The 64,007-nt window shown below is 38.7% G+C and overlaps 1 protein-coding gene across 1 annotated transcript; it reads right to left on the minus strand.

Moving 5' to 3' along the window:
• Positions 1-26,251: 26,251 nt before the first annotated feature.
• Positions 26,252-59,957, minus strand: LOC150080914 (F-box/LRR-repeat protein 8-like). The gene is made up of 2 exons (XM_090380853.1): positions 59,746-59,957; positions 26,252-27,493 (listed from the first exon to the last, which is right to left on the minus strand). The coding sequence occupies exons 1-2, from the start codon at positions 59,833-59,835 to the stop codon at positions 26,252-26,254; spliced, it is 1,332 nt and encodes a 443-aa protein (XP_090236979.1). The 5' UTR covers positions 59,836-59,957.
• Between the last annotated feature and the right edge of the window lie 4,050 nt (positions 59,958-64,007).

The raw sequence follows: 64,007 nt of genomic DNA on the forward strand, positions 1-64,007 counted from the left end.
TTCATTAAAAGTACCCATCGAGAAATTTTCCAACTTACATCACACTACTATATTACGATTATTATACTCGTATTATAAGATGAACTTCATATCCACGTAGGAATGCATAATATAACCATCAATGCTCAAATCAACATTAAGGAAATTTCATTGATAAATCTAAATCTTCGAAATGCGAAAATCTTTAGAAATCGTGTGAAGAAGTGCAAAGGCATTTTAAGCGCGTTAGCATATATATATATATATATATATATATATATGCATAAAGAGCCAATTGCCTTCACCATGTCCATCCGTCCATCTATCTGTCCGTAATAACTCGACTCCAATTAGATGGATTTTCATGAAATTTTATATATTTGCTCTTTTAGGGAGATTTGTCGTGCCATCCCAAATTTCATTAAAATTGAACCAATAGAAATTCGGCAATTATTATTATTATTTTATTATTATTTTTTTTTTTTCATACATAACATTATTTTTGTTGCCATTTCCTAACTGGAGAAATGAATGGACAATATGGCGGATGCGCATAACTAAATAAAAATTCCCGCATAAAAGTTGCTGCTTTCTTCTCGATTGTTTGTTATCAGTTTACTAAATACATAAATCATTAATTACTACTATTTGCTAACCAACCAGATTCTCTCTCACAGTCCTCAGAAAATTCATTATGCATTGTCCGATAGATTAAGGGCCAGTAATCTGCTTATGATTATAATGCTATTCTTCGATAGTTTGAGAAGAAAGCAAAAATGTAGTCCAGATATGATTACAAGCTGCCTTCGATATTGCCAACATCCCAGCCTTCAAAATTACTACCATATCACAAGCCAAATATTTAAATTTCTGACATCCTTTTTTGACAACAGAACCATCCAAATATCCATAGGAAATCAAATAGGAATACCGGACAAACATAAGGAGGCGTGCCAAAATGAGCCGTCCTCTCTGGCTTTCTATTTAGAGAAATAATTAACCTGCCAATCCACAGAGAACAGATATATCATATGCAGATGACTTAAAGAACCATCGTACATCAGGACGATGGTTTTCGAAAGTGTGTTGTATGGTGTAGAGCTGGCTTAGAGGTTCGGCTGCAAGCACAACGATCAAACCATCACACGCTGCAAAATACAGACTCCTGAAGTGGGAGACTTGGAACTGTCACTACCCACCACAGCAGTAGCACACAACACCGATGGCCAAAGCACTGAATTTATCCAGATTTTCAACCCTAATGCATGAAAGAAGACTTATTTTTGCCATTAGAATAATGGCCGGAAGAATCTCAGCGCTCAACATTTCGGATTTCGCGTGCTAGAGAATCCCCCCGCTTAAATCACAAGCTTCTTGCTCTTCCTTCTAGTTTACATCTGCTTGATTTCTTCCTTCCTTGTCAAAAGCCCCAACTAGCTCAGTCCTTGGATGCAGATCTGTGTAAACTCGTAGATCATAAAAAAAGGTATTGATGTTATAACCTCGATCTGTACTCCAATATCAACGGATATTATACTGAGATCATACCGGCTTGTGGCAAGAATTTTTTTTTTCTTCTCTGTATCGTTTTATTTTGATTAATGCGTTATTTTAAATGTGTAATTTTATTTCGTTGTAACTCTTATACATGTTTTCCTGTATAACGCTTAATTTTCTGGGTCATCTTCAAGCACCACTCTGTCTCGGGTATACCGATTGGTCCAATAACCAAATAACAACGAGCCAACAGCGATCCTGTGGTCTGAAACAGCTCGTTGATCCGAGAGGCCTATGGAGGATGACAAGACTTATGCAGGCTAATAGAAACGGTACAGTCAGTCAAACAACCCAATACAGGAGTGGTAAGGAAAGAGGCAGAGCACACAAATCGTTGTACTGTACTTTGTTATGGCTAGGGTTTCTCAGCCGACGACAGAACCGGGTTCCACTCCTATCATTTAAAAACAAGATGCCGTTACACCGGGCTCAGGAACACCAACACTAAACAGTGGAGGATTTGGAAAAACATTACTTGGGCTAAAGAATCCCAGTTCTTGCTGTTTCATGACCAGAATAAGGTGATTACATCATGAGTCCCTCTACTCATCCTGCCAAGTGTCGACAATGCAGGCTAGTGACGGTGGCGTAATGATGTAGCGAGTGTTTGCGCTTTGCATTTTGGCCCTTTTAATACCAACAGCGCTACCTGGCTGCCACAGGTTATCTAGAAATTGCTTGCGACCAGACGCATCCCTTCGTGGTTGCAATGTGGCCATCTGCGAATGGCTTCTTCCAAAAGGATAATGCACTTTGCCGCAAGGCCAGAATTTATTCTCAGAAAGATAAAAATAAAAATATTAAGGGAAAACTCTTCCGATACAAGTTTTAACTTTCTCTTGTGGAGAGTGCTATTTGGTAACTATTTATTTATCGGGACAACTTTGTGCGTTGGGGGGAGGAGAAAGAGCAAATGGGAGAGAGAACGAAAAAGAAAGGTTCTGCGTATGCTGTAACGATTCTATATGTGATCTCTGTTGTCCAGAAACAATAACAGGGCATCGTGACATTGGATGACTTGCCCATATTCCTTATCTTCCCCCTTTCCCTCAGCGCCACCTGGAAGGAGGAGATCACTTCCTGTAAAGCTTAGGACGCTAACTAGGGTATAATTAAGTCAACAATAAGCGATTAGGTTGAATGTTAATCACCACCCTTTCCCAGGATTTAAATGGAATGACATCACGCCCACCACGTTCAAGCAAGCAGTGCGAAGCAAACCCACGATTTCGCCTAACGTTTAATAACAGAGCGGCCACTTTTGATCGCCTCGGGATTTCACAAGATATAGCCCTCAGGGTCACGTTCGAGTCGCAGCCGCGGAATTTTACGACGACGGTGGTGTTGATGCTGCCTCAGGAGTGACTCGAAGCATATTTAGACTTAACCAAAGATCCTATCTGTCTTTATTGTTAGAACTCCGTTAACTAGTTATTAAACTGGCGTGAAAGCCATAAAGAAAACACTACCCGTGAGCTATTGTAGAGGGCGCTTTCGTACAGGAGGATTAATGCGACAAGGCCATTTCTCACAGCTCTGGCTTTGAATGGCGCTTTGCATTTTTCAGTTTTATGTCACGACGAATTGTACTTAGTATTAGCATCGAGACAGAAATCGCAATGAGAAGATGCCACACAAGCAACAGTGAAATGGAGCGAGAGAAGAAAAAAAAAAAGATATATTCCCACTACTTCTGGTTGGAAAGAAAAATAAACAAAGGATTTATTATTATTGTTACGTCAATTTATTGTGGTTTGCTTCCTTCCTGAACAGCCTTCAGCTGGTAGGTGCCTATGTACAATTGTATATTATAAACAATACGATAAAACAGACAAATTACACATAAAAATAATATGCATACACTTACATTATATAAAATAATACGACCAACGTAAAACTGCAGCCATTATCAACCCACTGCAGGATGGAAGCCTCTGTGGGGGTGGCGTTTTAATGATGTAACAATCTATCTCTATTTATCCCTAGCTGGGTCGCCAATTGTGGGGGTGGGGTTTCTTCTTATATATACTTTTATATTACTTTTTATTTTGTTATTATTTGTTATTTATATTCCCCACTTTGCATCTGACTGGTTATCTCACAGAAGAATTCCGGTTCTGAGGGAGTTTCTATATTAGAGCACTCCTCCTTTGGGTTTTGCTGTGTGTTCAGAAATGACCAAACTCCATTTTCATTAAGTGAAATACAATCAGTTTATTATACATACTTACAAATAAAAGATAAGACAAATCATTACACATTATTCACTTCATATATAGGTACAAAGCATGGATCACGTTCCTGGTCATTAGGCTCCCCCATCCATCATCTTCTTCTTACTATAGGCCCACTAACATCTCGTACAATCAGTTTAATTTAACTCTTTCTTAATTACAATTGACATTTATTATTTATCTATTTATATCTTTCTTTTTCATACCTATCTAGCACAATCCTACATTCTTCTTCATGGTTGATACAATTCTTCTTCTGGAATTAAATGCCCACTTTACAAACTATTCTATTCTATTCTCTCCCCAGCACTTTAAAGTTACATGTAAATGAAATATACATGGGATTATTTATTTCTTCATTCCCTCAAGTAAACTCCAGCATTTAGCGACTAATTTCTCTACATCAGTGACATTATGTAAGTAACATACATCTGTACCTGCTCTATAGGCTAACCCGTCCAAAATTATTACTTTTACTCCATTGATTAATCAGTAAATAAATCATAACTGTAAACCATCCTTCATTAACTATTTCTATGATATTTCCTTACTTATCTATACCTTAACTTAACTCTTAACTGTATGCTTCCCTAAATCTCCCTTAATATTTATCTATCTTCCCTGCAGTCCTTTGCAATTACATAGAGGTAACTTCGTTATTTAACCACTTACTTCTGGGGATTTGGATCTTACCGCTAATACAACGTGTGGCCAGTGACTTTCTACTCTGCATCGGGTCCTCCATTGGTTTGGGAACGTTCATCTGGAATGCTAAACTCTGCCAGGGATACTTTTCTCTTTGCCGATCATACTGGTCTCGTATCCTTCTTTGCTGTGCCGGATCATTCAGTAGGAGCCGCTTCTCATCACTTTATTTCTACAGGACGGTACAGTTTTCTTCTGTTAGCATTATCTTGCTGTCCTTCTTTCATTATATATTTCTCGGTGGACGCTTTCGGACTTCTATGTTCCATCTCGAGAAAGTTCCCCTTTCTGTAACTCATCTATACTTCATTAAAACTATCAGAATTTAGTGAACTCACCATAACTGGTTCTACTGGTGGATCGCTTCCGGGGACTGTTTCCTGGGCCTATCTTTCCAAAAAATCACTCTCGAAGAAAACTTTATCATCTTCAGAAAAACTTTATTATCTCCAAAAAAACTTTATCACATCTCGAAAAATCATCTCCGAAAAACTTCATCACATATCTAAAACATCTTATCACATTTTCCACACCCTTTTGCACGCGCTCTTCCCCTTTTATTTCCCAAAACCTAGTAACGCCCCTCCTTTCCTCGACCAATCATTTCTATCTGACCATCATCGTCCCCTTCCGGTGTAGAGATAACTTCCGTTTCTAGAGAATTCTCAAATATTCTGGAAATGACCAGAATTTTCTGGAGCTCGGTACCCATCCGGAAATCATCTGCGTCCATTTTCTTGATTCGTCTCGCCTTATTATAAAATGACCACACCTGCTCTGTTTGCAGTAAACAAGAGCGCCCCCGCTGGTACCCCTATTGTCATCTCTGGACCAAACCGTCCCTTGCCATACTATCAGTTGACCCCCCACTGTTCCGTCTTGCTATCTTCGCTTGCTATTTCCGGTGTGGGCACTGATCGTATATCTGTTTCTAATGTTTTTCTTCAAGGTATATTTGCTTGTACATTAAATTTAACCTTCTCTTAAATTAATTCCATTAGCGCGAGACCCATTATCTTAAACAATATTAGTGACTTTAAGTGTTTTCTTTTGTGGTTTACAATATCACTATCTAGCGTTCTTTCTTAAATTATATTTAAATTTAACTTGTAAGACTTTGTGTCTTACAATCGTCAACCCTTGCCAGAAAAATTTATGCATGTGTAAATTTTTCTATTCTAATACACCCTTTCCCGTAATTTTGGTCCACTGTACATCTATTTACAGATCCCCTTTATACACTACTACTTATGCTACAATATCCTCTGATGCCAAAATCACCCGGATGAAGCCTGCCATAATGAATATTTTTAAAGAGTATCTATATTCATTGGAAATTTAAATTACTTAACACACTGCTAAATTTCAGAACTATACTAATCCAATGTCTACCTGTTTATCTCCCAATAGCTGTATGTGACCCTCTTAGTGTTCTATATACAAATATATACATATACACATTCTAAATATATTAGGCCTCACTAAATCTACTCCCATCCCATATTTTCATCGAATAAACCTCCTAAATACATCTGCTGCATCCTGTTTATTTCCTCCAACTTGTGGACCCTTTCCCTAGTGGAATTTTCTGTTCTGTGTTTCCACAATCCTTCGATTCCTTTGAGCTCTGTTGTTTCCTTTAATTGGTTGCGATTCTCTTCATTGCCACTTTCTTCCACTTTATTTGAAGGTTTGCTATCTTCATGTCTCTCTTCCCTTCGAGACGTTTTCTTTCCAGAATTTACATTAACCCTTTCTCTCATTTCCAAGACTCCCACGTGTAACATCCTTCCACTTTCTTGGCACTTTCCCTCATTAGTCCTATTAGTTTTGTTCCTCTTCTTTAATTCCCTTAATTCTTCTTGAGCAATCAGAACCTTATCAATAGCGTTTGCCTTACGCCTTTTTGATTCCTTCACACTCCTTCCCTTTGAAGATTTCCCTCTTTTTGTCTCATACTTGGCTCTGCCGCCTGCATTTTGCCTTCTATCTACTTTAGGACTCACAGCGGTATCACTACCGAAGGTAATGCTGCACCTTCCCAGATCTATCTGGGCGCCTAATTTCTTTAGTAAGTCCGTTCCAAGTATCGCGTCATGTCGACGACTGTTTACCCTGTTTGCCACTAAATATGAATGGGGCACCATGTTTTCACATCCCTGTAGTCTTATCTTGTCTCTAACTATATAATCGGTGTGAATTTCTTCAGCACCTACCCCCTCTACAAGAAATTCGCGGCAACATCTTACATCTCCCTTATTTGACCCTTTGCAATATCTGATGAGGTAATCCCACATTAAAATAGACCTTGAGGCTCCTGTGTCCACAAGAAATTTACCTGGTATCCCACCTAAGCTGCCCTTTACATATAACAGGTCGTTTCTCCTGCCATTATCATTTACAGCACCTACAGATATCTTTTTTCCTTTGGCTGTGTTTAAGTGTAATGCTTGCTTCTCCCAGCGGGCATGTCTAAAAGATCTATGTCTTTTAACTACGGCATTGTTAATGCGCTCTCGTTCATTCCTGTACTCACCATGTTTAGCGCAATGCCTTTCCTCCCTGTGCTGGTCCATGTTTCTGGGGTTTCTAAAGTGTGGGTACCTGTCTCGTTCCCAATACTCTCCCCTTTCCCAGTTATTGCTAGCGCCCTGTCTTACTTTGCAGTCGCGGGTCCAATGGTCGGTGTTCTGGCACCTATAACACCATTTACGACCCCCATCCTTGTCTCTCCCCTCGTTTGTTCGTGAATTTAATTCTCTACCCAATCTTTGTTTCACTGCAGCTTGTTGCTGATCTTCCCTAGCATCATTGCTTAATGAGAGCCTTTCCATCATCCATTCCATCTTCCTTTCGATGCTATTTAAATGTTTAGATAACCCTTCGATTTCACTTCCCCACTCCCTTGATTCTTTCCCTGTTTCTGGCAGTTTTTTGTCGGTTATCGCGTTTATCTCCTTTGCCCCCGTATTTCTACTAAAGTTTTCAAGCATTTCCTCCTCTAATGAGAGGTTGTATGCGTCTGTTAATGTTTCGGGTTTTTTCCTTAGTACTTCCTTTTTAAAATTATGGCGGAGCCCTGTGATGAATTGCCCTGTTAGTATCTTCTCGAACGCCTGTTTCTCCGATTCTGATGTTTCTGTATTTAGTTTTAAATTTAGAAGGCGCTGGTGGAATTCGCTTACTGTTTCGCGAGTGGTCTGCGTGTATCCTCCCAATTTTCCTACGCTGGTTAACAAGTCATTCTTTTTCCCAAATAATTTTCTTAATGTTTCAGTGAATCTGTGGAGCGTTTCTACTTCTTCTGCCACTGTGGCCTGCCTGTATTTTTCTAATGCCTGTCCTTCTAATTTAAATTCCCCTATAGTTATGATATCTAGATCACTTAACCCTTCTTTATCCTTAATTAGATTTAATTTATTAATGAATTTTTCCACTCTTTCGCCTGATTCCCCCTTAAATGGTTTCAAATAATCACTGTATTTGATTTGCCCTGACCCCTTGGCTACCATGCTTACCATTCTCACCTCTGGATCTTCTTGGCCTTCATATTCACTGTGACCCCCAATATTTTCGCAATCCTCACCGCGTCTCCTACCCTTTTTTGGCATTTTTATATTTATTACTCTCTAGCTATCAACTTTAACTAATCAATAAGTCTGCCGCTTAATCGTTATACAATTCCTTACTTATATTAGATAATCCAATTCGATCTACCATTAACATTTACCTGCTTGATCAATAATCAATTTGCTAAAAATTCAACAACCAATAATTATAAAAATTAAAAATTTTATTTTTAATTTTAATAATTAAAAAATCAATAATTATCTCTTTACATCTACACTTATCTATCCTTGAAGTTTACCTGATCAATCTCAATAATTAATTCAATGGTACATAAATAATAATTTCCAATTCAATGCTAAATCAATCCTTGCCTATTCAAATCCACCGTTATTTACTTGTTCAATCTATAATCCATTCTACAATAATCAACTCAATAATACATAAATAATTCTAACTTACACTTTCTAGCTCGCCAGCTGAATTTTACAGTTTCAGCAACTGATTATAATGAATCTTTGTTTTGTCATTTCTAAACACAGCCTTCCATTGAGGAGTTTTCCTGGCTGGCATATCGCCAATTGTGGGGGTGGCGTTTTAATGATGTAACAATCTATCTCTATTTATCCCTAGCTGAGTCGCCAATTGTGGGGGTGGGGTTTCTTCTTATATATACTTTTATATTACTTTTTATTTTGTTATTATTTGTTATTTATATTCCCCACTTTGCATCTGACTGGTTATCTCACAGAAGAATTCCGGTTCTGAGGGAGTTTCTATATTAGAGCACTCCTCCTTTGGGTTTTGCTGTGTGTTCAGAAATGACCAAACTCCATTTTCATTAAGTGAAATACAATCAGTTTATTATACATACTTACAAATAAAAGATAAGACAAATCATTACACATTATTCACTTCATATATAGGTACAAAGCATGGATCACGTTCCTGGTCATTAGGCTCCCCCATCCATCATCTTCTTCTTACTATAGGCCCACTAACATCTCGTACAATCAGTTTAATTTAACTCTTTCTTAATTACAATTGACATTTATTATTTATCTATTTATATCTTTCTTTTTCATACCTATCTAGCACAATCCTACATTCTTCTTCATGGTTGATACAATTCTTCTTCTGGAATTAAATGTCCACTTTACAAACTATTCTATTCTATTCTCTCCCCAGCACGTTAAAGTTACATGTAAATGAAATATACATGGGATTATTTATTTCTTCATTCCCTCAAGTAAACTCCAGCATTTAGCGACTAATTTCTCTACATCAGTGACATTATGTAAGTAACATACATCTGTACCTGCTCTATAGGCTAACCCGTCCAAAATTATTACTTTTACTCCATTGATTAATCAGTAAATAAATCATAACTGTAAACCATCCTTCATTAACTATTTCTATGATATTTCCTTACTTATCTATACCTTAACTTAACTCTTAACTGTATGCTTCCCTAAATCTCCCTTAATATTTATCTATCTTCCCTGCAGTCCTTTGCAATTACATAGAGGCAACTTCGTTGTTTAACCACTTACTTCTGGGGATTTGGATCTTACCGCTAATACAACGTGTGGCCAGTGACTTTCTACTCTGCATCGGGTCCTCCATTGGTTTGGGAACGTTCATCTGGAATGCTAAACTCTGCCAGGGATACTTTTCTCTTTGCCGATCATACTGGTCTCGTATCCTTCTTTGCTGTGCCGGATCATTCAGTAGGAGCCGCTTCTCATCACTTTATTTCTACAGGACGGTACAGTTTTCTTCTGTTAGCATTATCTCGCTGTCCATCTTTCAAATATATTTCTCGGTGGACGCTTTCGGACTTCTATGTTCCATCTCGAGAAAGTTCCCCTTTCTGTAACTCATCTATACTTCATTAAAACTATCAGAATTTAGTGAACTCACCATAACTGGTTCTACTGGTGGATCGCTTCCGGGGACTGTTTCCTGGGCCTATCTTTCCAAAAAATCACTCTCGAAGAAAACTTTATCATCTTCGGAAAAACTTTATTATCTCCAAAAAAACTTTATCACATCTCGAAAAATCATCTCCGAAAAACTTCATCACATATCTAAAACATCTTATCACATTTTCCACACCCTTTTGCACGCGCTCTTCCCCTTTTATTTCCCAAAACCTAGTAACGCCCCTCCTTTCCTCGACCAATCATTTCTATCTGACCATCATCGTCCCCTTCCGGTGTAGAGATAACTTCCATTTCTAGAGAATTCTCGAATATTCTGGAAATGACCAGAATTTTCTGGAGCTCGGTACCCATCCGGAAATCATCTGCGTCCATTTTCTTGATTCGTCTCGCCTTATTATAAAATGACCACACCTGCTCTGTTTGCAGTAAACAAGAGCGCCCCCGCTGGTACCCCTATTGTCATCTCTGGACCAAACCGTCCCTTGCCATACTATCAGTTGACCCCCCACTGTTCCGTCTTGCTATCTTCGCTTGCTATTTCCGGTGTGGGCACTGATCGTATATCTGTTTCTAATGTTTTTCTTCAAGGTATATTTGCTTGTACATTAAATTTAACCTTCTCTTAAATTAATTCCATTAGCGCGAGACCCATTATCTTAAACAATATTAGTGACTTTAAGTGTTTTCTTTTGTGGTTTACAATATCACTATCTAGCGTTCTTTCTTAAATTATATTTAAATTTAACTTGTAAGACTTTGTGTCTTACACCTCCTCAACAATTCATGTTGAGGGGAATAGACCATAATCTGCCACTCGAGCATTGCGGGTTGGCAGATCGACCGTATTTAGCAGTCAGGGGCTTGAACCCCGGTCTACTCAAGGAGCGTATGCTACTGCACTCCCGCTCCTGATCACTCGGCTACGGCAACGTAGGTATCAGCTACGCATACCATTATGATCTCGAAACCATTATGATCACCCCCATGTTGAAGCAATCCAATAATGCAAGTTCGTGGAATGCGGTCTATATAAAGTACTTGATCGACATGGCAAGGGACGAGAACGGGTGACTTATCAGGTACCGGCCAAAGGATGGCAGTATTACGGAAACTGCAAATCTTGTGGGCTATTCACGGAGTGCTGTAGTTAAGGTGTTGCAAGAGTGGATGTAAGGTGGTGACAGTGCATCAGTCGCCGGCGGTCAAGCATCATCGATGGTCGTAATAAAATTAGATTGTTCCTCCTTGTACAAGCCTAGAGAAAATGGTGGAATGGCTGACTATGGACGTTTTCTGTGTCTGCGTGGGTAGCACAGTGGTATCATCATCGTTCTCCCCACACCGGTGGAAAAGTCCCGGGTTCGAATCCAGTCGATGACACGACGAACTGTAATGGGCTTTTTTAACTCGTTGGCTGAGTTAGTCGGTCTCAGGCGTAGATAGCAAGGTTTTTCCCATAGAAACTGGGGTTTTTTTTCGTCCAGCAAAACAGACAAATCGACCATAGAACACACTAAATTAACAGACATAAGACACAGCACGGCAGATGAATTTAATTATTCGGGTGGCCTAAAAATATTGTTTGTTTTTTCTGTTTACTTGTCTGCGCCCTCCTTTTTCCAGGTATCTGCTTAAGACAGCCAGCGGTACGAAATTTTTTTTTTTTTTTTTTCTTCTAGCATCCACTGGTATTACCTTTAGTGACGCTTCAACTACCAAAATCAAGAACACCTCACCCTACAGAATGAAGAAACTTACCGAGCTCTGACTTAATTTGCAATGGACTTATTTACCAGGCAGAAAGCGCTACCACCACCTTAGTATCCGAATTGATAGGTCATAACAACCATGACTGCCAATTGTTGCTACGCATCATTGAGCCATGGATGCTAACGCCTTGGACCAACTTGCACAAGACTTGACCAGCAGTGCAATCAAAGACAGGGTCCACACATACCTTGAACTATTCCTCATCATTGATTCCTGGACAAACTTTTCTCGACCAGACGTGACACATCTCATCAAGAAGAGGCCTAGCATCGATCCCTGGACTTAACCATCAATCTTGGACTCCCGGTTTTGACTACCCCCACTGTTCGTTCTGATGGACTACTGGACCAGCCTTCAGTATGGATGCGACACAGGCTCACCAAATGGAGTCCCAATGACGGCACCTGAACTAGACCTTACTGAACATGACCCATCCACCATAGCAGCACTCACACTGCTGGACTTCCAGCAAGTTGTCGGCTCCAACTGACTGGCCGTGCTAGCTGTACCTACCCTGAACTTGCGGGGTATATCTCTCTCTCATTTTTTTTTTCTGTTTCCTGCCATCCGTTCTTTTACTCCGCCCCCCCCCCTATTTTTCTCTTACAGAATGATTTTTTATTTTTTTTTATTTTTATTTTTTGTTTTATGGGGTGGTGGTTTTCGTCCACCCGCCACCCCACTCCTCTCTCTGGTGAGGCACTGGGCATGCCACACTGTCATCAGGGGCCATCTTCCCTATTGGCCCCTTTCTTCTGTTTCCTACCCTCCAGTCTTCTGCCTTCCTCCCTTACTTTTCTCTTGCACAACTTTTTTTTTTATTTAGTTTATATATATATGTGTGTGCGTGTGTGTGTATGTATATATATTTATATATACATACACACACACGCATACCCCACAGGTCTAAATCTAAAAACATCAAAATTACTGCCCGACCTATTTGGCCCTAGAACAAGTTATCAGCGAACAACCCTACGCTCTGTTAAAATTACAACCGTTGCTCAAGAAACAGCGATCATCTCATTCTCAAATCTGGTCCTAGCCACTGAAATCCCAGGAAAGTAGGTGGCAGGACCTGGCAGAGTACTCTAGCTACAGTGGTACACCCGGTCAGCCTCCCCGTGGCATGGTGTGGTAACGTCGGGTCCCAGTAGGGGCTCGGCGGCTAATAGACCGTAGGAACAAAGGGCACAACACAATATACAGCACATGACCCCCCACACACTTCAAATCTCTGGCCCCGATACAATGTACACCCGCGGAGATGGGAGAAATCCCATGAGCCGTTAGACACTAACATACCTTATACCTTTAGTGGATGCGGGATGTCCACAGTTAGTAGCTAGTCAAGGTTAGTCACGGCACATGCGTAGTCGTCGTAGCGTAGACGGGCAATGGGCAGGCTTTCCAGGTAATCGCCTTGCTGAAGTGGCCAGGAACAACATTTAAACTACACAAACATAACGTAACATATATTTCTAGCTGTTTTCCTCGATATGGGCCTCTGGAGTAGCGCCAGATGAAGGTACCCATGCTTACCGCTACCCATCGCCAACTGCCCCTAAAGTTTGCATCTGAATGGAGTCATTAGACCCTTCACCACTACTGGCAAAAAGTTGCCTTTTCCGATTAATCAGGTTTCCTGCTATGTCATGTGAACGGTACATGGCGCGTCCGGCGACAAACTGCGCAGAGGAATCTCTTCGATGTCCCAGTTCAAGAGAAACGGGCAGGTGGCGGCAGTATTTTGGCATGGGTGATGTTTTCCTGGGAATCCTATGAAGCCCTCATAACCCTAGATTGCACTCTGAATACTAAAAACTACATTGTAGCTGATCAGGTGCACCCTTTCGTGGTAACCGTCTTTCCCGGGTGGCATAGGTGTGTTCCATCAGGATAATGTAAATTCCAGGTGCTAGCTTGGCTGCTGAATCCCATAGAACATCAGGGTTTTGTACGTTTGAATCTTCCACCAAGGTCTATCGAATATCTACAGGACGCAATCATGTCGACATGATACATGTTGTACCATGGTCAGCCACGTTCAGAGGCCTTATTGAGTCCATGCCTAGAGGTGTGACAAAGGTGCTGCCGACAAGAGGAGGACATACCCACTATTAGGTAGTGGAATTCTATAGGTGGTCATAATGTTTTGACTATGGAATTCTATAGGTGGTCATAATGTTTTGACTGGTCAGCGTATATAATAATGTATACAAATGTTATATACATAACTAACACAAAACACATCTGACCATACAATCCGTTTTGGTTGCGTGCTGACGAATAGCATTATTCGTACACACAAAAATTAGCAATTAATAATTAAAACAAATTAATATTCTTCTCAACGTAGGGACAAAGTCAGGTTGACCAGAGATACCGTTGGAACTAAACTTAATGATCTCGAAACCGTTACAGCTGATTAAATAGTACATGTCCTTTATTTTCTGAGATCTGTAGGTTTTCCCATCACAAAACTTTGAGTAAATCTGCAGGTTTTTGTACTTTTGGAGGATGTTAGCATGGAAGAGCCTTCTACGCATGACTAAATTCTGTAAAGAGCTTCTGTAGAGAATCCACGTGTCGTCGCAAAGGACGCGGAAGAGCCTAGGCCACAAACAAGGTTGGGGACATTAGGGGTCAAGACGAGCGGTGAGGAATTGAGAGAGGATACGGAGATTTCCTGCCATGAGCAACTGATACTAAGGGGTGCAACTAAGGTTAGCATAAATTATCGATTTCGAGACTGAAGGATGACCAGTAACACGGTTCAAATATGCACGATACCAAATAAAAATATATATATTCCAATTTCACATGCTAACTATGCCTTTCTTTTTCAGATAACTTAAAATCAAAAACTGTGAATTTCAAAAAATTTTGACTGTTCGTAAGAAACGCAGTTAGCGGTGCTTTCCTACAGTTGTTCTATGGATTTTGACGTGGAAACATGGATGCTAGCGGTACAATCAAGAAGAAAGCTTTGTTAGTTTCTCGAAGATTCTCAAGCATCCTCCTCTCGTGCTCTTTAGAAACCATACCAAATCTACCGTCCAGTCCCCCCCACCTCACGGTGGTAGACATTTCCGTATGATATGCTTATTACTGCAAGCCACTGGATAACCACGTGGCTTGCAGTAATAAGCGAGACATTGAGGACCAACCATTCATGGAATTCTATAGGACTCTATAGTGACATAGTGTTTAGGAACGGACACCACCAGTGGTCTTACACAACTGCGCCATTTATACTCATGTGAAGTAAACAGATCTCTGTAAATGTGTGTGTGTGTGTGTGTGTGTGTGTAGTAAAGTGTTTGGGGTCTAACGGCACCAGAATTTCCCCCATCTCCGTGTTGTGTACTCTGAGTAACACAGAACTCTGTGAAGGCCAAAGTGTATTGTTCTGTTGTGTAATGTCGTGGTATGTTGTTTCTCTGACCTTTTAGCCGTTGGGCCCCTAGTGGGACCCTCGTTGCTCACACTTTTCCCCCAGGAGACAAGTCAGGCAACCCACTAGATTATTTGAATACTCTGGCAGGTCCAGCTACCTAGTTTCCGAGGATTTCAGTGGCAAGGGCCTATGTGATTACAAAAAAAAATAATAATAATAATTTTGGGGTAAATGCCAGAAATTAGATTAAGCCGAAATGGTTTGAGGAGAATGAGGTTCAATTTGAACGCAAGTTAGTAATTTAGCTACGTTAAATTAGGAGCGTACACTGTCGAACTAGTTAGAGTGGGGGGAGACTGAAGACTGGAGGGACAGACAGAAGTACAGGGACAATAGAGTAGGCATTCCCAAGGATGTCAGTGGAGACGAGCCCCACCTGGCGAAATAAGGGGCAGGGAGGGGGAGGAAGGTGGAATCCATCCCCCCTGCCAAGGTAATGGGTGAACAGAAACCGGCAAGGGTACCCAGTTCAGATCGCCTTAGGTTCTATGGTGGCAGCACTGATGGGTGGATAGCTAGACAGCTTTACTTAATCAACCTATCATATGTGGATCAGAGGTGGATATGGGGATGACAAAATCATAGTTGGATGAAAATTTTTCAGCCTACGATGTTCGTTTCGCCTTTGTTTGTACTGATCACGACTCGAGTCGCGAGGTTTAAATTAGAGGCATTGTACTTCACGTGATTTAAAATTTATAATAGAGAAGATGCAATGTAATTATGACAGTAATTCATGTGAAAACGAGAATTCCATTATAAGTTACAATTATGCGCAGCCACGAATGTAAATTTAGGGATTCGTACCTATGCTTTTACTTCAAAATAGTTGAAGTAGAAGCATTAGGATATGTTGGCTGTCTCTACTGCTGCGCAGCAGAGATAATATGGCATTCACAGTGATGAATGCGTCTAAGCAAGCACATGGTGTTCTCCAGTTTCTTACAGCAGAGGGCAGCGTCTATCCAACACAAATCTACAGGGATACGGAAACGATGCACATAGGCAATTAATCATTAACGTGAAGGAAGAAAAACTGTAGGACGTCCACCGCGTATAAGAACACACAACTGTCACAGAAAGAAATGATTTCTCGGCAAGGGTTACCAGATACTCGAGATTAAAAAGAAGAATATCCAAAGAGAAAATGCCGAACAAATAGCGAAGATCAAATACATTTTAAAAGAAAAAAAAAATTCTTTGCGTTTAACACACAGCGCTTCGCGATTATTATAAACAGAATATTAGGGCAGGAGTAAAGCAAATAACTGAAAAACAAAATTGTTAGAATTACTTGGCTTTTAACTATCTTCTGTGAATTATAAATTGGCGTTTAGTATATCTCGACTTTAAGAATCTTCAATTAATTGTGAACGAATTCCTTAATTTTTTAAAAATTTCTGCTTACTAGTTTTATTATTTTTTAAATCGTTGGAAATACTTTCACTACGTATGGCAAACAGACGATTAAAGATAGTACACTAATCTAGTTATTTTCCTGATTAACCTCTGCAGAGTTACACGCAATAGAAATAGCCCTTGATCACATTAAAAATAGCGATTACCAAAGATATATTATACATAGTGACTCAAGTGTGGTGCAGGCTCTATTATCGATGAAGTCCCTCATTCGGTCCTGCCCGGAATCCGGCAGGGGTTTTTTGATCTCGTTGAATCAGAATCTGACATTCTCTTCTGCTGGATCCCAAGCCATATTGGGATCCGCGGAAATGAATTAGCTGATGTTGCTGCCAAATGAGCCATTTCCTGGATAATCATTGCCTGTCAGTCCCCTATACAGACTACAGGCAAATAATACCGCACTAAACTATATTTGTAGTGGCAAGATTCTTGGCACGGACAGGCCACAAATAAACATCACATGTACCTGTAATCAAGCAATGGCAGTCCAGTCTACGCAGGGTCCGAAGAGAGGAAGTTGTTCTTGCTGGGCTCCACATAGGTCACAGTCATCTAATACATTCCTTTTTGCTGAGGGCGGATGACCCACCTATGTGTGAAGCACCGTTTTTATTGAATATACCGTTTTTAGAGAAGCACGACGCTTATTTTTTAGCGACTTTTAATAATCTGGCTGAACCATTTATACTCAGTCAGATTTTAGGTGACAGACATGTCTGACGTTTTAACTTTCTACACTCGATTAATTTATATACAAAGATTTAAGTTTATATTTTTTATTTAACTTCATATCATAGTGTATCATATTTACCTTCTTGTCGTGGTAGCCTGTTACCAAAAATTTTTGTAGTGGCTTTATTTTGACTTGGTGTATTATGGTGCCGATGCGCCATTAAACACCAAATCAACCAACCAACTTCATAAACCTACTTCGTTCATCATAATACGCTAATCTACTTATTTTGTATACACCTATCTATGTAAGGTATGTAATTATTTTCCATGACGCAAGTCAGTTGATAATAATGGATAGAGCGAGTGTGCTATTCACTTAACAATCATGCGGTTAAAATGAAAAGAAACATAGTCAAGCGGACCGAAAAAAGTAGCATGGAGGTAGCTCTGAGTAACCATGCCCACCATTCCATTAGGCTCAGTGGTTGGTACACGTTGTATAGAAATTTCGGAGTGAATAGAAGTAATTGTTGAAAGATCGTTCTTACTTTTGCATTCCTTTTCAATCACACTTAATGGGGGAGGGGAGCTCACTGTAATTATAAGCTATATAGAAGGAGTCATCAATGCACTTTCCAGATAAGAAAACCCGGCCATATCACAGAATTTTAAAATGGCGGCCGGACAAAGGACAGAAGAAGAGAAAAATTGAACATGTCCAGCTTTTGCTGGACGTTTCGTAATCAGTCTTAGCAGATGTTATCATTGCGAATCGATGTACCACACGATTCCTCGAAAGCGTATGTTAAGCGCAAGGTAAGTATAGAGAAATCTTTACTGCAACAGCGAGATAGTGATCTACATAGTAGTGCAATTGCAACTGCCCGTCACGGCACAGTGGCCAGGAGTTAACGATATAATGTAAAGACAAAGGCCTGAATAGACCAACAAAATAAAAGAGTACAACAATAATGAATAAGTTAAAGTATTAGAAAAATAGAGAAATGAATTGGGTATACTAAATATTAAGTGAGTGTACAGAATATTAGTACAAAATACATAACAAAAGAATATATTGTTGCACGAATAGCATAATTATACGCATAGTAATAGAATACATTGATCGAGGCTCAGGTTATAATATTGGTGGCCACTCACCACGGACTATTCTGTTTCTGTAATGTCGATCCTAACTAAACTCGTTGAAATCGACATCTAGATCTTGGACGCGTGATAACATCTGCTGAGGAAGGAACCGGTCCGAAGGTGAAGGCGTGTTTGAAGAGGGAATAACTGTGGATTTGCTCGCAGATGCGCCACTGAGATCCTTCATGCACAGTTATCCCAGAAGGAGGGAGAAGAGATGAGACCAGTCTTGAGTTTGACTGTGATGACGATTCTTCTTTCATCAACGAGCCACGTGAGCCTTGGGATGTCGAGTGTGTTGGCCACAGCGGTGGTTCGGAGCTGGGAAGGTAGGCTGAGCTTGCGGCAAGCCATTTCAGCAGCCAATACGGGGAGGAGAACACTGGTTTGGTGGTAGAGAGATGCCGATGTCCAGATCTCTGCAGCATAGAGAAGTGGGGGATAAACAATTGTTGAAATGCATCTGAGGATGGTGGATTTGTATGTCACATGTTGAAGGTGCTGCTTGCACCGTAATGCCACGAGATAGAGCCGGTTCTTGATGTGCGCGGGGAAGTCACAGGTGGGTCCAGCATGTTTGATAAAGAACACAAGGGATCTGTTCAAGTATCTCGAGTGGGGGAAGAAAGAATTTTGTCACTGTTTCCTTAAGAGTTACTAATAATTTATTTATTTATTAAAGCGGTCCCAGCCATCCTATGGCAACCCCGCTGTCAGTTACACGTAATTTAGCAGTACTCTGATATACTCCCTCTCTTTTTTGCACAAGTACAGGGAGAGAAAAACTGCCATGACCAAAAAAGATAGATATGAAAAAGCTGAGAATAATCAAATTACATAAAAGATAAATATACACATAATTAAATTTCAGACAAAGTCCAAACTTCATCGCAAAGGGCTACATCCGTTCAGAGTCTGTTGGGAAGCTAGCAGCACAAGGAGCCGCCGAGAACAGAAATGCCAGCACAAGTAGCTGACTCATGCCTCCACCAAAGCAAAGCCTTTCAGAACGATTCCACAGAACTTTAGGTAATTCGGCACTACACCATACCGCTTTACCAATCCAAGGCTTCCAGATGAAGAAGCGTCTTCCACCTAAGAAATACTGCCGCTGCAAAGGCTTCGAAAGCCAAGAAGTTCTTTTGTTTATCAACTAGAATCGTCTCGCAGCCTTCTGCCATAAGATTGAGATTACTCACCCAGATGCCAATTCAATTCGTAGATCGCTGTACTCCTCACAGTTGTTACATAATTTTCCCATGATGCTCTTTCGCCACAATGCAACTAGATCTTTCAGCGATTCCTAAATCATGGAACTTTGCATTAATCGAACCATGACCAGTCAATAAGAACACAGCTTGTAAGTTTGGTGCAAACTACCTGAACTTTATCTAGCCTGCATTTATATCTGGGAAAAAAAAATTGTGTAATCCGCCCCTCATCACAAACACTCCAATGCTCCTGCCAGACTTTTACCAGAGCGTCCAGGATTCTTGCCTTTTTCTTCCTGGGATCTGCCAAGATGTCCACCTCTATATTCAGAAAAGAACAGGGAATGCCACGGGACAAAGTAAGCCAACACACAATACATAAAATTCAATTAAGATCGATAGGCAATTTTCCAGTCACAATCTGCAAAGCGGGGGTCGAAACATTTTTGCATGCCAAGGAGCATTACTCTTTGAATGGAACATCCTAAGGAGCATTACTCTTTGAATGGAACCGAACTTTCTAGTAAATATTTTTCCACTTATAAGCGCTCAAACCAAATTGGTGCACCATACGTTACCATGAGGATAAATACACATTCATATAGCAAGTTCAGCGCCTTACCTTTTATTCCCCAGCCAACCCTAATGATTCAAGTAATCATCCCAATAAATATCCTCACCTTTTCTGATAGATATGTGAGTTGAGAGTGAAAGATCCGTCGAACATAATGCCTAGATATTTTAATTGCCTTGCCGATTTTAGGTTCGACCCATTCATTCTCACAACTGGGGATCTTCTACCCGAAAAATTACCACTGAAGATCAGTTTCCTTGTTTTGGTTCCTGATACAGTCAGTTTATGTAACCTATACCAGTTATTAAGTTTAAGAAACACCTGATGTAACCTTTTTCCTAGTTGCATCCGCGAATTTCCTTCAATGAGCAGCCCAAGGTCATCAGCATACGCCACCATCTTTGTATATTCGAAGTCCCTACGCAACAAGTCCTCCAGAACTAGGTTCCACATTAGCGGTCCAAAAATCGATCCTTATGGGCATCCCCTGGTCACCATGGAACCAAGGTACAATGGAACCAACCAACGACTTACCAGTCACTGTACGGTGCGTGAAGTAATCCTTTACCACCCTAAAGGTGTTAATAAGTGAAACAGTCTGTAAGACGCAACATCATAAGAACGCTGCTCCATTGAATGGAGTCAAAAGCTCCCTCCAAGTCAATAAAGATTCCAAGGACATACTTACTGTTCCAGCCTAATACTGTATATAGTTCCGCAATGCCCGAAGCACATCTTCTGTTCCACGACCTGGAGTAAACCAATATTGTCTGCCAGACCAGTGTAAGTTTTTTTCAGTATAATCAGTAATCCGTCTCGCCAGGATTCTTTCAAACACCTTTCCTAATCCAGGGAGGAGGGCAATAGGTCGATAAGAATTACTATTAAAAGAACACCAAACATACTTTTTTGTTTGAATGAATTAACTGCAGCAAAACCTTGAAAAATATTTTTTGTCATTATAAATTATCGCTATACACGTTTTGTGGTCATACGAAGACAGTGTGACAAGCTCATAATGAAAAGCACAAAACAACAACAGGTATATGGACCCGGGAGCGTGCTTCCATCTAGTGAGAAATGTTAAAATTACTACGAGACCTAAGGGAATCTATTTCCCTTTCCTATTTTTTTAAATTAATAATATAATGCTCAATTTTTTTTTTAAAATACTATTATATTTTTAAGATAAAAAGGAATGTAGAATTTTGCGTAAGCTCATGAGAAACTAAAACCCACCCACACATACAACATATTGTATGCGCCTGTTGTATGTACGTAAGTGCATACAACTATTGTATGTACGTGTGCATGTAATAAAATAAAGAATAGTAGGACTTTATAAAATAAAGGAAAGAACTTTTAGAGACTAGTAAGTTAGGTAATCAATTTTTAAATAATGACTTTTTTTTTTTAATAATGCGCGGGTCCACTTTAATAGACTGGCACCCACTCGCAGTAACTGACCCCGAACCCGACCCTCATTGTTTATACCCGTAACCCGCAAAAAATGATGTATTTTCATTTTTTATTTATTCTATTATTTTTTTCTAATCCTTCGACTAGGCGCATCATGGCCTAAGTTGTCCATGCGCCATAAAAATTCAATCCAATCATTATCCATAATTTTAAGCTTATTACATAAGAACGGGTCTGGATATGAATATACACATATTTCGTAATAATAATTTTAATAAACAGTACAAAATGAAAGCGCAGATCATTATTTATAACTATAATGGACTTAAATTACATAGTAAATTTAATTTTATCGTGATAAATACGATCCAAAAAAGTTAGTGCTCTTTTAAGCTACAATTTGTAGGAAAATTTTAATGATCTTCTTTTAGTTTTGTACTGAAAGATTTCATATTTAGTGTCTATGCAATTTCTAATTCTGCAATACTGGCTTTATATGGCCTTAGGTACTTGTGCTTTGTAATAACAAGATCATCATAAAAAAAGAAAAGCCGACCGGGCTAGCCAGGTGGGTAAAGTACATGCCTAGTAACACAAAGGTGTGTAAGGTGTATGTAGTGTCAGACGGCACCAGGGGTTTCCCCCATCGCGTAGTTTTCATTTTGGGTGTACCAGTTCACTGGAAATGCCAGAGATTTAAAAGTGTATGGATATTGTATATGTGTAGTGTCATATGCCGTTGTTCATCTGGTCGTTTAACCGCTGGACCCCTACTGAGGCCCAACGTTGCCCCACCTTCGCCCCGTGGAGGCAGACCAGGATCCCAGTAGACTTATATTTACTCTGGCAGGTCCTGCCACCTAATTTCCTGAGATTTCAGTGACTAGGACCTAAAAAAAAAAAAAAAGTAAATAAAGAAATAAAATAAAAATAAAACGATAAATAAATAAAATAATAATAAAAAAGAGAAATAAAAAAATAATAATAAAAAAATTATATTGTATTTATATTGCATGTATATAAAATGTGTATACAAGTACATATATACACACATGCACATATGTACACACAACGTGCATACACATGCCAACGTCAATCGTGGGGTTGACGTCGCTTGAGTTGTGTTTAAATTTAGGTGTGTGGGGCTTCGCTAGCGTTAAGATAGAGGGAGGAGCTGAAGACTGGGGGGGAGAAAGACAGAAGTATGGGGCCAATAGGGAAGACAGCCCCAAGTTTCAGTGTGGCATGCCCATGCCCCACCAGAGTAGAAATGAGGGTGGGGGACGAGAGAATCGTCTTCCCGGGGGAGTAGGGTTTAAAGGTGAAGAGGGCTAGGGTGCCCTCTTCAGGCTGCCGTGAGGCTTTGGGAGCTAGGCTGCAGTTTGTTGTCTCTATTCTTGTCCACTTGATTCAGGTTGGGACACTCATGGGGCAATCCCTGTCCTTTTTTTTTTTTTTTTTTCGTTCATTCTCTTTTCTTCTTTTTCCCTTCTTTTCTTTACTTTTCTGTTCATTTTCTTTTCTTCCACAGTTTTCTTTTCCAGGAGTTGTCTCTGTCTTATGCGATTTGTTTATGTTACTGTACTATCAGTCTCGATGCATGGCAATTAACACCCTTCTCTTTGTGAAGAGGTCCTGTGCATACTGGGAAAGCGCTCGGTACTCCTCTTCCGTGCCAATGAAGTGATGTTCAATTCCTTTGGGGAGGTAATGGATTTTCGTGATGAGGGTGCATTTGAGATCTTCGTATTGTGGGCAATTGTAAAGCAGATGGTCCCAGCTTTCGACCTCCCCGCACGTGCAATTTGGGTCATCGGCGAGGCCGAAACCGAGCAGTTTCTGGTTGAAGGGTCCATGTCCTGTGAGTAACGAGGTCAGGTGCAAGCCCGGGAAGACCCAACCCTGTTGCCTTGGCAGCCTTAATAGCAAGCTGTATAAACTTGGACTGTCTCCTTCCCCTCTTTGTCTCTGTGGAGGTGAAGAGGACGCAGATCACATCCTTTTGGAGTGTCACTATTATACCGACTTACGGAATGAACTACAACTCATTACTGGTTCTTATGACAGGGAGAATAAGCCTTCTCTGATCCAATCACAAGATGCATTTGAAGCTTTTAACTTATTTGCAACACGAGCATTTAAACGACGAGAGGAAACGAGAGCTGCTGTCCTGAGATAGCCTGAACCCGGATCAAGAGAAAGACTTGAACAACGACTGAAATTATCTCTGAAGACTTGAACAAGGACTGCATTATTTCTGAAGACTTGATCAAAGACTGATATTATTTCTGAAGACTTTCAGACTTTCACAAGAACTGCTAACCAGAAAGAATTCATAAATATAAAGCATTTCAATATTTCAAAGAAGCTTCAACTGCTACTTCCTGCATTTTGTCTCACGAACTTGAGGTGATACATCGTGATGGAAACTAAATCCTTATTGATTGGAATGACGAACCTACTGTGTTAGAAATCGTAAATAGTGTTTATAGTATGTAGTTTGACTCTAGTGCTTCAGCTGTGCCATACCATTGAATACCTATCTAACAATGAAATTAAGCGATTGCTGCAACTACCGAACCTTCTTCTGGTCCGTTGTAGAGTTCTGATATGCCTTTGTTCTAACAGGATTTCCTATCAAACGATGGGAGTGCCAAAGAAATCTTCAACGTTGAAAGAGCTACCCTTGAAGCTGAAGGATCTATTGAGGATGCGCCTAGACATCTCCTAATCCTGCTCACAGGATAGGAATTGCTAATCCTAAATTAGGATAGGATTGCACCGCGACATGTGGTTTCTACAAAGGCTGAAAATTGCCTCCACCTGTTTTTTTTTTTTTTTTTTTTTTTTTTTTCACTTTTATCTTTTCTCAATTTCTCTTAACTTCCTTTTATTACGGCGGGTCCCTTCTCTGACCCCCCGCTGCACTTCTTTCCTTCCGCACCACCCTAACTTTTCCAGCTATTTTTATTTATTTATTTTATTATTTTTGTTTTATTTTATTTTACTATTATTATTTTATTTATTTATTATTTTATTTTTTTTATTATTTTTTATTATTATTATTTTTTGTTCTCCTAACTTTGCCTATCCTGGAACTTTGTTTCGGTATAGACTAGCATGAAGGTAGAAGATCCTGGCCGCCTCCACGTGGCGGGGATGGGGGGTGGGAAACTGTGACCAGGTGTTGCTGCTTCCCACTTGCTAAGAGCCAGGTACCGGCCGACTACATAACAACAGAACACATCATAACATTTACACACCCAACACACTAAATACAAATGGCCGGTTCTGGCGTGAGCCTCAAAACAAGAAGTAGTAGCGGCTAATGGGGGAAACCCTGGGGTCCGCCACAACAACACATGAATATCCCCTGTTGCCTTGGGCATATTTTGTTCAGTTCTGGAAAGAATTTACGAGTGATCTCGCCCTTTGTCGTCTCTGTCCATCTTTGCTGCCACTTCTGAAGGAGGTAGGTCTGTAGTCGTGCTCTTTCCGTTTTTTGACTGCTTGCTGGGTTGATTGTGAAGCTCGTGTGGTTGTCAATAGGATGGTCCTATGTGTCATGTCCAGGATTTTCTTGTTGGTTACCAGTGACGTTTGGGTGTACCATACTGCAGCTGCGTAGATTATTGCTGGTGGCGGGTTCGAATCCCGCCTCGGGCTTGGATCAGAGTAAAATGCAAAAACTTTGGGAGGTGCATTATGGCCACAGAAGCCGATACGCCAACAACTAACGAAAAAAAAAGAAATTTCGGAAATCGAAAAAGGACGTCTATTTTTTTTCTACTTTCCATGTCTGGCAACGCGATACTGAGAGAGGGGGGGGGGGGAGAAAAAGAGAGAGTTTAAAAATAATCATTTTAAATCTATAAAACTAATTTGTACCTTTTAAGTGATTGTATACAATTTTTAAAGATATCAGTAGTAGAGTAACGTTGCGTGTAATTTAATTTACATAATAAAACCATGAGCATTACTTAGAAAAAAACTAATAAAACAGTTACTTCAGGAGTAAATATCAATTTTTGGTATTATTGTATTAAATTATTTACATTCAGAAACTGGAACCGCACTGGGGTAACCAGCGAGCAACCTACCCGAGCGCTCGTGGGCAGCACAGTTAGTATAATCACCGTCGAAACCCGGTTTCGATACCGAGTCGAAAAGACCCGAGTTCGAATGCGCATCAAAATCGTGCCATTCGTCAACGTCGCGAGTATTTTCATCTGACTTTTTTCACAACGTGACAGTTAGTTTGTCTCAGGGGAGAGCAGCATGGTGTGTTCTCCAGAAAATAGCAAACCGACTACAGAACATATGCAATTTAAAGACATTTATATACGTCGTAATATGGCCTAAATTGCTGATGCACCTAAGAATTCTCAACAACCAATTAACCAATCCGACCCGAAGCAGGACTAGTGCGGATACTGGAAAACACTTTATTTTCTAACTGGCAAGGTGGTATAAAGAGTCTTCTTTTCATGTAAGCAAAATCTTTTCACAAATAAAAGGGCACTTCAGTTTTATAATTTAACACACATAAGGAGAAAATATTTATTAAATATTTCATTATACAAACCCTATAATTTCAATTTTTGTTTGTAGTTATCATCTACAATAGACGATGCTAAATCTTGACAGTAGCTGTAATCAAAGAATTCATCTTCAACCCATGACATCTGATATGATTTAAGAGTATATGTTCCTCTTTCCTTCATTAGCGGATGATCAGCTAGTATGGAGTCCACAACCTCCTGTCGCAGCAAACAAAAAACATGAAGTGACCGCAGCCTGTGACATCTCCTAGACAATTCCATTAAGGATTCCTCCAGATGGTCACTGTGTGCAGTTTGCAAAATGACTATTTCTAAATAATCATGGAAGCATTCAACAGCATAATCCACTTCCTGAAGCACAATCACTTTTTCTCTTTCCAACCACAAAACACTGCAGGGAATTTGTGGTTTCATAATGATGGTAACAACCTTCCTAGGGCAGGTAGAATCGAAATGCAAAGAAACTCTTAAGTCAGGTAGTGCACTGGCCACTGTAGCCCAAGCAGAAGATGGAAGCTTGTCGGAATCACTATCATGGGTATATTTTTCAAGTCGTGAGCACTTTATAGATAGATGTTGCATTCTTTTTACTCTGGATATGGCAAACAGAACATCTTCTGATAGACTGCTCATCATCACTCTCAGATCCTGAAGATTAGGACACAGTTCCACAAGCTGAAGCATGCTCTCAGGATATATCTCGCATACCAAAGTGTCGTTCTGAATATTTAGAAACTGAAGAGAGGGGTGGTTAGTAGACAGTTTATGTATGAAAGAATCCCACAACAGCATAGGGAACTTGGCTAGATCTATATGTTTTAAAGTATTAATGACATTCACCTCTCCAGATGGTCGGTCAATGAGGCACTCTACTTCTTGTACAAACTCTTGACCACCATAGAACAAAGGATTCTTACCAGTACAGATTATTGTGAAATGTGTGATCCGCCTTTCCAATGAATTGCTGAGTAGACGGATAAGAGTTATTGCAGTGTTCCTGTTCGTCTCCTGAGTCTGATCCACTTCAATGACCACCCTCTGTATGGAAACACCATGACGCCGAACACACTGTAACCACTTACGGTCTTTTGGTGTACTTATCTGAAAGCGACAATACTTCCAGTTTCTGGGGAGATGGTAGATATGTAGCCAAGATTTGCAGCTTAAAGCAGCACAACAGCGTTCTTCCAGGTTCAGATAAGAGAAGAATCGTAAAACGATGTCTTCTGGGAGGGAATCAAATCCATCAGGTCTCCAATAAGTCATCTGAAATATAATCAAAAACTAAAATTATTTCATTTATTATAATACCTTTTGTTGTTCTTTGGTCTCTCCCTTTCTCTCACTCACTTATCTTCCTAAGTTTGCCTTTCTGTCAATGCCTGTTATACAAGGACTGGTATAAATAAACAAACAAATATTCTGTCATGTGTATGTTAATTAACACAAGAAAAAGGCTACTCACTGAATGTTAAATTCAAAACTTTCATTGTTATGACCAAACCGTTATTTAAAAGCATAGATTTTCAAAAGTCTTGAATGAATTGGCAAAAGGGCATTACAAAGTGGCCAGTTAGCAAGAGTGGAGACGAGCAATGAATCTTTTTTCCTCAACAAATCCCCCAATGAACAATTTCGTGCTGACTTATTCTCACAGTTTGCATCGTGTAGGGTAGGTATGCTGTTATAGCAATGCATGTCAGTAATGCAGCCGGAAGAAGCAGCATTATATTACTAGAATGATCAATTTTGCAAAGCCCATAACTATTCTTAAAATATAAAAGCCATAAAATCAAGCGTCATAGGTAAAAAAAAAAAAAAAACAGTCAGGCATAAAAGTTATTTATTATTTATTTTATTTTTCTCAAACAAAAAATACATAGTTCCAATGAAAACGGTCACGATCCCATAATTAAGACGTTACCGCGATGTAGAAAAAGGAGAAAGCACTTTTATGTTATTAGGTTGCACTGCGTGAAATAGAGTAAAGCCAACATATGCTGCAAGGAGACAGCTTAAACAAATCACCATTTGTTTTACGAAAATAATTACAGCTTTCTGCCATTTGCAAGCACTCAAACATACCTGTTCAAGATAAACTCATTAACATGATTAGAACATCCACAAGTTCGAAAGGAAGTTGTGGGGAATACGTCATCCATCTATCGTTCGGGCCAGCAACTCTGACTTTTAACGCATGAATGATTCTTGATTAAGAGGCCAGATCAAAACAGTATTATTTTTCGGCAAATGCATAGTTTTTATTTTACCATCTCTGGATACGAGTGAATCAGCAAACGGATGAGCTGGTCAGCTATCCAAAAGCCCTAATGCTGTTGCAAGCTTTTCTTTATCAGTTTCTTGAGTACCAATGAAACAAAATTGCCTCAAACTTTTGAGGTATTTAAGGCTTTGAACGGATTGAGCAAATTCAGTGCTGATGGTGTTCTTCCTTTTGCTCAGACTACATGCTTAAGGGGGCAGAAATTCAAATTGAGAAAGGATGGTTGCAGGAGAAGTGTGCGGAGGTTTGCATTCAACTAGCGGGTGGTTGATTATTGTAACAAATTTCTCTATTGTTGTGCAAGTGGGCAGTTTGGATGAATTCAAATAAGAACTAGATTAACTATTGGAGGGGATGCACAGGTGATGTGGGAAGTTTTTTTTTTTTTTTTTACCTGACGCTATATTTTCTTGTATCATTTCCCACTACTAATAATAAACCCACTCCATTTAAAAAAAAAAACACTTTTTAAATGTAATAATATTAGAGAATAATTACCACCTTGGATCCGTGCTTGGTTCCCAGCTGTATGTACTTACTGCTGGTAAGAATAAAGCGCCAGACAGAACACCTCCTTGCGCGAGGCCTGCAGTTAAGATACACTGCTGGATGGTGTGTTCGTGTTCTTGGTTTTGTAATGATTGTCCTCATAAAAATGCTTGTCAGGTATCATTATGGGTCACCATAAAAACTGTAGTGTTTATTAAGCGTATAGAGAAGTGATGGAATGCTTATGGCATCGAAAGCAGTCTGAATGTACAAGCAATTAACTACAAGCTCGGATATTTGGTTCAATGCCTGCACTACGGCATTGATGATGATTGAAATTTTATTTAGTAGTAGTTTTATTTCCCTCCGTTCGCGCAGCGAACCCGTGGAGGTCACGTCCATGATTTGGGACGAGACAGTTGGTAGTAATAGTTTCTCGAGAATTTTTAACAGACTGGAAGAAGAAAAAATCGGCAAGCCTGTAGTCCTGTGTAGCAATTTCTTGATTTGTGCGTTGGACAGGTTCCTAAAAATAGCCGTGTAAACTAAAAACGAGCCACTAAGAGGATCCTCCTTTCAAAATAATGGAGTGGGCTCATCTCCTCAATTATTTGAGAGTTTTAACTCTAAATGGCACGTGTATATGTAAAGGGCAGCTCCTAGAACTAATGTTCGAATCTGTTGTCTGTGAAGAACAGTATCACTGAAAAAGGGCCAAATATGTGATTAATGTGGGCTTGTGTGTATTGTGTTGTTCTGGTTACTTGGCTACCCAGAAGCATCACCTCTCCATAGTATCCCTTGGCTACCCTAGAGAGGTAATTGTGGGTACTGGTCCACACTATGGGAACGTGGGCCAGTCCCGGTAGAACACTTACTATTTCAAATACTAGTCTCTGACCCACTTGATGTTGCCAAAAGGCAGGCCAGATTCCGCTAGAAGCCAACTAGAAAGGAGTTAAAAAAAAAAAAAAAAAAAAAAAAATCTCGTGGTGTTGATAGGAAAAAAAAAACCCCGATGGACACGCTTACCCAAGAAGATCTAACAGCTTCAATGCATTGAAACTCCTTTGCATAAAACGGTATATTTTAATAATCAGAGCAGATATGCCAATACTGTTAAGTATATGAGATTGTTCCATTTAACTGTAATTTCCCGAGAACATATTCTAGTAATATAGCTTCTTATCTTCCACGAAGATAAAGGACAGTACAAATGTCCTACAATTTTCAATGCGTTGTAATCTTCTTTATGTAAAGAAATCATTTTATTAATGAAAGTTAGTACTCCAATACTGTTAAATGAATCAAGCTTAGAAATGTTTCCAGTGACTGTAGTATTCCTGAGAATGTCTTCGATTAGTATAAATTCCTGGCTTCCATAATGATTTCCTGTAATTATGTAATAAAACGACCATTGAAACTAAAATTCAAAATCAGTGTCTTCAAGAGAAGTAAAATGCACAGTATTTCTGCAGGAATTAAATCGGCATAGCAAATCAGAAGCCATCTAGACTAAGGCGTTGAGTAAGATTAATTTATTATTACATGCACACTTCATATTACACACAGGTAGTCGTAAGGAAATATGAGGAAGAGATAGCATTCAAATGATCACGCTTTATAATATTAGTGTAGGTAATGATCAGGTTATATAAAGCTGTTTCAAGATCCTGATAATAAGTATACTATAGCAAACTTAATTATTGATTCTCAAGGGTCCTCTTTAGGATAGTACATAATAACTGTAAAGAGAACAGTATTATGACTTACACGTTGAAACAACATAATAGAAGAGCTATGTACAATCAGTGTTATGAGATTAAGAATCTTATGTTATAGTCGCATGCATAATTCCAAGTAGAATTTGAAAAATAATTATTAATTAGTTAATCTGAAAACACTAATCACTAAAGGTTCCATGCACTGCTATTTCATTCTGAGCTCAAAAATTATTAGTCATAATTTACATGCACAGTTTCAAGCAAGGTAATGGAGCGGAAACCATTAATTAACTGACCCGCAGAAACTTACCAAAACTGAACCTTGTAGCAAAATACATAAATAAATGAAAACCAGTCTTCCAATGTGATCAATAATTTGTAACTGCGTATCACCAATTAAAATCCAAGTTACTAGGATTCTACTAAAGGTTTTAAAGTGTAGTTGATAACTATTGCTTAATTCAAATATTTTCCTAAGTATTTCTTCACAGGTGTGTAAATCAAAACAGTAATCTTAACATATTCGTCGGATAACAACACCAGAATAATAATTAGGGTAGATTAGAATGCTTAGTGCATATGCCATTAGGTGTCACCATTACTCCGATTGTTGTTAGCTGAATTTGTTGATGCAATAACTCCAAGGGTATTAGCAATAGCATTTGCAGGATTATGAATCAATGTTAATCTTCGTAAGAATACAATAAGTGCAAAATCTTGTAAAGCTACCAATTTCTCTTTATTTTCAATTAGCAGGAATTCCTGACCAGAAGATAAATAACCCACAGAATAAGTCAACACCTGGCGTAAATCAATATACAAAGAGCATTCATATAAAATATGGTTCCAATTTTCTTTGAAACAACATAGAAAGAGATCAGTATGGGAAAGACGAGCTGATGCAATATGTCGTTGAGGGACCCGTGACCTGTAAGAATAAGAGACAAATGCATGCTCATTGAGAACCACTTTTGGTTTTGTTTATTTAGACGATACGTAACTTCAAGGATAAACTGGTTGGTGACCAAACCATTTGGAGAAGTGTCCTATTGGGACTGCCAAAAGTTAATCGGCTCGTTTAAACACCTCTTCTTTTCCCTTTTAACACCAGTTGGGTGTTAATGGTTAACCCAAGTATTTCCGTGAGTTTTTTCTCCTAATCCTATAACTGAGCCCTCTGTATTTAACTTACAAGTCCAATTATAAAGTAGTGCCGCAGTATATACGGTTCAAAGAGCTTCGACAATTTTTTTTTTTTTTTTATGAAAAACCCCAAACACGAAAGGTATCAAAACCTATAGTACTTAGTACCGTGCGTGGGTTGAAGGAGAAGTATGGGGGGGGGGGGGATGCCGGAAACTTGGTTATAGAGACTAAACATGGGTTTCACCACTTCAAGCCTCCAATAAGCAAAGTGGTGGTATTTCACCGGTTGATGAAAGTCATCTACCACCTTTACTAATAACATTGTTCGTTGTATTGTAAGGGAGGCTATACACGTTCAGTTAAAATGCACAGTTTAACTGTAAAAAAAAAAAAAAAAAAAAAATGAACTGAGCGTTTAACTGTTAGTATTCAACTGAACTATTAGCAGAAGCATACGATGCAAGGAAGCAAGTTTAATAGCATCAGACAAAAAAAAAAACCTCCCATTTCACCCATCACTCCAATCGTTTGTCGAGTTCTGCTCTGAATTTATTTAAGTTATTGACCTCCACTACGACAGATGGACGTTTGTTCCAACTATCAACCACCCGCTGGATAAAGGTAAATTTCTGCACATCTATTCTACAATTTTCTTTCTTCAATTTGAATTTATGTCCCCTCAGGTGAGTAATCCGAGCAAGAGGAAGAATTCCCTCAGCATTGAGCTTGCTCAAGCCATTCAAGGCCTTATACACCTCAATTAGATCACCTCGCAGGTGCCTAGTCTTCAGAAGCTGCAATTTGCAGAACTTAATCCTTTCTTGGTAACACCAACCCTTTGTTTAACACACCAATCTCGTTGCCCCTCTCTGTACTCGTTCCATCAGCTCTACATCTTTCCTAAAATGAGGCCTCCATACCTGTATGCAGTACTCAAGGTGTGGCCTAACCATTGCCTTATACAAGGGGACAACAATCAACCCCTTATCCCTGCTAGCAAAATTTCTGTATATCATTGACAAAACACCATGAGCTACTCCTGCTGCCTGTCTGCACTATTACCCCCAGGCCCTTTTCATTCTCCACTACCTTGAGTGTAGTACCACCCAGTTGATACGTTATTCTGAGGTTACTGCTACCCATATGCAGTACTTTACATTTGTCAATGTTAAAATTCAGTTGATAATAAATGTTTTTAAATGCATATCGGTCACAGAGAATAAAGTTATAATACTGAAGTAAAGACGCTAATCAATATCCATATGAAAAACGGCTTTAAATGTGCAGACTGCAAAGCTTGGCAAAATATATCTTGGGGCAGGGGACCTAATTGCAGTAGTATAAAGCGATGAAGAGATCAGAAAGAAAATCTAAGTACATTTTCATTTTAAAAATGAGAACTAGGGGTTATAAAATCTTAAGAGGATAGCAAACTAATTCTGCCCCAAACAAGATTTGCGAATGGGGCCCCTGTGTCCGTTATAAACTCCCAAAGAGTAGTTGGGCCCTTTGCAGTGGCAGACTTAGAATATGGCAATTTTCCCATTTTCCAAGGAAATAACAAAGGGACTGGATCTCATTGGAAGTTTAACTTCGGGCGAATGTTATAGTTCATTGGAATAAATTACCTACCAGTGGTCGAGGTAGAGAGTTTTGTAAAGTTCAAAGTGGACCTAAATGGCCACTTTTGGGAGATTGGGGAAAGTTTTTCCCTTTTTTTTTTTTTTTTTTTTTTTAAATGATGCAGAAATTTTCATTTGCCCATCAAAATACTAAATAAATTAATATTAAATGCTACGTAAATTCTTATTTAATGCTGTTATTTTTCGTTGTTTTTTATTTTATACTTTTAGTTTTTATTTCATGGTATATTTGAAATCATTAAATTAAAAATATATACATATATATATTTTTTAATCATATTTTCTTTTAGACGTTTTTACTTTTTAAAAAAAATTGTTAAATGTAAGGAAAATTAAGTCAATAAATCAGGTTATAATTAAGCAGTTTTATATTTTCAAAACAGAAATATATATTGTTACATAGAAAATTAGTTAGCAATCAAATACGATTAATTATTAATATCAAGTTAAAATTAAGGAAAATATAATTTACACAATTCACAGTAAATGAGCATTAGACTGACTTACAGATTGATTAAAAATTCTGACAACCCAAATATCAGTATTTAAAATGTACTAATTCTTTTACCGGTCATGCAATCAAGTCATAATAATAATGATTAAAATTATAATTAATGTTGAAAATGTCGACCTTCGTCTCGAATACATGCACTGACTCTTTTCATTATATTCCTAATATAAACCACAGTGGTTCACATCTGGTGAGTATGGGCTTGGCACACCCAGGGTCCTCAGCTGGATATCATCATTCTTCTTCTCTCTTTCTGTGTAACTCAAATTTTTTTTTTTTTTTTTTTTTTTGCTGGTGCAGCAAAAGCCTTAGGCTTCCTTGCACCATATGGCTAATGATAATAATAACAACATCTTTAGCAATGCTAAAACAGGATTATCACATGATGGCTTTTGTCTTGAACAAACTGGCACGGGTGAGTATGTAAATATAACCGAACAACCAATATTTTGCATGCGGTAGTATACAGTATTGATACCGATGTGGTTTTGTAAAAATTGAGTATGATTACCGAAATGTGAAATTAAATCATCCTGTGCAATCTACACGCAGAAGCCGGAAACGCCTAAATCGAAAAATGACGGTATATGCAAATTAGTTTTAAGCGACAGTTAAATTTAAAAAAATAATATACATATTTTTGTTTTGATATATTATCTACTTTTATAAGCCAGTTTCTTGAGCAAAACTTTAGATGTCGAGATCATTCAAGATATGAAAATCTGGTTGAGAATTTCCTAAAAAATAATAATAAAATAAATAAATAAAACCCCTACTATGAAGCCATGAACAAAACATCCGCAGAGTGGAGGATTTAAATAAATTGATCAAGTTACAGAAAATTCGGAATGACCTTAGGATGGTGTGCACATTCCTAGTCACGCAGGTTGTATTACTGTTTAACCGCTTCTCCCTCTTCTAGTTTTCTTGGTACTCCTCCTCACCATTTCTTTTGGATAACAACTGCATGCGCTTCACATGTATTCATTTATTCTTTTTTAATTTGGCTAAAATAACAAATCTGAGTAACTTACGAAAATATAAGTTGCGAACTGGCTAACAATTCATTTATACGTATCAGATCTAGCACATACTGTACTTCGATTGTAGTGACATGGAAACTTCCACACATGAGCGTTCGTATAACTGTACCTCCCTAAAACAAGGTTCCAGCAAACTACTAAATATAATCTCTTCGCTGTCAGCTATATATAACATCTGTTCCTTGTTTAAACGGTGCTTTAATGTAACAAACAGTATTCTGTATAAGCAAATACAGTACAAGTCCGATAACCTGGCATCTCGTTTTCTGGAAAATCCGCGTTTGAAAGGGTGGGTCAGCAGGGTTATTAGAAGAAGTCCGATAAGACAGCATCTAAGAGAATGCGGAGGACGTCGGATTAACTCCTAAAAAGCAAAAATGGCCAATCGAAAGATAATTATTAAACAACTAAACGTACTGAGGACAGAGATAAAAATAATAATAAAGACCAGGCCAGGTTTTAAAATGATTTAATGCTAAATGCAGGTATGTCGATATCTTGGGGCAATGAGTATTGAAAAGCAAAGATGTTTTATACAGGAGAAGGCTTAACCGATAAGTGTGGGTTCTCTGATTAACCTTAACTACTTTGTATTAAGGAATTTTAAAGTTTCGCATCTCAGCAAGCGAAAATCAACTGATACTGCTGGAAAATACGACCAATTTTCAGGGATTTTCTTAACCTAGATGACCATCATTTCATCATTGTATATAATAGTCTATGGTGGCACCTACACAAGTGTCCATCTCCACCATATATTTTATATTAAATGGAACATCTACAAAACTGGCCTGTAATTATGCGTTTGCATGTGTATTAAATAATGTATATAAAAAAAAAAAAAAAAACAGGCCACTCTGCCGCCAGGGGGGTGTTTTCCACCTGGTTCCCCCATCCTTAGACTCCTAGAGCCAGACCTGGGTCTACTTTACTAACTGTGCATTAAGCACCAACTCTGCTCCCAATGGATGGAGGTGCAATACCATTGGGAGCCATCACCAGCACCCCCTGGCTGCCCACATCGGGAAGAAAAAATAATAATAAATAAATTAAATTAAATTAAAAGAAAAAAAAAACCTCGGTGAACAGATGTTCATGGCCACAAAATGGCCAAAATGAGTTTTAAGGCCTAAAACTCTGGCAATATATATACAGGGTGTCTCGAAAATATTGGTACAAACGTTTAGGGGAGGTAGTAGTAGTAGTAGTGGCATGTGATGCAAGAAAGCAAATGTATGAGCTTATGCAGCATCAGCCAAAAAAAAAAAAAAAAAAAAAAAAACACACCATTCCCTCCAAATGCCTGTCCAGTTCCTCCTTAAATTTATTCAACCTATCAACTTTCACAACGACAGATGGAAGTTTGTTCCAGCAATTAACCACCCGCTGGCTAAAGGCAAATTTCCGCACATCCAATCTACATCTGTCTCTTCTTAATTTGAATTTATGCCCCCTTAGGTTCGTAATCTGAACAAGTGGAAGGATCCCATCAGAATTCAGCGTGCTGAACCCATTCAAGGTAGGTAACATCTAAAGGAATGTGAATCGCATAGGAACCCATAACCGGAAACGTCAGCGTAAGTCGGTACATGCGCTGTTCATCAATTTGCGGAAGGGAAAATTTCTGGTTTACTCATTCAAGCAGTAGTCTACGCACGAAGAGCATGCATCGATATACGAACTGTAAGCTGGCAGACATGCACCTAGTGTATGGATTAGCAGAGGGCAATGGACGAGCCGCTCAACGAATTTCTGCAGAATGCTTCCCAGACAGACATGTACCGAACCACCGTTTGTTTGTGCGCATGCATCAAAATTTGTGCGATTATGGGTCATTTAGAGGTAACAGTAGTGCGAGCAGACCACGTTCGACACAAACTCCCGCCATGGAAGAAAGTTGAATGTCGTCCAGAATAATCCTACTACCAGCACACATGCCACTGCCTCAGGAGTGTCTCGTTGCAGTGTACAGCGTGTCTGGCACGACGATTCCTTACACCACTTTCATCCCCAAAGGGTTCAGTTACTGCTCCCCCAAGATCATCCTGCACGTGTGGCTTTTGCGCAGTGGTTTCTCCAAGAAAGTGTTCAAGACTTGAATTTTTCAGCCTATGTTTTTTGGTCACGAGTGTTATTTCACTCGGGAAGGCTTATTCAATCAGCACAATGCTCATGTGTGCACCCCCTGCGGCAGACAGACATGGACCCGTTGCAATAAATGTGTGGGCAGGTATGGTCGGCGACTGCTTAGTCGGCCCATACCTGTTACCATCCCGCATGAACTCCGCTAAATATCGGATCTTTCTTGAACAAGTTCTACCAGAGTTACTTGATGATGTTCCAGCAAATGTGAGATGCAACATTTGGTTTCAACATGACAGGGCGCCTGCCCATTATGGAATGGGTGTTCGTGACCATTTTTAACAGGCGTTTTGGGCATTGATGGATTGGCTGTGGTGGACCCGTTGCCTGGCCCCCCACGCTCACCTGATTTATCGAGCCTTGATTTGTTTCAGTGGGGGCCCTCAAATCTATCATGGATGAATCGCCTGTGGAGATGGAAATGGATCTCGTGGCGAGACTCGTCTGTGCTGCTGCTACAGTTAAAGAAACTCCAGGTGTGTTCGACCGTGTCCGCCAATCCATGCTGTGTTGGTGTCACGCATGCATCATGTCTCATGGTGGAACCTTCGAGCATCTGTTGTAACATCATTAAATGCATCCATCTCATACTCCATTGTTAATATTATGTCAAATAAATGTTTGCCGCTAATTACTGTCTTGTGTCATTTCTGCTTCTCGTGCCTCTGCTACTACTTTCCCATGACGTTTCTGGTTATGGGTTCTTATGCAATTCACATTCCTTTAGATGTTACCTATCTCCCCTAAACGCTTGTACCAATATTTTTGAGACACCCTGTATATATAAAGACAGTGAAAAACTCCGCCATGTTTAGACAATGTGCTTTAAGAATAGAACAAAAAAAAAAAAAAAAAGAATTGTTTAATATATCACATTCATATGTTTGAAGTACAATTCAGCAGTACTGCAATAAAATGAATCAAGAGCCAAAGGCTTAACAATCAAATTTTATTGAAATTCTTTCTGTCTTAATCATATTTAATCAATAAAAATCTTTACACGTTTTGTTGTTTCACATCTAGACAGTTTAATCATCTCACCCAATAACCATTAACATAACGAGGCACCTCAAAACTTTCCAATCTTCTAATATCATTTAATTTCCATGTATATCGGTACTATACAGTAATATATTCCATACTAGACGTCCTACCTATAACATGTAATATATTCCATACTAGACGTCCTACCTATAACACGTAATATATTCCATACTAGACGTCCTATCTATAATACGTAATAATTCCATACTAGCGACACTAGATTAGCTGCCAGTGACTGGCATCCTAGGCAAATCATGAAGTGAGTTCCCCCAAAATTCCAAGGGAAGTATAGGCTGAGGTCAGAGTCCTAGGCAACTGCCTAGTTAGCCTAATGATAGCACTGGCCCTGCTTAAACCAATTCCCAGTCTTCCACATAATATTGTTCTTTGCTTCTCAAGAGCTTCTTTACCCATTGCTGTTAGTGTTCTTATTTCTGCTCTTTGCTTCTGTTGCCACTAGGCTTCCCAAATATCTACACTAGCTCACCTGTTTTATTTTCTCTTCCTATTTCATTATTTAGCTGAAGCCTTTCTTTTCTCACTTATATAATCTTTATCTTGTGAATATTTACTCTTATCGCAAACCTATCACAACTTTTCTTTAGTCTACTAACACTCAACCTTTTTCCCCAATCCCCAACCACATACAATTCTCCATCATCCATATTTACTTTATCAAATGTCTCTTTAACCATTTCTTTTACATATATATCAAATAAAGTTTTTGGGAACGGACACCTATATCTCATACCTTGTGCTATCTTTACACTTTCAGTGTCATCTTGTCTTATCTTAACTATTAAATTTTAATCCCCAGTATAACCTACTAATCATTCTTCTGTTAGTCCAGCTCACTCCTATCCTTTCCAATATCGTTTTCGACAATTTAACCTAGTCTACCCTATCAAAAGCCTTCTTCAAATCTATAAAAAATATAGATATCTTGGTTCACTTCTAGATGTCTTTCCATCAACATTCTCATCACAGTCCTTGTTTCCTCCCAAGCTTCCCAAAACAAAACTATCCTTCTCCCACGTTTTCCTCTCTCCTCCTTATTTCTTTTACTTATATAATATCGGTGTAAAAACACAATAGACAACTCTTAAAGGAAAAATTACGATAGTAGTGTAAAGGGCATCATTTAAACTATATCTCATATTGTGCTCATCCTTCACAACAAGTTACCATGCATTGCACTACCTCGAATAAGTAACGCTTCACTAATAGAGAAGACTATTGTTACTTATTCTCAGTGGGCACCACCACCCAGACGGCGCTGTTTCAAGGCTTGTTTGTATATGTGTGGGATAATAACTCTACTATCCACTTGTCCCTATTAGACTTAGAAGAGCAAAAAGTAGAGGGAAAGTTATAGTAGGAGTGGAAGAAGCAAAGAAACTGAGTAGAAGAACGAAAGGGACAGTAACTTCTTCAACTCACACCACTCAAACTCATAAATTCCTCGAATAGGCAACACTTCCCCAGTAGAGAAGACTGTTGTTACCTATTCTCGGAAACTTCGTGAATATCAGGCTCCCCTGGTGACCATTTCAAGGCTTGTTGGCCTTTCATCATGTTTGCTATACCAGGGCAGGGGCCTGCCCTGGTATAGCTGGTATAGCAAACATGACAACCCAGTTGTGAAGAATCCCACAATATGAGAGATGTCAAAAGGTGTACGTGAATATTATGACCAGTTCCATTAAGTAAGACTAAATGCAACTGGGCATAATATTTTTAAGAGTTATAATTATCTATATAATATTGGGGTAAAAACACCATAGACAATTCTTAAAGGAAAATCTACAAAGGAGTGTAAAGGACATAATTTCAACTGTATCTCATATTGCACTCATCCTTCACAACAATACAGGTACCATGTATTGCCCTGCCTCATAGATAATTCCACAATATGAGAGATGCCAAAAGGTGTGCTGGATAATGTTCAAGTAAGACTAAATGCAACTGAGCATAATATTTTTAAGTTTTAAGATGAGCACAATGAGATACAGTTGAAATGATGCCCTTTACACTACCATCATAATTTTTCCTTTAAGAGTTAGTTGTCTATGGTGTACATGGATAATTATAACTCTTAAAAATATTATGCCCAGTTGCATTTAGTCTTTCTTTTACTTAATATTCTTTGTATTATCATTGCCACATGTGATATGAAACTTCTAGCTCTAAAATCTTTATATTTCACTGCATGGCTATTCTTTCCTACTGGTATCATTACTGTGGTCTTAACGTCTTCTGGCCAATCCCTCTTCCTCATACATTAGCCTATGCAATTCTCTTAAGCCCACTTCCCAAGTAACCTAACAGGAGAAACTGCTTCTACAGGGATGGGATACAGTTACATATCCGTGCAAGAATATTTGCTGATGCTATCGAGGCAGTGTTAGGTGGGTCGGAAAACGGCTAGCTTGGGGAGATACAAGGACTAATAAATTAACGGTAGCCACTGGCAGAGGTGAAAGTGATTCTCCCACTGTTTCTATTGGAATGAGCAGCAGCCTAGAAAACAAGATGCAGGGTATTTGAGAGACTGCTAGGAGTCATTGTGATACAAGAAAACACATGGGTTGTGTTAGGGTAGCTAAGAATAGGAACAGGTGCATGTATACTTGTGTATACACCAATGCTAGGAGTTTGGTAAATAAATTTAATGAATTTGAAGTATTGCTCAAAACATCAAATGCAGATATTGTTGGGAAATCAGAGATGTGGTGTCACACAGATATAAGGAATGCAGAACTGGAATTTAGGGAGTACAACGTGTACAGGAAGGATAGACAAGATAGGAAGGGAGGAGGGGTTATACTATTAGTTAAGAAACACATAAAATCCAAGGAAGTGAAGCCAGACGACATCGCTGGAAAGTGCAGTGTCGAGTCAGTTTGGCGTGACATAAGAATTGGGAGATGAAAATTGAGAGTAGAAGTGTCTTATAGGCCTAATGACTCTGATGAGTAATAAGAAACTGTACAGGGAAATAGAGTGGGCCAGTAAATCAGAGAGTCTTATAATGCGGGATTTTAATTTCCCAGATATAGACTAGAATTTGTGGGTTGGTCACTCACACAATAGCATGGCTTTTGTGGATTTTTGGACGATTGTTTTCTACATCAGCAAGTTCGGGAGGCAACTAGAGGGAGTAATACTCTTGATCTGATTATCAGTAGTGATTCTTCATGCATTAAGAATCTGCAGATAAAGGAACCACTAGGTGGCAGTGATCACAGTGTGCTGAAGTGGGATTTACTCAAAAAGGTAACTACCATCATGGGTAAAGGGAAGGGATTTTGCTTTCGTAAAGGCAACTACGGCGGTCTGAGACAGTATTTAAATTCTATACAGTAGGACCAACTGATGATGTTACCAACAGCAAATTCAAAATGGTAAGCATTCAAAGAATTTATCTTGGAAGCTACTAGGCTTTACATACTAACTAAGAAAAATTGTTCAAGGTTTAGGCCTAAATGGATGTCAGATGAACTAATAAGACATTAGCATTAGTAGAGGCATATGATGCAAGAAAGCAAGCTTATGCGGCATCAGCAAAAAAAAAAAAAAAACCTTCCACTTCACCCCTCCGTTCATTCAAACACCTGTCCAGCTGAGCTTGAAATTTATTTAGGCTATCAACTTCCACAACAAGGGATGGAAGTCTGTTCCACCAACCAACTACCCGCTGGCTAAAGGTAAATTTCCGCACATCTATACTACATCTGTCTTTCCTCAATTTGAATTTATGTCCTCTCAGGTGATTATTCTGAGCAAGAGGCAGTATCCCATCAGCATTGAGCATGCTCAAGCCATTCAAGGCTTTGTACACCTCTATCAGATCACCTCGCCGGTGCCTAGTCTCCAGACTCGGTAATTTGCAAAACTTAAGCCTTTCTTCGTAAGAGCAACCCTGTGTTCCGTTTACAGGACCTTGTTGCCCTTCTCTGTACTCGTTCCAGCAGCTCTACTTCCTTCTTGAAATGAGGCCTCCACACCTGTATACAGTACTCGAGGTGCGGCCTGACCATTGCCTTATACAAAGGAATAATCACCTCCTTATACCTGCTAGAAAAATTCCTGTATATCATTGATAAGACACCATGAGCTACTCTTGCAGCCTGTCTGCATTGCTCAGAGAACTTCATATCCGCCTGCACAATTATCCCCAGGTCCTTTTCATTCTCTACCAGTGTCAGTGTAGTACCACAGAGTTGATATGTTGCTCTGGGGTTGCAGTTTCCCATATGTAGTACTTTACATTTGTCAATGTTAAACTTCATTTGCCACCTCTCAGCCCAACCTTTCCAGATCCTGTTGCAGCAGCATAGCGTCAGTAGTGTCCTTAACAACCCTGCCAACCTTTGTATCGTCTGCAAACTTGGACATTAAGCTTGATATACCATCATCAATATTATTTATAAATACAGAAAACAACAATGGACCCAACACTGAACCCCAAGGGACTCCACTAATAACATTAGTCCACGATGAGCAGTGTCCATTGATTACCACTGTCTTCTGCCACTCAACCATCCCTTTATCCATAGCAACAATTTGCCACCAATGCCACACTGCTCCAATTTGTGCAGCAGTCTTCCATGTGCAACAGTATCAAAAGCCTTTCTAAGATACAAATATATAATATCAAAGTTATTCCCTGCATCCAATTCTTTTGTGACTACATCATAGTATCCAATCAAATTGGTCAGGAAAGACCTTCCCTTAACAAAACCATGCTGTGTCTGAGCTATAACTCAATTCTTGTCAAGATGATCCTGCAGTGCTTCTTTAACCAGTGCCTCCATTAATTTTCCTGGAACAGAAGTTCAACTCACAGTTCTATAATTACTTGTGTCAGCCTTTGATCCTCCTTTGTGAATTGGGGTTACATTTGCACATCTCCAGTCTGTGGGTGCCTCCCCTGAGTCCAAGGAAGCTCTCATAATTATGGCTAATGGACTGCTTACTTCCTTTGCCGCCTCCTTTAATACAACTGGATAGATCCCATCCACCCCAGGTGCCTTTCTTGTATTTGTCTTCACCAATTTCTCCTCCACTTGACTATCAATTATTACAAGATCATCTAGCTCACTGCCAGTGTTTACTTCATCTATGGCATTCCCCTTCCTGAATAACTCCTCATGTGTGAATGTAGATACAAAATATTGATTTAGTTAGCTACCTGAGCAGGATCATGAACAGTTGAACCATCGATATCAAGTGGACCAATCTGATTCATCCCATTCCTTCTAGAGTTTACATAAGTAAAGAAGTCCTTGCTGTTTTTCTTTGCATCTCTTGCCAAAGATTTCTCGTAATCTGCCTTCCCATGCCTAACCTCCTTTGTAACTTGGCTACAGATCAACTTATATCTATCATAGGCTTTTGTGTCACGTGTTAATTTATATGTATCCCATGCATTTTTTTTCTCTGCCAAATGTCTCATCTGACATCTGACAGATGATTACTTCATCTGACATCCATTTAGGCCTGAACCTTGAACAATATTTCTTAGTTGGTATGTAAAGCCTAGTAGCTTCCAAGGTAAGTTCTTTGAATGTTTCCCATTTTGAGTTTTCTGTTGGTAACATCATCAGTTGGTCCCACTGTATAGAATTTAAATACTATCTCAGACCATCGTAGTCGCCTTTACGAAAGCAATAACCCTTCCTTTTACCCCTGATGGTAGTTACCTCTTTGAGCAAATCCCACTTCAGCACAATGATCACTGCCACCTAGTGGTTCCTGTATCTGCAGATTATTAATGCAAGAAGAATCACTACTGATAAATCAAGAGTATTGCTCCCTCTAGTTGCCTCCCGAACATGCTGATTTAGAAAACAATCATCGAATAAATCCACAAAAGCCTTGCTAGTGTGTGAGTGACCAACCCACAAATTCCAGTCAATATCTGGGAAATTAAAATCCCCCATTATAAGACTCTGATTTACTGGCCCACTCTATTTCCCTGTACAGTTTCTTATTATACTCATCAGAGTCATTAGGCCTATAGCACACTCCTACTCTCAATTTTGATCTCCCAATGCTTATGTCACACCAAACTGACTCGACACTGCACTGAACAGCGATGTCGACTGGCTTCACTTCCTTGGATTTTATGTGTTTCTTAACTAATAGCATAACCGCACCTCCCTTCCTATCCCGTGTGTAGACGTTGTACTCCCCAAATTCCAGTTCTGCATTACTCATATCTGTGTGACACCACGTGTCTGATATCCCAACAATATCAACCTTTGATGCTTTGAGCAATACCTCAAATTCATCAAATTTATTTACCAAACTCCTAGCATTGGTGTACATGCAAGTATACATGCACCTGTTCTTTTTCTTAGCTACCCTAACACAACCCATGTGTTTACTTGTACCCCAATGATTCCCAGCAGTCTCTGAAATATCCTGCATTTTATTTTCCAGGCTACTGCTCATTCCGATAGAAGCAGTATAAGAATCACTTTCACCTCTGCTGGTGGCTACTGTTAATCCATTAGTCCTTGTATCCCCCCAATCTAGCAGTTTTCCGACCCACCTAACACTGCCTCAATAGCATCAGCAAACATTCTTGCACCCTTTCTAACAAACTAACAAACTAAACAAGTATTTTGCATCTACATTCACACTTGAGGAGTTATTCAGGAAGGGGAATGCCAGAGGTGAAGTAAACTCTGGCAGTGAGCCAGATGATTTTGTAATAACTGAGAGGAAAGTGGAGGAGAAATTGTTGAGGATAAACATAAAAAAGGCACCCGTGGTGGATGGGATCTATCCAGTTATATTAAAGGAGGCAGCAAAGGAAGTAAGCAAACCCCTAGCCATAATTATGAGAGCTTCTTTGGACTCAGGGGAGGTACCCATAGACTGGAGATGTGCAAATGTGACTCCAATTCACAAAGGAGGATCAAAGGCTGACACAAGTAATTATAGACTTGAGTTTAACTTCTGTTCCAGGGAAATTAATGGAGGCACTGATTAAAGAAGCACTGCAGGATCATCTAGACAAGTCTTCAGTTATAGCTCGGACACAGCATGGTTTTGTTAAGGGAAAGTCATGCCTGACCAATTTGATTGGATACTAATGATGTGGTGACAAAGGAACTGGATGCAGGAATACTTTGATATCATATATTTGGATCTTAGAAAGGCTTTTGATACTGTTGCACATGGAAGGCTGCTGAACAAATTGGAGCAGTGTGGCACTGGAGCTAAATTGCTGCTATAGATAAAGGGATGGTTGAATGAGAGAAGACAGAGTGGTAATCAATGGACACTGCTCATCGTGGACTAATCTTATTAGTGGAGTCTCTCAGGGTTCAGTGTTGGGTCCACTGTTGTTTTCTGTATTTATAAATGATATTGATGATGTTATATCAAGCTTAATGTCCAAGTTTGCAGACAATACAAAGGTTGGCAGGGTTGCTAAGGACACTAATGACAGTATGCTGCTGCTGCTGCAACAGGATCTAGAAAAGTTGAGCAGATGGGCTGAGAGGTGGAAAATGAAGTTTAACATTGACAAATATAAAGTACTACATATGGGAAGCAGTAACCCCACAGTAACATATCAACTCTGTGGTACTACACTGAAAGTGGTAGAGAACAAAAAGGACCTGGGGTAATTGTGCAGGCAGATATGAAGTTTTTTGAGCAGTGCAGATGGTCTGCAAGTGTAGCACATGGTGTCTTGTCAATGATATACAGGAATTTTTCTAGCAGGGATAAGGAGGTGATTATCTCATTGTTTAAGGCACTGGTTAGGCTCCATCTTGAGTATTGCATACAGGTCTAGAGGCATTTTAGGAAGGATGTGGATCTGGTGCAACAGGTGCAGAGAAGAGCAACAAGATTGGTGTGGGGAAAAAATGGGTGGTCTTACCCAGAAAGGCTTCAATTTTGAAAACCGCAGTGGCTGGAGAAAAGGCATCTGCAAGGCGATCTGAATTGATTGAGAAGCTCAATGCTGATGGCATTCTTATCCTTGCTCACACTACAGACACGACGGGGTATAAATTCAAACTAAGGAAGGATGGTTGCAGGACAAATATACCAAAGTTTGCCTTTAGTTTGAACAATCAACTAGGGAATAATTTTTTTTGGAAAAATAATTTTGGAACAATCTGCTGGAAGGTTTTTTTTTTTTTTTATTTGGCCAATACTGTTAAGCTTGCTTTCTTACATCATTTGTTGTGTTTTCTTTGTTGTATTTTACTTTATTTACTGTATTCCAGTTTAATTATATAGTTTTGCATCTACTTCTCCAATTTGGGAAGTGATATTATGAAACATTACTGTGTTTTCTTAAAGATATGGGCATTTTAAAAAACTAAGGACATTTTGATTCCTTTTTTTTTTTTTTTTTTTAACAGGAACACAATGCAGATATGAAAAAAAATCTGTGATATGCAAAATTTGAATCAACCTGTATAATATAACAGCAAAATTGCAAAAAAAATAAATAAAATAAAACAATAATAAAAAAATTTTTCATAACCTGTGCAGTTCAGAAGGATTCTAACTATAGAGCAAAAAAAAAAAAAAAAAAGAAGTAATTAAATAGACTGTTTAGTGGTATTTGTGTATTAAGCATCAAGCAACTAAGGTCATGAAGTGTCAACATAATCTTTGATTGATTTTCCTCTTTGCTGGAAAAAGGAAGATCAAAGACTAAAACCAGAGTTTCTATGAGATGAAGCCATTTGAATCTTGTCCAAGTCAACTAACTCAGTCACGGCATAAAAGACAAACAAAAATCTCTCCTGTGTCTACAGGATTCAAACCCCGATCATTTCCACAAGGTAATGACCATCGGGAAATGACCTAATGTGACAGGATGGTGACTGTAACACTGTGCTAACCAAGGAAGATTTTAACAAGAAAAAAGTATTATTTTTTCAAATATTTTATAATTTGATGTTGTGTTAAAAGTAGAATGGAATAATAACTTAAATGCTTAATTTTCTGATACTTCCTTGACAGTAATGTGCCTTAATGTGCATGGGGTCCATTAGTCTCTTAACCAAGCCCTAGCTGGATGTAAACAAAAAAAGCAGGGTAGACCAGAAAATTGTAAAGAGTACAATGAGAGCCTCTACATGTAGGCAGAATGGACAGGCAAGTGCAAATGTCTTCTTATGGATGATTTCAATTTGTCCCTTACTGACTGGAGCAAGTGGGAGGAATCTAACTGATGAGAACAAAAATTTTTAAATGACCTAGTTGATCATTATCTATATAAATACTAGGAGTAAGAACATGCTACATCTAATTATTACCTTGGAACCAGATGAAATCATAAGGTTTAAAGTAACCATTTATGAAAAAAATTAATGGAGAGGTTGCAGTTGTTAAAAGTATGGGTTTTAATTTTAGAAAGGGGATGACTATGACAGTTTAAGATACTACATGGCCTCTATTAGATAGACAGGCAGCAGAGGTCGAGTGAATAAATTAAAATTAAGGGCTTTCCAGACCCTATAGGTAGGGGGATTAGGTCTGCAGTATCCAGGATGCATTTCTTTGGGGGGTGGGGGCTAGATGAAACTTTAATATTACATTTAAGTAATTAAATTCATTTTTAATAACTGACAAAAAAAAATCAATCAAACTTAAAATAATAAAAATGCTTTTATTTTATAATTTTTTTTATGTTATTAATTTATTACACTAACTGGCATAGATTCTTGCTCCCACAATATATGGTATTTCTGAGTGCACTTTCACTGCTAATTCAAAAAATACAAACCCTTTTTACCTATCACACACAGCTTTTTTTACAAAAAAAAATTGTTTTCTTAGATACACATTGCATGTATATGTAATATATATGCTACTTCCTTTGTGACTGACAAGCACAGATGTGCTCAGACATGATTAATCCAAATATGTTTTGTTCCCTATGTGCAAACCATACTGTGGCCAAAAAAAAAAAAAAAAAAAAACAGATTAAAACATCATTTGTGAAAAAATATATTCCATATTTTTTTAAATTAAATTACGTGATCAAGATAAAAGGCTCCTTCCCCAATTAAGGTATGATGTACATGTGTGTGTGGAGGACTTGTGATTGTGGAAATATGATTAAAAGAAAGTCATGACATTTGCCATTCCCATGTGAAAAGAACCTTGGGATCATATCATCAATGACTGCCACTTTTGTTCCATAACTGTAGAACATTTAGAGAACATTCCTGTAAAACATCTGGCACACTTAATGTTAACAAGCAGATCATTATGTACCTCAAAAACTTTTTAATGTAATGGGGGATTTTACTTTCCAGATATTGACTGGAACTTCAATTGGTCACTCCCACGCCAGCAAGAGACTTTTGTGGATTTATTGGAGGATTGTTTTCTACAGCAACATGCTTGAGGGGCAACCAGAGAGAATAATACTCTTGATCTGATTATCAGCAGTGATTATTCATGCATTAAAAATCTGCAGATAAAGAAACCACCAGGTGATAGTGATCAGAGTGTACTGATGTGGGATTTACTTAAAGATGTAACTACCATCAAGGCTAATGGGAAGGGCTTTTGCTTTTGTAAAGGTGACTACAGAGGTCTCACACAGTTTTTAAATTCTGTACAGTGGGATCAACTGATGATGTTACCAACAGTGAAATCTAAATGGGAAGCCTTCAGGGACTTAATTTTGGAGGCTACTAGGCTTTCCAACTAAGAAATACTATTCAAGGTTTAGGCCTAAATGGATGTCAGATGAACTGAGGCTCATGGCAGAGAAGAAAAATGAATGGGATGCATTAAATTATCAGGTGACACAGAAGATTATGGTAGATATAAGCTTGGTTTGGTTTGGTTTGGTTTGGGTTTTATTGGCGCATCAGCAACTGAGGCTATAATGCGCCAAATACCGGTCATATGTAAAAAGTTAAAAATTCAGTGACCTGAGTAGTTAGGCCACCATGTATAATAACAAAGATATAAAAAATAAACCAATAAATACGTAACAATAACGTAAATTTTAAATACAATTAAAAACTTTTATTGATTTGAAATAGCTAAAAACAGCAGACACGTTGTCATTGCCAGATAAAATCTGACTGAGTGTATAAGGCTCAGTCAGATGATTAAAAGCGGTAAAACGAGTGCTGCTAAAATCTGGACAGTCAATTAAAAGGTGTCTGATCGTTAAAATTGTGCCACAGGACACACACATAGGAGGGTCATCAGCCCTCATAGATATAAGCTAGTCTGTAATCAAGTCACAAAGGAGGTTAGTATAGCAAAGGCTGACTACGAGAAATCCTTGGCAAAGGATGCAAAGAAAATCAACAAAGACTTCTTTACTTATGTAAACTCTAGAAGGAAGGGGATGAATCAGATTGGTCCACTTGATATTGATGGTTTGACTGTTGATGATCCTGCTCAGATAGCTTACAAACTGAATAAGTATTTTGCATCTACATTCACATATGAGGAATTCTGTAAGGAAGGGGAGGACAGAAGTATACTACACTCTAACAGGGAGCTAAATGATTTCGCAATAATGGAGAGAAAAGTGGAGGAGAAACTGTTGAAGTTAAACATAAAAAAGGCACCTGGGGTGGAGGGAATCTATTCAGTTATATTGAAGGAGTCAGTGAGGGAAGTAAGCAAACCCTTAGCCATAATTATGGGAGCATGTTTAAATTCAGGGGAGGTCTCCATGGACTGGAGATTTGTGCAAATATATTCCCAATTCACAAAGTGAATTTCAATAATAAAGTCTGGTGAAGTAGTCTCTTCTTTTTCTCAGTGTACAAGTCTTTGTAGCATCAAAACCCTTCTTGCAAAATTTGCCAGGTCTTGATGCTACATTCAACGTCCAGATCTTCATTCATAAATCGCCTTGCAGGCCAGGTCAAACCTCACCAAAAAAAACCTCTCCAATTCTTCTGTTGAAAATTCTTTTGGTGCCACTTCAGTGTTATCCACTTCAGAATTGTTTTCCTCTTCTTCATATGCAGTTTGCTCGTCAATTCCAGGGAGAATTGCATCATCTAAGTCATTTGCATGTGAGCCAATGCAGTCATGTACATTGGCAGTGTTAAAAAGTTTCAAATCAAGTCTTTTCTATCATCACAATGTCTTTGGCAATGGCCTGAATTCGTGATTCGAAACCAGTGAAATAATTTGCCAAATAGGGCAAAACATGCTAGAAAACAGAATGCATGTTGCTGGCGGTGATTTCTAGCCAAGATTCAAATATACTTTCGATTGTATTTAAAGGGGTAAAAAATAAATTATAAAACGAAGTTTAAAAAGCTATCATGTCGTCTTGTCAGGACGGAATTAAGAATACTGAATACTGTTGCACATTGCCGGTGAATACCTGAGGGGAGCTACTGGCACATGTGCATGTGAGACAATAGAGTTGGCACTGCAGTATATACATACACATTCCTAGGCTACAACAATGCAGTATACGTGCCTAGGCTATTGAATGAATTTTAATAGGTATAATTTTTGACTTAAACTTAATTGAAAACCATGTTATAGTGAAACCCATGCTGTTTGAAGCCATGCTAAGTGAGGTATTGCTGTACTTGTATTTCAGGAAAGCTTTTGATACTGTTGCACATGGAAGACTGCTGTACAAATTGAAGTGGTATGGCATTAAGGATAAGTTGCTGAAATGGATAAAGGGATGGTTGAGTGGGAGATGGCAGAGAGTGGTAATAAATGGACACTGCTCTACGTGGACTAATGTTATTAGTGGAGGCATCCATGGTTCGGTGCTGGGCCCATTGTTTTGTATATTTATCAATGATATCGGTGAAGGTATATCAGGCTTAATGTCCAAGTTTGCAGATGATACAAAGGTTGGCAGGGTTGTTAATGACAGTAAAGACTGTATGCTACTGCAACAGCATTTAGAAAAGTTAGGCAGATGGGCTGAGAAGTGGCAACTGAAGTTTAACATTGATGGGAGCATGTTTAAATTCAGAGGAGGTCTCCATGGACTGGAGATTTGTGCAAATATATTCCCAATTCACAAAGTGGATTTCAATAATAAAGTCTGGTGAAGTTGTCTCTTATTTTTCTCAGTGTACAAGTCTTTGTAGCATCAAACCCCTACCCATATGCAAAGTACTGTATATGGGTAGCAGTAACCCAAGAGAAACACCAACTGTGTGGTACTACACTCAGGGAAGTGAAGAATGAAAAAAGACCTGGGGATAATTGTACAGTGAGATATGAAGTTGTCTGAGCAGTGCAGATGGGCTGCCAGAGCAGGTCATACAGACTTGTCAATGATATATAGGAATTTTGCTAGTAGGGATAATGAGTTGATTATCCCCTTGTATAAGGCAATGGTCAGGCCACACCTTGAGTACTGCACACAGGTTTGGAGGCCTCATTTTAGGAAGAATGTAGAGCTGCTGGGCAACAAGATTAGTATGGAGAAGGAAGTACAGAGAAGGGCAACAAGATTAGTGAGGGGGAACAAAGGGGTACTCTTACCAAGAAAGGCTTAAATTCTGCAAATTACAGCATTTGGAGACAAGGCACATGCAAGGTGATCTCACTGAGGTGTACAAGGCCTTGAATTGTTTGAGCAGGCTCGATGCTGATGGGATTTTTCCACTTGCTCAGATTAAGAACCTGAGGGAGCATAGATTCAAATTGAGGAAAGACAGCTATAGAATAGATGTGCGGCAGTTTGTCTTTAACCAGCAGGTAGTTGATTGCTGGAACAGACTTCCATCTGTTGTTGTGGAAGTTGATAGCTTAAATAAATTTAAGGCTCAACTAGACAAACATTTGGAGTGTGACTGGATGGGTGAAATTTTTTTTTTTTTTTTGGCTGATGACATTAGCTTGCTTTCTTGCATCATATGCCTCAACTAATGCTAATATTTATTAATGATATTTATGAAAGCATATCAAGCTAGTCAAGGTCACCCACACCCTTTTTTTGTTACTAGTCAGGGTGTGTGTCTGCTGCCAGGTTAAGGCCACCTCAATGACCTAACAGCATGTTTGTTAAATGTATGCTCTACAAAATACAATCAGTCCTCACATAACATGGTAGATGTGTTCCTAGCAACCATCGGTGCAATGCAAAATTGTGCAATGTAAATAATAGACCTTATGGGGAAAAATAGAGTTAGGTGCCGACACACATTTGTAACCAAAACATTACCAAATTCAATAATAAAATAAATTTTCTGTTTATACTCTGGGATGACCAAACGGTCAGAGGAGTTTACAAGATACATAGAATACAAGAAACAGCACTGTATTCAGCAGTCATGGGCTTGAACCCTGTCACTCAAGGCACATGTACTTATGCACCCGCGTGCCTGACCACTAGGTTATGGTGGCCGCCGAATAAATAATCGTAATAAAATACGCAAGTATTTTATTATGATTTTTACATAATAAAATATTGCTAATTCTTTTGCTTTTATCATAAGCAAACTTGTTCCTGATCTCTTCTTTGTTTGATCTTCTATCCAAACAGATAACAGATATTCCATCTCTTCCAATTCGTTGCATCTTGATCTAATTATCTATAAAAGTTGCTTTTATTTTCTCTGCATTCTTTCTAATTGTTCTCAATGGTTAGGTTATGTTATTTTCTAACCTATAGTTAGGAAATAAGGTTTCCTAACTTCATCTATCATGCTGATCAATATATCATTCTCGACTTCTATTGCCACTACTGATAACACGCACAGTCTATTTACCGAGAATGCTGGTAGAAACTGCTGCAGCTCCAAACCAGTTTGTCTGACAAGTGCCCCATAGTTCTCGTGTTGGCTTTCTTTACTTTAGCTGCTTTTGTTTCTCTCTCTGATCCTGCAGTATCTTCACCAATATGCTTCCTTTTCACACAGTTAAGTATTTTACTCATTTTTAGGAAATAAAGCACAATTACAGTATAAAAAGAACAAAAATGAGGAGGCACATTTGATAAACACAAACAAAGCAGTGCATGTGTAGCAACTGAGTAAAGAATGCAGAAAGTGTTGTGATTCTGCCGCATTCAACTGCCATTGCTTGTAAACTCAAAGCCGAATCGTGCATAAGCTAATTCGGTTCATGTTATATGTGACATCGTTCCCCTTTTTATAAATTGTGTATAATCAAATTCATGTAGTGTAAACATGTGTTATATGAGGACTGACTGTAGATTCTTTCTACCTACAAGTGCGGGCCATGTAAATAAAAAAAAAAAAAAAAAAAAATTTCCAGAAGTCTTAAAGAATCCATGTGTAACAGTATTTGCCATATAGTGTAAGGAAACTACAGGCTTTTGATGCACTGGCAAAAAAAAAAAGTAGATAAGAAAATACACATTATGTGCTTCCCTCCTCACACATATAACAATACAGTTGACTTTTAAATTTATTCAGACTGTCAGCCATGACTATCTGAGAGGGCAACTTGTTCCAGTAATCAACGACTCGTTGGCTAAAAGAAACCTTCCTACAATCTAATTTAAATCTCAAGTCCTGTATTTTGAATTTATGATCCCTAATTCCCAAATTCTTTATAACAGTAAGAATTCTACCTTCATCCATTTTACTAATCCCTCTCAGACCTCAATCAGGTCATCTCTGAGGTGCCTGGTTGCCAGGCCCTGTAGCTCGCATAATCAGCCTTTCCTCATACGGTTTTCCTTCTGCCAATTTCACCATTCGAGTTGCCCATCTTTGGACTCTTTCAAGAAACTCAATGTCTTTTTTCTGATGAGGTCTCCATACCTGAACACAATATTCCAAATGTGATCTTACAATTGCTTTATACAGTGGGATTATGTGGCATTAATACACAATGCTTTCACCATAAAGTCCTACTTAAAATCATGTGCCTGGGAAAAACTGTATATAAAATTTGACTTAATTTGTGGGTTTTTTCCCCCCAGCATAATCTTATATTTATCTGACAAACTATATAAAATTTGACTTAATTTGTGGGTTTTTTCCCCCCAGCATAATCTTATATTTATCTGACAAACTGTGAGTTCACATGCAATTAATGTTGTTAGTTCTCACATTAATAATAACACTCTTTACTCCTGTAAAAACTGGCAGTCTGTTGGTAACATTATCAATTTTTGCTCCTAACAGACATACCCTAGTTCATCTTATCCTTATCTGGCAGTACATCAATAAGATTAGTACACTCCTTGCATCTGGTACACAATTACCAGTTAAACTAGGATTATCTACTGGACTGATCATGGAATACAAGACATAAGCTGTACAAAAGAATGTTTTTCCCCCCCTCTTGCTTCTGCTATATTTGACTTATTGTATTGTTATGTAATTTCCTGTGAAGGCTTTAATCTGCTCTGACGATACATGTGAAGTGGATTCTCATGGCAATTATTATTATAGTAAGAATTTAAAATGCAACCGAAATTAAGGAAACAGCAAAAATTAATCTACTATTTAAACTAAGAATCTAAACACAAGAAATTAAAATTAAGCAAATTTCTACCTTAACTCCTTATCCATGCTTAAAATCCATGAGAATGGAACTCTGAGATGCACATCTTATCACTCCGACTGCCAACTATCAATTGTTTCTATTTAAATATCCTCTGAGATAGCATAGTAGCTTGTCATTTATCATATGTTTGGTGAGGTTTAGATTGAAATCTCACTGTAGATTGAAGGAATTCTTAAAGCCAATCTCCAGTGGAGGGAGTAGAGTTCCCTTGGTGAGATATTCCAGGTATTTCTGCTTGCCAGCACTTCCAGACTAACCCAAAAACACATTTAATAGACGTAATAATATATGCAGTGCAATAAATAAATCATAATAACAACTGCATTTAAATAGTCTTTCCGTGAATTAAATTAAACATTATGATTTGAAAATTAATGTCAAATTTCAGTTATATTCTGTTATACAAGTAATACCAATATAAAATCCAATGCAAATACATATAGTAATCAACACACAAATCTGTTTTTTTTTTTTTTTTCAATAATATTGAATATGCATTGAATATATCTATCTAAGTCACAAAGGAGATTAGGCAGGCAAAGGCAGATTATGAGAAATTCTTGGCAAAGGATGCAAAGAAAAACAGCAAAGAGTTCTTTACCTATGTAAACTCTAGAAGGAAAGGGATGAATCAGATTGGTCCACTGGATATTGATAGTTCAACTGTTGATGATCCTGCTCAGGTGGCTAACAAACTAAACAAGTATTTTGCATCTACATTCACACATGAGGAGTTATTCAGAAAGGGGAATGCCAGAGGTGAAGTAAACTCTGGCAGTGAGCTAGATGATTTTGTAATAACTGAGAGGAAAGTGCAGGAGAAATTGTTCAGGATAAACTAAAAAAAGGCACCGGGATGGATGGGATCTATCCAGTTATATTAAAGGAGGCAGCAAAGGAAGTAAGCAAACCCTGAACCATAATTATGAAAGCTTCTTTGGACTCAGGGGAGGTACCCATAGACTGGAGATGTGCAAATGTGACCCCAATTCACAAAAGAGGATCAAAGGCTGACAAGTAATTATAGACTTGAGTTTAACTTCTGTTCCAGGAAAATTAATGGAAGCACTGGTTAAAGAAGCACTGCAGGATCAACTTGACAAGACTTCAGTTATAGCTCAGACACAGCATGGTTTTGTTAAGGGAAAGTCTTGCCTGATCAATTTGATTAGATACTATGATGCAGTCACAAAAGAACTGGATGCAGGGAATAACTTTGATATTATATATTTGGATCTTAGAAAGGCTTTTGATACTGTTGCACATGGAAGACTGCTGCACAAATTGGAGCAGTGTGGCACTGGAGGCAAATTGCTGCTATGGATAAAGGGATGGTTGAGGGGGAGAAGACAGAGTGGTAATCAATGGACACTGCTCATTGTGGACTAATGTTATTAGTGGAGTCCCTCAGGGTTCAGTGTTGGGTTCATTGTTGTTTTCTGTATTTATAAATGATATTGATGATGGTATATCAAGCTTAATGTCCAAGTTTGCAGACAATACAAAGGTTGGCAGGGTTGTTAAGGACACTACTGACAGTATGCTGCTGCAACAGGACCTGGAAGGTTGAGCAGATGGGCTGAGAGGTGGCAAATGAAGTTTAACATTGACAAATGTAAAGTACTATATATGGGAAACAGTGGCAGAGAATGAAAAGGACCTGGGGGTAATTGTGCAGGCAGATATGAAGTTTTCTGAGCAGTGCAGACAGGCTGCAAGAGTAGTTCATGGTGTCTTGTCAATGATATACAGGAATTTTTCTAGCAGGGATAAGGAGGTGATTATTCCCTTGTATAAGGCCATGGTCAGGCCACACATTGAGTACTGTATACAGGTCTGGAGGCCTCATTTCAAGTCATGAAGGATGTAGAGCTGCTGGAACGAGTACAGAGAAGGGCCACAAGATTAGTGAATGGAACAAAGGGTTGCTCTTACAAAGAAAGGCTTAAGTTTTGCAAATTACAGTGTCTGGAGACTAGGCACTGGTGAGGTGATCTGATAGAGGTGTATAAAGCCTTGTATTGTTTGAGCATGCTCAGTGTTGATGAGATTCTTCCTCTTGCTCAGAATAATCACCTGAAAGGGCATAAATTCAAATTGAGGAAAGACAGATGTAGGATAGATGTGTGGAAATTTGCCTTTAGCCAGCAGGTAGTTGGTTGGTGGAACAGACTTCCATCCTATGTTGTGGAAGTTGATAGCGTAAATAACCCCAGGGGCTCACATCTGGTGAGTATGGGCTTGGCATACCCAGGGTCCTGAGCTGGATATCCCCCCCCCCTCTGTGTGTGTGTGTGTGTAACTCCACTTTTTGCAGCATAAGCCTCAGGCTTCCTTGCACCATATGGCTAATAATAATAAATTTAAGGCTCAGCTGGACAGGTATTTGGAATGAAAGGAGGGGTGAAATAGGAGTGGCGGTTTTTTTTTTTTTTTTGGGCTAATGCTGCATAAGCTTGCTTTCTTGCATCATATGCCTCTACTAATGCTAATGTCAACTGATGCACTGCCTTAGTTTAATATGCTTCCAATCAATATCAAAAAATTTAAAATCCTTCATTATAAGACATTCTGATTTACTGAACCCCCCCATCTATTTCTTTGTATAACTGTTTGTTATACTCATCATTGTCATCAGTTCTATAATACACTCGTGTTCTCATTTTTGTTTTCCCAATGCATGACCCCACTCCCTCCTGTACATATTGTACTCTTCATATTCAAATTCTACATCCCTTATGTCTGAGTGACACCACATCTCTCATAGCACCACAATATCTGCATTTGATGACTTAATCAGTACTTCAAATTCATGAAATTTATTTACTATGCTCCTGGAATTAGTGTACATATAAGTATATACATGCACCTTTTCTTACTCTTAGTTACCCTAATGCAGCCCAGGCATTTGCTTCTTTCATGACCCACAGCAGGGCTTGAAATCCTGAACACCTTGCTTTCCGGGCTGCTTGCTGTTTCAATAGAAGCAGTGCAAGAATCACTTTCCTCGTGTATAGTAGTAGTAGTGGCATGTGATGCAAGAAAGCAAGTGTATGAGCTTATGCAGCATCAGCCAAAGAAAAAAAAAATATATCACACCATTCCCTCCAAATGCCTGTCCAGTTCCTCCTTAAATTTATTCAACCTATCAACTTCCACAACGACAGATAGAAGTTTGTTCCAGCAATTAACCACCCGCTGGCTAAAGGCAAATTTCTGCACATCTTTTCTTAATTTGAATTTATGCCCCCTTAAGTTCGTAATCTGAACAAGTGGAAGGATCCCATTAGAATTCAGCGTGCTCAACCCATTCAATGCCTTATACACTTCATTCAGATCACCACACAGGTGACTAGTCTCCAGCCACTGCAATTTGCAGAACTTAAGCCTCTCTTGGTAAGAGGATCCCTTCATTCCCCTCACCAATCTTGTTGCCCTTTTCTGTACACGCTCAAGTAAATCTACATCCTTCCTAAAATGAGGCCTCCAGACTTGTACGGAGTACTCAAGGCGTGGCCTGACCATTGCCTTATACAGAGAGACAATCACCTCCTTCTCCCTGCTAGCAAAATTCCTATATATCATTGACAAAACCCCATGACCTGCCCTGGCAGCCTGTCTGCATTGCTCAGAAAACTTCATATCTGACTGCACAATTACTCCCAGGTCTTTTTCATTTTCCACCACCTTACGTGTAGTACCACACAGTTGGTACGTTTCTCTGGGGTTACTTCTACCCACATGCAGTACTTTGCATTTGTCAAGGTTAAACTTCAGTTGCCACTTCTTAGCCCATCTGCCCAAATTATCTAGATCCTGTTGCAGTAGCACACTGCCATTACTGTCATTAACAACCCTGCCAACCTTTGTATCATCTGCAAACTTCGACATTAAGCCTGATATACCTTCATCAATATCATTGATAAATATATAAAACAACAGTGGACCCAACATCGAACCCTGTGGGACTCCACTAATAACATTAGTCCACAAAGAGCAGCACCCATTGATTACCACCTTCTGTCTTCTCCCACTTAACCATCCTTTTATCCATTGTAGCAACTTACCCTTAATACCATTCTGCTCCAATTTGTACAATAGTCTTCCATGCGCAACAGTGTCAAAAGCTTTCCTGAAATCCAAATATATGATATCAAAATTATTTTTTGCATCCAGTTCCTTTGTAACCACATCATAATATCCTATCAAATTTGTCAGACAAGACTTTCCCTTAACAAACCCATGCTGTGTCTGAATTATTGCTGCAGTCTTGTCTAGATGATCCTGCAATGCATCTTTAACCAGTGACTCCATTATTTTACCCGGAACAGAAGTTAAACTAACTGGTCTAATCACTAATGTAGTGATGAAAACTACATTCTTGCTTTCGCTTTAGTGGCAACTTGGGAGCACATCAAGCTATCACAGATATAAATTTAAAGAACAAAACAAAGCCGCATTATGTAAAAAATAAATAAAATAAAACTCATGTGTTAACAAACAATATACTTGATAAGAATACTCAAAACAAATGGATGGTCATTCAACGCCCTTAAGAATTTGGTGCTCTGCGCTGTTTATCAGCTCACCAATACATGAGGAAAGCCCAAAAGATAATATAAGATTGATGTACACATATTTGAAGATATATATGGGTATACTGTTTTTTGAAAGTGAATGGAGATGCTGAAAGTAATGTTTGATTTGTTGAATTGATTTGATCTGTTGCTAAAAACATCATTGATCTATTTAGCAATAGCCTGCATGAATATATCCAATCCCTAAAATGGTAGTGGTGATGCTAAAGAACAAAACGAAATGTGTAATTGAAACACTATAATTAGAAGTACAACTGTAATTTTGTGCTAGAATAGTTAAATCATATGGATTGTGGAAGTGTTCTAAACATATTCTTTAACCAAATCAAGTTTATCAAACCAGATTTAACCAAATTAAGCAAGACTATTCAAGGTGAAGAATTAAAAAAAACTTTAATCCTACCTTAAGAGTTGAAGATATTTTTCCTTTTTTGCAAATTGGCTGTAAATCAGGATTCACAATAGATGCTGGAATGCCATTCCAGTTCATCATACTAGCTGCTGTGCTGTATACAGGTGATAACTGCTTTCTTCATGTATTATCCTAACGAGCATTCTGTTCTGAGTTCTGTTGTATATTACCTGGTGCCAAAGTCTGCTAACCTTTGATAAGCATTCCTGAAAAATATGGAATGTTTTAATATTTTATATCATTACACATCATACAAAGATTAAGTACGATGAGTAATGATACCGTGACAGCATTAAGCAACAAGTCAACTTCCATCTTTGGTGGGGATGGGTTGCACTGTGTAAAAATACGTCAAGCATGTGGAAGTCAGTTAATAACATAAGAAAAAAAAAAAAAAAGAAAAAAGAAAAAAAACTTGCCAAGCAATGGTCCAAAACCCAAAAGAAGCTTTGTACTATCATCTTGTTTATGGCCTTTTGCATGTTAAAGCAGCTTCTGTTAGTAATGGTGTCACACAGATATAGGCAGTGAAGAGTTGGGATTTGGGGAGTATAATATATATAGGAAGGATAGACAGGATACGAGGGGAGGAGGGATTATGCTGTTAGTTAAGAAACACAAAATCTAAGGTAGTGCATCCAATTCATGTTGGTGGACAATGCAGTGTTGAGTCTGTTTGGTGTGAAATAAGCACTGGAAAAGTAAAAATGAGAGTAGGTGTGTGTTATAGGCCTAATGAATCTGATGAGTATAATGAGCAATTGTGCAGAGAAATAGAGTTGGCCAGTAAACATAATGGGAGATTTTAACTTTCCAGATATTGACTGTAACTTGTCGGTTGGTCACTCGCACACTAGCAAGACTTTTGTGGATTTATTGGATGACTGTTTTCTACAGAAACATGTTCGAGAGGCAACCAGAGGGAGTAATACTCTTGATCTGATCATCAGTAGTGATTCTTCATGCATTAAGAATCTGCAGATAAAGGAACAACTGGGAAACAGTGATCACAATGTATTGATATGGGAATTATTTAAAGATGTAACTACCATCAAGGCTAAAGGGAAGGGCTTTTGCTTTCATAAAGGTGACTACAGAGGTCTAGGACACTTTTTAAATTCTGTACAGTGGGATCAACTGATGATGTTACGAACAGTGAATTCTAAATGAGAAGCCTTCAGGGACTTAATTTTGAAGGCTACTAGGCTTTTCATTCCAAATAAGAGATACTGTTCAAGGTTTAGGCCTAAATGGAAGTCAGATGAATTAAAGAGGCTAGTGGCAGAGAAGAATGCATGGGATGCATATAAAAGTATCAGGCGACACAGAAGCCTATAGCAGGTATAAACTAGTCTGTAATCAAGTCACAAAAGGAGGTTAGGCAGGCGAAGGCAGATTATGAGAAATCTTTGGCAAAGGATGCAAAGAAAAACAGCAAGGAGTTCTTTACTTATGTAAACTCTAGAAGGAAAGGGATGAATCAGATTGGACCACTTAACATAAATGGGTTGACTATTGATGATCATGCTCAGGTAGCTGATAAACTGAATGAGTATTTTGCATCTACATTCCCACATGAGTTATTCAATGAGGGGAGTGCCAGAAGTTTAACAAACACTAACAGGGAGCCAAGTGATATTGTAATAACTGAGAGCAAAGTGGAGAAGAAATTGTTGAAGTTAAACATAAGGAAGGCACCTGGGGTGGACGGGATCTATCCAGTTATATTAAAGGAGGCAGCAAAGGAAGTAAGCAAACCCTTAGCCATAATTATGATAGCTTCCTTGGACTCAGGGGAGGCCCCCATGGACTGGAGGTGTGCAAATGTATCACCAATTCACAAAGGTGATTCAAAAAGGTGACACAAGTAACTACAGACCTGTTAGTTTAACTTGTGTTCTGGGGAAAATAATGGAATCACTGGTTAAAGTATTGCAGGATCATCTAGACAAGACTGCAGTAATAGTTAAAACACAGCATGGGTTATGAAAGGGAGGTCTGTAATTTGATTGCTTACTATGATGTGGTCACAAAGGAACTGAATGCCAAAAATAATTTTGATGTCATATACTTGGATTTCAGCAAAGCTTTTGATACTGTTGCACATGGAAGACTGCTGTACAAATTGGGGAGGTATGGCATCAAGGGTCAGCTGCTACAACGGATAAAGGGATGGTTGAGTGCGAGACAACAGAGAGTGGTAATCAATGGACACTGCTCTTCGTGGACAAATGTTACTAGTGGAGTTCCCCAGGGTTCAGTGTTGAGCCCATTGTTGTTTTGTATATTTACCAATGAAGGTATATCAGGTTTAATGTCCAAGTTTGCAGATGATACAAAGGTTGGCAGGGTTTTTAACAACAGTAATTACAGTATGCTGCTCCAACTGGATCTAGATAAGTTGGGAAAATGGGCTGAGAAGTGACAACTGGAGTTTAACATTGACAAATGCAAAGTACTGCATATGGGTAGCAATAACCAAAGAGAAACATACTAACTGGGTGGTACTACACTCAGGGAAGTGAAAAAGACCTGGGGGTAATTGTGCAGCCAAATATGAAGTTCACTGAGCAGTGCAGATGGGCTGCCAGGGCAAGTCATGGAGTCTTGTCAATGATATATAGGAACTTTGCTAGGGACAGGGAGGTGATAATCCCATTATACAAGGCAATGGTCAAGCCACACCTAGAGTACTGTGTACAGGTCTGGAGGCCTCATTTTAGGAAGGATGTAGAGTTGCTAGAACGAGTACAAAGAAGGGCAACAAGATTGGTGAGGGGAACAAAGGGGTGCTCTTACCAAGAAAGGCTTAAGTTCTGCAAATTGCAGCGCCTAGAGAATAGGCACCTGCGAGGTGATCTGATTGAGGTGTATAAGGCCTTGAATGGTTGAGCAAGCTGAACGCTGATGGGATTCTTCGTATTGCTCAGACTAAGAATCTGAGAGGGCACAGTTTCAAATTGAGGAAAGATAATTGTAGAATAGTTTTGCGGAAATTTGCCTTTAGCCAGCAGGTAGTTGATTGGTGGAACAGGCTTCCATCGTTTGTTGTGGAAGCTAATAGCCTAAATAAATTCAAGGCTGAGCTGGACAGGCATTTGGAACGAATGGAGGGATGAAATGGGAGGGGTTGTTTTTTTTTTTGGCTGATGCTGCACAAGCTTGCTTTCTTGCATCGTATGCCTCTACTAATGCTAATGTCCTCTCAGTACTTCAGTTACTGTATAAATATAAATGAAAACTGATTTTTCTGAAATGTCGCTACAACAATTTTGCATGTCCATGGTTAGTCAGTATACTAGAGATTATTCTCTATTTTCTCCAGAGCTAGCTCTAGGCAGTGCAAGAGGCACAGTATCTGGTCCTATGCTAAACATAATATCAGTTGTTGACAGAAGTAGAAGGAATCACCAAGAAAGAGAAGAATGATGATGTCCAGCTCAGGCCCCTGGGTGTGCCAAGCCCATACTCACCAGATGTGTGCGAGCCCCTGGGGTTTCAGCATAATTCTGCACTTTACTTTTATTTATTTATTTTTGAATTATATTCTTTTTATTCCTTCCTTTTTGGTTGCTGTCGGATATATTGATGTATACATCTCATACATATACATTATAACAGAAACCTTGCTTATTGCTGTGGTTCCTTCAGTTCTGGCTGCCGACCCTTTGAAGACAGTTAATATTTAAGACCTATAGCATTAAGTACCATTTTTATGTTAATCTTAATTTTATTTAATTTCAGGTAATCTGCTTTTACTTTGCAGGCATTCTCAATTTATTCTATTGTAATTACACTCGACAGGTTAGCACCTCTACCCAATACACTGATCAAATACATTTGTCTATATTTCATTATGGTTGCTGGGTGTTTCTGCTATAACTAGTAGTGCCCCAAATCCATAATCCAGTTTATTAAATTAATATATTTTCGTTCTTTTTTAGATGTTAAGTTTTGTCACCACATCCTATTATTTTTTTTTATTTATATTATATAAATAATAAAAAAATGATAGGCCGATGATAGGAGAAGATATATATATATATATATATATAGAGAGAGAGAGAGAGAGAGAGAGAGAGAAAATCAGATCTAACAGGCAGAAAATTGAGTAGGTGTGCCGCAAAATAAAATAAATTACTTAGGGGTGCTGTAAAAAGTTCGAAAACCACCACTGCGTTACTTATTCGATGTATTGCAATACCATGGCAACTCATTTTGAAGGTATTCACAATATGAGATATAATTAAAAC

Source organism: Mastigoproctus giganteus, chromosome 9 (assembly GCF_048544385.1).
Source record: "Mastigoproctus giganteus isolate SK-2022 chromosome 9, ASM4854438v1, whole genome shotgun sequence".
Lineage (NCBI taxonomy): Eukaryota > Metazoa > Arthropoda > Arachnida > Uropygi > Thelyphonidae > Mastigoproctus > Mastigoproctus giganteus.

Excerpts from the sequence above, each read along its gene's own strand:
- LOC150080914 (XM_090380853.1), bottom strand. The coding sequence starts at position 59,835 with ATGATGAACTGGAATGGCATTCCAGCATCTATTGTGAATCCTGATTTA. Across the intron at positions 27,494-59,745 it reads AAATATCTTCAACTCTTAAG|ATGACTTATTGGAGACCTGA; the intron begins GTAGGATTAAAG and ends ATTATATTTCAG.